General features: G+C 43.6%; 1 protein-coding gene across 2 annotated transcripts; it reads left to right on the top strand.

Annotated features, from left to right (window-relative positions):
- Nucleotides 1–15,311: 15,311 nt before the first annotated feature.
- Nucleotides 15,312–49,142, top strand: LOC135893639 (ADP-ribosylation factor-like protein 8B). Of its 2 annotated transcripts, XM_065421493.1 has the most exons (7): nt 15,312–15,446; nt 24,084–24,164; nt 39,300–39,373; nt 42,775–42,868; nt 45,343–45,410; nt 47,587–47,657; nt 48,798–48,929. In XM_065421493.1, the coding sequence occupies exons 1-7, from the start codon at nt 15,324–15,326 to the stop codon at nt 48,845–48,847; spliced, it is 561 nt and encodes a 186-aa protein (XP_065277565.1). In that variant the 5' UTR covers nt 15,312–15,323; the 3' UTR covers nt 48,848–48,929. The 2 variants fall into 2 exon arrangements, with proteins under 2 accessions (XP_065277565.1, XP_065277573.1); XM_065421501.1 differs by lacking the exon at nt 47,587–47,657 and having other exon boundaries at nt 48,798–49,142.
- Nucleotides 49,143–72,089: the final 22,947 nt, after the last annotated feature.

Raw genomic sequence — 72,089 nt, 5'->3', positions numbered from 1 at the left:
CATCATTCTCTTTTCAGAGTAGCAGCCGTGTTAGTCTGTATCCGCAAAAAGAACAGGAGTACTTGTGGCACCTTAGAGACTAACAAATTTATTAGAGCATAAGCTTTCGTGGGCTACAGCCCACTTCTTCGGATGCATATAGAGTGAAACATATATTGAGGAGATATATATACACACACATACAGAGAGCATGAACAGGTGGGAGTTGTCTTACCAACTCTGAGAGGCCAATTAAGTAAGAGAAAAAAAACTTTTGAAGTGATAATCAAGATAGCTCAGTACAGACAGTTTGATAAGAAGCAAGTGTGAAAATACTTACAAGGGGAGATAGATTCAATGTTTGTAATGGCTCAGCCATTCCCAGTCTTTATTTAATCCTGAGTTGATTGTGTCTAGTTTGCATATCAATTCCAGCTCAGCAGTCTCTCGTTGGAGTCTGTTTTTGAAGTTTTTCTGTTTTAAGATAGCCACCCGCAGGTCTGTCATAGAATGGCCAGACAGGTTAAAGTGTTCTCCCACTGGTTTTTGAGTATTATGATTCCTGATGTCAGATTTGTGTCCATTAATTCTTTTGCGTAGAGACTGTCCGGTTTGGCCAATGTACATGGCAGAGGGGCATTGCTGGCACATGATGGCATATATCACATTGGTAGATGTGCAGGTGAACGAGCCCCTGATGGTATGGCTGATGTGATTAGGCCCTATGATGATGTCACTTGAATAGCTATGTGGACGGAGTTGGCATCGGGCTTTGTTACAAGGATAGGTTCCTGGGTCAGTGTTTTTGTTCAGTGATGTGTGGTTGCTGGTGAGTATTTGCTTTAGGTTGGGGGGTTGTCTGTAAGCGAGGACAGGTCTGTCTCCCAAGATCTGTGAGAGTAAAGGATCATCTTTCAGGATAGGTTGTAGATCTCTGATGATGCGCTGGAGAGGTTTTAGTTGGGGGCTGAAGGTGACAGCTAGTGGTGTTCTGTTATTTTCTTTGTTGGGCCTATCTTGTAGGAGGTGACTTCTGGGTACTCGTCTGGCTCTGTCAATCTGTTTTTTTCACTTCATCAGGTGGGTATTGTAGTTTTAAGAATGCTTGATAGAGATCTTGTAGGTGCTTGTCTCTATCTGAGGGATGGAGCAAATGCGGTTATATCTTAGAGCTTGGCAGTAGACAATGGATCGTGTGGTGTGTCCTGGATGGAAGCTGGAGGCATGTAGGTAAGTGTAGCGGTCAGTAGGTTTCCGGTATAGGGTGGTATTTATGTGACCATCGCTTATTAGCACAGTAGTGTCCAGGAAATGGACCGCTTGTGTGGATTGATCTAGGCTGAGGTTGATGGTGGGATGGAAATTATTGAAATCATGGTGGAATTCCTCAAGGGCTTCTTTTCCATGGGGTGGAGTGAGAGTTTTCACTGACTCTACCGCCCCTCCTTCTTTGGACTTTGGGCGAGGGGGGTATGGGACTTGGTGGCGGGGGAGTGCGGTTACTGATAGACTGCAGCGGGGCTCTGTCCTCCTGCCTCCGTTCCTGCAGAACATCAACAAGGCGCCGGAGCGTGTCTGTTTGCTCCCTCAGAAGTCCAAGCAGCGTTTGAGTCGCCTGCTGGTCTTCCTGCCGCCACCTCTCCTCACGTTCCATGTGTGTCCGGTGCATTTGGGACAAATTCTCCTTCCAATGGTTCTGCTGTGCTGCCTGGGCAGCCCATTAGTTCTGAGAACATGTCCTCTCGCGTCTTCTTCTTCCTCCGCCTAATGTGCGCTAGCCTCTGGGAGTGTGATGCCAGGCTGGGTTGGGAGACAGTCGCAGATGTGGCTGTGGGAATGAGAAAAAGGTAGTGAATTCCTCCGAAACATACATGTAGTTGTGAACAAAGAACATAGTCTTTCTCTGTGAACAAGACCATGCACCGCACCTATCACATGCGCACTCAGGACAAGGTCGAATTTTCGGACCTCGCCTTCAGTGCCTGGGGTCTTGCACTGCCGATCTGGGAAGCGGGGCAGGACACCGGAATTTCTGTAGCAGGCAGACATGGTAAGCCGTAGACTTGTGGCTGCTTAAAACTTTAGTAGTACCACTGGCCTCCATTCACATTGAAAGCAATGCCAGTCTCTGCTGCCAGCAATCGGCCAAGCATGAACTCTGGCCCTGTCCCACCCCCTCGCGGATGTCCCAGGGAAAGATCCCTGTATGCTGCCCCTCTCCCGCTTCCACCAGCGGTTACAGTTCTGTAAAGGAACTTGCAAGCAGTCCCAATACTAACAGTCCCCTACCTAATTCAAAGCAGGTCATCATGAGTGACATAACAATAATGAGGATCTCGGACAGCGATAAGGAAAGGATGCTTCGGGAAAGCCTGCAAAGACCAGGGCCCTATGCCGCCATGCTGTGCAAGGCAATGATCCCGGAGTACTTGAGGATCTCCTGGCGCGGGAACGTCTCCTACTTCGGAGGACCCAATAAGGCCGCTCTCCCCAGGAACCTGATGAACAGGCTTTCCCATTACCTCCAGGAGAGCTTCCTCGAGATGTCCGTGGAGGATTTCAGCTCTATCCCCGGACATATAGACCGCACTTTAATATAGCTGCAGTGGCAGGGACTAAAGAGTGGAGCAGCTTGGGCAGCAGAATCATGCACAACCGGACACTGTTAGATTTTTTTTAAATAGTTGGAACTGAATACTTAAGCGCCCAGGGTAAAGAAATCATGAAGAACACATTGTTCTTATTCTTAATATTCCAGTTTTGTTAAAAATAAATGTTTAGATGTTTAAAACACTTACTGCTTGATCCTTCCCCTGAATCTGTGTCCGGGTTAAATGCTGGGGAGGGTTGGTAGGGGATCTCTGTAAAGGTGATGAAGAGCTCCTGGCTGTCGGGGAAATCAGCTTGGTAAGCGCTGTCGACTGCCTCGTCCTCCTCATCTCCTTCCTCATCTTCCCCGTCCGCTAACATGTCCGAGGAAGCGGCCGTCGACAATATCCCATCCTCAGAGTCCACGGTCAGTGGTGGGGTAGTGGTGGCGGCCGCACCTAGGATGGAATGCAGTGCCTCGTAGAAACGGGATGTGTGGGGCTGGGATCCGGAGCGTCCGTTTGCCTCTTTGGTCTTCTGGTAGCCTTGTCTCAGCTCCTTGATTTTCACGCGGCACTGCGTTGCATCCCGGCTGTATCCTCTCTCTGCCATGGCTTTAGAGATCTTCTCATAGATCTTTGCGTTCCGTCTTTTGGAGCGCAGCTCGGAAAGCACGGACTCATCGTCCCACACAGAGATCAGATCCAAGACTTCCCGATCAGTCCATGCTGGGGCCCTCTTTCTATTCTGGGATTGCACGGCCATCTCTGCTGGAGAGCTCTGCATCGTTGCCAGTGCTGCTGAGCTCGCCACGATGTCCAAACAGGAAATGAGATTCAAACTGCCCAGACAGGAAAAGGAATTCAAATTTTCCCGGGGCTTTTCCTGTGTGGCTGGTCAGAGCATCCGAGCTCGGACTGCTGTCCAGAGCGTCAACAGAGTGGTGCACTGTGGGATAGCTCCCGGAGCTATTACCGTCGATTTCCATCCACACCAAGCCTAATTCGATATGGCCATGTCGAATTTAGCGCTACTCCCCTCGTTGGGGAGGAGTACAGAAGTCAAATTTAAGAGACCTCTATGTCGAACTAAATAGCCTCGTGGTGTGGACGGGTGCAGGGTTAATTCGATGTAACGGCGCTAAATTCGACATAAACGCCTAGTGTAGACCAGGCCTCAGTGAGTGAAGCTGCATTCATAATGCACAGAATCCATAAAACTTCAGCTTCCAAAACAGATTTCTTGAGTTGAAAGATAATCTGCTTTAGCATGTCATATCTGCTCTTATATCCTTTTCAGTCCTCTAGCCACTAGAGCAGGAAACAAATTTATAAAGAAGAAAAACACTAAAGAGTTTCTGACGTTCCATCCAGTAGAGGGCACCAATGACGCACATAAACACTAATAGTATGTTACAGAGTGTTGATAAATTGTATAGTCAACTGCTTGACCACACTTTGGTTCATTATGAAATATACTCAAGAGACCAAATAACCAATGTCAGTCAGGTTTATTGCTATGAGCCAATAATAATATAGTACAGGAAAAAAATTCTATGCAATACCAGTCTCCAGGAAGCCATCTCATGCAGCATTGTTACATTCACCTAACACAGAAGCTGTGCTCCCAAAATTACACCCCTAAAACCATCTTTTTATACCCTGCCTGTTTACAAGTAGAAGGTACTGTGTACATAATCTGAAACCAGATTTAACTAACTAGTTTTATCCCTTGTTTTTCTGGTACCATGGTGTACCATTTATCTCTTTGTTCTGGTCCTGACAGCTTTGTTATCTACTTAAGCCAAAGCATACTTCAGCTAATGCAAGATGTTATGGGATACTTAGCATAAGTGAATATATATCGCCAGCATAACGAATGCTTCCAATGATAAATTCATTAAAGCCTCTGAATTTCCTTTAGCATAAGCAAATGCTTGACCCTGCTGTAAAAAAGAGAAGTGGCAACTAGTCACATGCCAGTGCATTATCTCATTAATAGAAAAGTATGTGGCTTACATTGCAGATTTTCCCCTCCCCCCCCAAACATGTGGTATTACTATGTCAGAATAAACTTTAAAACACAATATACACACATACACACGATCCAGATAAATCATTTCTGTTCATGTTGGCCTCCCGAAAGATTTCATTAAGTTGCAGGTTTATTTTTATTCAGCTCTACAGCTACCACTAGAAATGAGCCTGAGCCACAAAATTTGGATTTAGATTACAACCCCCCCTACCCCGAAATGAGGGTGTTACAAAGATGGGGATTCTGAACTCCCTGCCATCCTTGAAGTTTAGGAACGCTTGGATATGGGGTTTTGGTGCAGGTCCAACCTCACTTACCGCATATACATTTTATGTCATCATCATTATTGTTCAAAAATTATGTTATTCAAAGGGTACACATACATCCTCTTAAACACTTTTACATTTCCAACTATGTCTCTGGAATGGCATGTTGTATTTTTTTAGATGGAATAAAGGGCCCAAAGAGTTAAAGGTGTTAACACGACCCTGAAACTGTCCAACATTAGATGGTTTTAAACAAGGTTTGGGGTTTGGTGTACAGAGACCTCAGCCTGCTTAGTACCATGGCAAGCACACCATTAAACATCTCTTTAACTCTTTATTAAAGATACAAAAAAGCACAAAAAACAGTTAAAGCATTTGAAATGTAAGGTATTAAGTAAGGCTTTCATTTTAACATCACTTGTTCTTTTTTCCTTTCGCTGTAGAGAGTTTTTAAAAGGAAGGTCCCCCTTCGCCACATCTGACTGTCTCTTAAATCATATTATCTATGGTAATAGCTGTCCCTTTTTAAGGGGGGTGATGAGAGAGAGGAAGTTAGTGGAAATGAGTTAGAACTGTTGTTTTTAAAGTCTGATCAACACACATCAGTGTAGCATTACTGTGGGTCATTGCTGAAACTAGTTTTCAAAGCCTCACAGAGACACAGACCCCTCAATGTGCTCTTCTGATTGCTCTGGTGGCTAGCTGCTGAAAATCGGCTGCCTCAACCCCCAACCCTGAAGGAAACTTTTCTCCCTTTGTTTCACAGATATTATGGAGCACACAGTAGGTAGCAACAACAATAGGGATATTGCATTCACTGAGGTCAAACCTAGTAAGCAAACAACGCCAGTGCCCTTTTAAATATCCATAGGCATGTTCCACCACCATTCTGTACTTGCTCAGTCTATGTTTGAACCGCTCCTTACTGCTGTCCAGGTTGCCTGTGTACGGCTTCATGAGCCATGGGAGCAAGGGGTAGGCTGGGTCTCCCAGGATCATGATTGGCATTTCAACATCACCAATGGTTTTTTTGCAGTCTGGAAAGAAAGTACCTGCTTGCAGCTTTCTGAACAGACTGGAGTTCCTAAAGATGTGCGCGTCATGCACCTTTCCTGACCATACCACGCTGATGTCCATGAAATGGTCCCTGTGATTCACCAGCACTTGCAACGTGATTGAGAAGTACCCCTTTCAGTTTATGTAATCTTTGGCAAGGTGGTCTGGTGCCAAGATATCCGTCTATAGCCCCACCGCAGTTAGGGAACCCCATCGCAGCAAAACCATCCACTATGTCCTGCATGTTCCCCAAAGTCAATACTCTTCTTAGCATAAGTCTATTGATTGCTCTGGCAACTTGGATCACAACAGATCTCCTGGTAAATTTACCCACTCTGAATAGATTCCCCACTGACCAGTAGCAGTCTGGCATTGCAAGCTTCCACAGAGCTATCACCACTCACTTCTCAACTGTCAGAGCAGCTCTCATTTTACTATTGTTGCACTTCAGGACTGGGGAAAGCTCCTCACACAGTTCCATGAAAGTGGTCTTATGCATTCAAAAGTTCTGCAGCCACTGCTCGTCATCCCATAGCTACATAACTATGTGGTCCCACCAGTCACTGCTTGTTTCCCAGGCCCAGAAGCAGCTCTCCACCATGTCAAGGTGATGCACGTCTGTCACCAGCATCTGCAAATTGCTCCGGTCCATGGCTTCCAGCAGGGCTGTTTGTGTGACATCACATTGTTCCGCATGGTGGCTCCTCCTTTGTCTGAGTAAATACTACAGGATAAGGTGTGAGGTGTTTGTAATGCTCACAACAACAGTATACAGCTGAGCAGGGTCCATGCTTGCCATGCTATGGCGTCTGTGTGGGTAACCCAGGCTTAGGAAAAAAGGTGCGAAAAAGGCTTGGTTTCTTTGCCGTTCATTTCATGGAGGGAGGGAGGTAAGTGCATCATGGGAGGCTAACGCCATGTTCCCATAACCACCCACGCAAATGTTTTGGTCCCTTGAGGCATTGCAAGCCCAACCCAAAATTCCACTTGGCTACTAGCAGTGTGGGATAGCTACCCACAATGCAGTGCTCTGTGCATCGATGCAAGCCCTGCTAGTGAGGATGCACTCCGCCGACACAATAAGCATAGTGGAGACACGCAAGATCGACTTGCTTAAATCAGAGGTTCAATGTTGACTTACATAAAATCGACTTCATAGGCGTGCGCAGCCCATTTCATTAGGGTGTGCACCCAGGGAGCCCCATCCTAGCCCCGCCCCTGCCCTGCCCTAGCCCGGCCCCCACCCTGCCCCCCATCCACTCCCTCCTACTTCCTGCCCCCTGACTGCCCCCCTCAGAACCTCCAACCCCCCTTGCTCCTTGTCCCCTGACTACCACCTCCTGGGACCCCTGCCCCTAACTGCTCCCCAGGACCCCACCCCCTATCTAAGCCTCCCTGCTCCTTGTCCCCTGACTGCCCCCCTAGGACCCTACCCCCTACCTGTCCCCTGACTGCCCCAACCCTTATCCACAGCCCTGCCCCCAGACAGGCCCCCGGGACTCCCACACCTATCCAACCGCTCCCCGCCCCCTGACAGGACCCCCAGAACTCCCGACCCATACAACCCCCCTGCTCCCTGCCTGCCCCAACCCCTCTCCACATTCCTGCCTCCTGACAGCCCCCCCCAAACTCCCGACTCACCCAACCCCCCCCCCAGCTCCTTGTCCCCTGACCACCCCCTCCAGAGACCCCCCACCCTAACTGGACCCCCGGGACCCTCCTTGCTCCCTGTCCCCTGACCCATCCATCCCTCACCCCCTGACAGACCCCGGGACTCCCATGCCCCATCCAAACCCCCCTGCTCCCTGACTGCCCCCTCCAGAGACCCCCCAACCCTAACCACCTCCCCAGGATCCCACTCCCCTATCCAACCCACCCTGCTCCCTGTCCCCTGACTGCCCCCACCCCTTATCCAACCCCCCGGCCCCGGACACCTTACCATGAGGCTCCTAGCAGCATGTTTTGCTCTGTGCAGAGCCAGACACGCTGCCCCACTCATGGGTGGCAAGTTTGTAGAAATTTTGGTGGTGCCCAGAACCCACCCACCCCCAACTCCACCCCCTACCTGCCTAAGGCTCTGGGATGGAGTTTGGGTGGGGGAGTGGGTCTGGGGTGCAGGCTCTGGGATGGAGTTTGGGTGCTGGGTTCAGGCTCCGGGCTGGGGCTGGGGGTGGGTGTGCAGGAGGGGGTGAGGGGTGCAGGCTCTGGGAGGGAGTTTGGGAGTGGGAGGGGGTGCAGAGGGAGGGGGTGCAGGCTCTGGGAGGGAGTTTGGGGGCAGGAGGGGGTGTGTAGGAAGGGGGAGGGGGTGCACGCTCTGGGAGGGAGTTTGGGGATAGGAGGGGGTGCAGGGGTGAGGGCTGTGGGGCTGAGGGGTTCACGATGCAGGAGGGGGCAGCCATAATGATGAAACTTGCTCCTTCCCCTTCTCTCATCTTGCAGCCGGCATCACAGTAGCCAGCTTCCCCACTTCCCCAAATCTCTTTTTGAGGACCCCAAAAGTGTAATGATGGATAGACTAGTCTGTTCTCTCATTATCTTGTCCACCAATTAGGCCTGGTTTCCAACACACCAATTTTGGTTCACTTATCTCTGGTTCCATACTCTTCTTATTTACCAAGCATGATCTTAACAGTTGAACTCACAATTAGATTAAATTTGTAGGGCCAATTATTACAACAGAGCATAATAAAAATAATAAACCAGCTAAATCCTAAGAGTGCTTAGAGGACCCAGCTGTGCTAGGTGCTGTACAGACACATAAATCCCAGCCCAGGACAGCTTATAATCTAAATAGACAAGACAGGCAAAGGGTAGGAGAAAGGAAGTATAATTTTACTGATAGGCAACTAAGTCGCAGAGAGATTGACCTTCCCAAAGTCACACCAGATACTAAATGCAGATCTTCTGATTCCCAGTCCAGTACCTCAAACCACAAGAACAATGTTCTTCTGAGCTGCAGCTATAAAGAGGTATATTCTCCCAGTATTACATGCAATACTTTGTTAGACTTCCTGCAAACTAAAAGCTAAAGAATTTTATAGCAAGAAAGGTTGTCTCAAAATTAGGACTTTATAACAAACTTAAGAAAGTGGACAAATCATGCACGGGCTTTTCATAAGACATTAGTCACACATTACACTATGATCCCCTTGGGCTCCATAACAAAAGACATACATACTTCAGCCACTTTCTGGAAGTCTGATATTCCATTGTTAATATTTATTATTTGTATGACAGAAACATAGTCCCTCCAGTACTCATTGCTAAGGTATACTGTATCTGTGTATCTCTTCAAATTGTTTTAAGCCCCCATCACCATAGTATCTCAGGATATGTCTACAATACCCGCCGGATCGGCGGGCAGCGATCGATATAGCGGGGATCGATTTATCGCATCTAGTCTAGATGCGATAAATCGACCCCCGAGCCCTCTCCTGTCGACTCCTGTACTCCAGCGCCACGAGAGGCGCAAGCAGGCGCAAGCAGAGTCGACGAGGGAGCGGCAGCAGTCGACTCACCACGGTAAGTTGATCTAAGTACATCATTACTCACGTAGCTGAAGTTGCGTAACTTAGATCGATCCCCCCCAGTGTAGACCAGGGCTTAGTCACCTAAGTATTTAAAAAGCCTTGCACAAACAGAATTTTTTCACAACACTTTCCTACTTGATGTGAATTCAAACAGCTTCATTTTATATCAAGTATCAGAGGGGTAGCCGTGTTAGTCTGAATCTGTAAAAAGCAACAGAGGGTCCTGTGGCACCTTTAAGACTAAAAGAAGTATTGGAGCATAAGCTTTCGTGGGTGAATGCCCACTTCATCAGACGCAAGTAATGGAAATTTCCGGAGGCAGGTATAAATCAGTATGGAGATAGCAAGGTTAGTTCAATCAGGGAGGGTGAGGTGCTCTGCTAGCAGTTGAGGTGTGAACACCAAGGGAGGAGAAACTGCTTCTGTAGTTGGATAGCCATTCACAGTCTTTGTTTAATCCTGATCTGATGGTGTCAAATTTGCAAATGAACTGGAGCTCAGCAGTTTCTCTTTGGAGTCTGGTCCTGAAATTTTTTTGCTGTAAGATGGCTACCTTTACATCTGCTATTGTGTGGCCAGGGAGGTTGAAGTGTTCTCCTACAGGTTTTTGTATATTGCCATTCCTGATATCTGACTTGTGTCCATTTATCCTCTTGCGTTGTGACTGTCCAATTTGGCCAATGTACATAGCAGAGGGGCATTGCTGGCACATGATGGCATATATAACATTGGTGGACATGCAGGTGAATGAGCCGGTGATGTTGTAGCTGATCTGGTTAGGTCCTGTGATGGTGTTGCTGGTGTAGATATGTGGGCAGAGTTGGCATCGAGGTTTGTTGCATGGGTTGGTTCCTGAGTTAGAGTTGTTATGGTGCAGTGCGTGGTTGCTGGTGAGAATATGCTTAAGGTTGGCGGGTTGTCTGTGGGCGAGGACTGGCCTGCCTCCCAAGGTCTGTGAAAGTGAGGGATCATTGTCCAGGATGGGTTGTAGATCACTGATGATGCGTTGGAGAGGTTTAAGCTGAGGACTGTAGGTGATGGCCAGTGGAGTTCTGTTGGTTTCTTTTTTGGGCCTGTCTTGTAGCAGGAGGCTACTGGGTACACGTCTGGCTCTGTTGATTTGTTTCTTTATTTCCTTGTGTGGGTATCGTAGTTTTGAGAATGCTTGGTGAAGATCTTGTAGGTGTTGGTCTCTGTCTGAGGGGTTGGAGCAGATGTGGTTGTACCTCAGCGCTTGGCTGTAGACGATGGATCGTGTGGTGTGTCCAGGGTGGAAGCTGAAGGCATGAAGGTAGGCATAGCGGTCAGTGGGTTTTCGGTATAGGGTGGTGTTAACGTGGCCATCGCTTATTTGTACTGTGGTGTCTAGGAAGTGGACCTCCCGTGTAGATTGGTCCAGGCTGAGGTTGATGGTGGGGTGGAAGCTGTTAAAATCATGGTGGAATTCTTCCAGGGTCTCCTTCCCATGGGTCCAGATGATGAAGATGTCATAAATGTAGTGTAGGTAGAGAAGGGGCATGAGTGGACGAGAGCTGAGGAAACGTTGTTCCAAGTCAGCCATAAAAATGTTGGCATATTGTGGGGCCATGCGGGTGCCCATGGCGGTGCCACTGGTCTGGAGGTATATATTGTCACCAAATTTGAAATAATTGTACGTGAGGATAAAGTCACAGAGCTCAGCAACAAGTTGTGCTGTGTCATCATCAGGGATACTGTTCCTGACAGCTTGTATTCCATCTGTGTGTGGGATGTTTGTGTAGAGAACCTCTACATCCATGGTGGCTAGGATGATGTTTTCTGGGAGGTCACCAATGCATTGTAGTTTTCTCAGGAAATCAGTGGTGTCACGGAGATAGCTGGGAGTGCTGGTGGCGGGGGTCTGAGTAGGGAGACCACATATCCAGACAGTCCTTCAGTGAGAGTGCCAATGCCTGAGATGATGGGGCATCCAGGATGTCCACGTTTGTGGATCTTGGGTAGTAGATAGAATAACCCCGGTTGGAGCTCTAAGGGTATATTGATTTGTTCCTGTGTTAGTGTAGGGAGTGTCCTGAGTAGATGGTGCAGTTTCTTAGTGTATTCCTCAGTGGGATCTGAGGAAAGTGGACTGTAGAATTTTATATGACCTTTTTGAACAAAAATGGTAGTTTTTCAAATGAGCCCATCTGCAAACTGAAACCACTGCACTTTGCAGGTTATATATCCATGAATCATAACCTCTGCATTCCACACAAACCATTCCTGTAAACTGGATTGGTGGTATTTCATATGACCTGTCTCTGCTGTGAATAGGAAAAGATGTAGTAGTGGTAGTATTTATTATTGTTGCAATATGTAAAGCCTGCTAGGTGATATACACTACAAAGGTCTCCGCCCCTGGGGGTGTACAATGTAAATATAGACACGACATGATGAGTGATAGTCTCAATGAGTAGGGAGGTGGTGGGGGTCAGAGATTCAGCAATAAGATCTGTGACAGACCCAGACCAGTGGGGTACAGGAGTCTGGTAGAGGGCAAATATACTGGTCACTGGATGAGTAGTTTTCTGTTCCCTGAGTGACCAGAGCAGGGGCTGTACTAGAGTAATCAGGAACCTGCTAGAACCAGTTAAGGCAGGCAGGCTAATTAGGACACCTGGAGCCAATTAAGAAGAAGCTGCTAGAATCAATTAAGGCAGGCTAATCAGGGCACCTGGGTTTTAAAAGGAGCTCACTTCAGTTTGTGGTGGGAGTGTGAGGAGCTGGGAGCAAGAGGTGCAAGGAGGTGAGGGTGGGTGTGCTGCTGGAGGACTGAGGAGCACAGGCGTTATCAGACACCAGGAGGAAGATCCTGTGGTGAGAATAAGGAAGGTGTTTGGAGGAGGCCATGGGGAAGTAGCCCAGGGAGTTGTAGCTGTCATGCAGCAGTTACAGGAGGCACTATAGACAGCTGCAGTCCACAGGGCCCTGGGCTGAAACCTGGAGTAGAGGGCAGGCCTGGGTTCCCCCCAAACCTCCCAATTGACCTGGACTGTGGGTTCTTCCAGAGGGGAAGGTCACTGGGCTGTTCCCCAACCCACATGGTGAATCTCTGAGGCAAGAAAATCTGCCAATAAGCGCAGGACCCACCAAGGGTATGTCTACACCCAGCCGCTAGTTCGGCGGCTGGGAATCGAAGTTCCGGGTTTGATTTATCGCGTCTGGTCTGGACGCGATATATTGATCCCGGAAGCGCTCGCCGTCGACTGCAGTACTCCAGCTCGGCGAGAGGAGTACCGCGGAGTCGACGGGGAGCCTGCCTGCCACGTGTGGACCGCGTCTGAACCGCGGTAAGTTCGAACTAAGGTATGTCAACTTCAGCTACGTTATTCACGTAGCTGAAGTTGCGTACCTTAGTTCGAATTTGGGGGTTAGTGTAGACCAGGCCCAAGATAGAGGAGGAACTTTGTCACAGATCACACAGATAGTCAATTTGACCATGTGCACATCTTGGTGAGGCAGTTACATTTCATAAATAGAAATTCCATAAAAAAAACTTTGTTGAAAAGGGATTATAGCAATCATTTGAAACTGATCCCATCAGAGTTTTTATCCAATTTTGACAGGACATTTTCTGCCATATGTGACTAGCTGTTTGTTTCCCTCCCCCCACCTTGTGCCACTGCTCTCCATCTCTTCACCACAGCTTCACATCATACTTGCCCTTTATACCCTCATCCACCTCCCTTCAATGTCCTCTTTCCATTCAGCTTAGTTACCCCCTAACTAAATTCCATCTTTAACATTATTTTTTAAAGAAAACTCATGCAACAACTAAAACATGACATTTGCAGGCCATTATGCTGTTCTCTCTGCTTGCATGCTATATCCTCTTTCCCTATTTTGTCTGTTTAGATATTGAGCTCTGCAGGGTAAAGACTGTCTACTACTGTTTCCCATTGTGCCAGGCACTGTCCACCTTGTTTTTTTTTTATTGTTGTCCCCTATGCATTATGGTAATAAACATAATTAAGACTGTGTGACATATCCCCAAACCCTAGAAAGCAAGGAAATTCCAAATTATGGGACATTTCAACCATATCATAATGCCACACAACGTTTCTACTGTCAACGACAGATGCATTGTCAAAAGGAATTTTCTTCCGCTTCTAACAAGCGAGGAAATGACACACAACCCAGTAATCTCCCTCTGTATAATGCAGAACTTTAATTATAACTTCAGCAACATTAACAAATAATTTCAGGTTGATGTATGCACTCAGATTCAGTGTGTGATATGTCTTGTGTGTATATATAGGGGAAATATAAGGTTTTGTGCAATACTATGAGTCAAAATAACATGGTGAGTGTTAGTGTGCTTCCTTATCAGTTGCAAACAAAAGGAAGTTCCTTGTGATAGTGAAAATCCACTCTATAGGCATTAACATCTGGTTAACCACAGGTTAGCATGTCATTTCAAATGGGTATCATGAAAACATGAGTCTCAACAAAGAATTTGAATGAGAGGTTAGGGCCTAGTGACCAGAATTGAACAACTGTTCTCTAGGTAAGGGGTAGTATGGGAAAAGGCATTCCGCTGGCTATAGGAGATGTGGAGGAGGGGGGCATGGAGGCTGGCCTTACTGATAGAGGGGCGAGGTTTTTCAAACTGTAAACTGATCCCAACACCTAAAGATGATGCCCCCTGCATGGACCCTAGGCCATCACCTGTCACATCACATCTCCCTTTCCCGCACTGCACCAGCCTTGTCTATCTTAGGTACTTCTCTGGCCCCTATCACTGTAATATCTGAGTGCTTTACAATGTTAATGTATTGATTCTCCCACTATTTTGTGAGGCAGGGCAGGTCTGCAATCCCCATTGTACAGATAGGAAACTGAGGCACAGAGGGGCTAAGTGACTTGCCTAAGGTCACACAGGAAATCAATGGCAGAGTGGGGACCTGAACCTTGATTCTCCCAAGAACCAGGCTAGTGCCACAAGACCCCAAGCACTAAGCTTTGCTTCCCCTGCACAACACCCTATACAGGGCCAGTGCCTTGCCCCTCAGTAACCCTCCATGAAGACCCACCTTGTCAACCCTCATGATTCCCCCACCCCTCAGGCCCCGCTGTGATCCCTATCACTCAGTCAGGGCCAACCCTGTAAGGATCCATTCTTTTGCTCCTTATCTGACCCTCCCACCCTTCAGTAATAAATCCCTTGAAGTGGGGTTACCAACCCTTCATAACTGTCCTGGAGTCTCCAGGAATTAAAAATTAATTTTTAATTAATGATTATGTCATGTGATGAAACCTCCAGGAATACATCAAACCAAACTTGGCAACCCTACCTTGATGGGACCCAGCCTATAACCCCTCATGTGACCCCCTCCGCCCAGCCCCTCAGTGACACCCACCCTATGACCCCTCACATAATCCCCACCGCTCAATGACCCTCCTAACCCCAGGACCCACCCTGCCAGCCCTCATGTGATCCCCGCCTCTCACGTGACCCCACGGCCCCACCCCTCACTGACACCCCCGCGGGGGCCCAGCCTGTCACCACCACGTGACTCCCCGCCCCTCAGTGACACCCCCGCTGGGGCCCAGCCTATCACCCCCAGGCTCGTCCCCCCTTTCCCGCAGCCCACGTGCCGCTGAGACCCGCCCGGCCGCTCCGTCCCGAGCCCCTCCCAGTCTGCGGCGACTCAGCCAGCGGCAGCCTTGGGAGAAGGGCGGTGGCTGGGATCACGTGCGTCTCCCTGCTCAGCTGCTCCGACCCCGGTGCTGTCCCCAGCGCAGCCGCCACCGCCGAGACCCGGAGCCGCTGCCCCGCGCCGGCCGCCTGAGCGCCGCTGAGCCCGCGGTGCCGCCAGAGCTGGGAGGCGGGTCGGGGGCGCTGGCCGGGATGCTGACGCTGGTGGCCCGGCTGCTGGAGTGGCTGCGCTCGCTGTTCTGGAAGGAGGAGATGGAGCTCACCCTGGTGGGGCTGCAGTACTCGGGCAAGACCACCCTGCTCACCGTGCTGGCGGTACGGCGCCCGGCCACGGCCTCCCCGCGGCGTGGTTGTCGGTCCCCGGGAGAAGGTGGCCATGGCCCTGGCCCTCCTGGTGCTGGGGGGGGGGGAGGAGGCTGTGCCTCTAATGAGGCAGGGGGACTCTGTCTCTGGGGCGGGCGGGAGCTGTCTCTAATGAGGCGGGGGGCTCTGTCTTGGGGCTGTGCCTTTAATGAGATCGGAGGGTGTCGCTAGGGCAGGCGGGGGAGCTCTGTGTCTGGATGGGTGGGGGGCAGTGTCTCTGGGGGGGGCTGTGTCTGGGACCCTGTCACTGGCGTAGGGGTGTGTGTGTGTCTCTTTTAAGGGGACAGGGGGACCCTCTCTGCTGCGAGAGGGCTGTCTCTGGGACTGTCTCGCTTTTGGGGAAATGGAGGTGGTCTGTCCCTGGGTTTGGATTCAGCAGGCCCCCAGCCCTGCCTGCTGGATGAACCTTGTCTGTGGTTGGTTTCCCTCCTGGGAGTGAGCCCTTGGGGCGATGTGTAGTAATACAGCGGTTCGGAGTCTGGGGCACCCGGGGGGCCTGCGAGCAGGTTTCAGGTGGTCTGCCAAGCATGGCTGGCATTAGACTCGCTAGGGCCCAGGACAGAAAACTGAAGACCTGCCACATGGGATTGCAGCCCTGGGGCCCCAAGTCCCTCTACCCCAGGCTGAAGTGGAAGTCTGAGCAACTTAGCTTTGCGGTTCCCCCTGAAGTGGGGGGGCCTAAGGCAATTGCTCTCCCTGCTACCCCCTACTGCAGGCCCTGGCATTTATATGCAGGAAAACAGTTGTGGTATAGCTGGGCCATGGAGTTTTTATAGCATGTTGGGGGAGGGGGCCCCAGAAAGAAAAAGATTGAGAACCCTTGTAGTAGTACATGGGGGGGGGGGGCATGATTTGTATTTGAGGCTGGGAAGCAGATGGTTGCTAGAAACTTTGTTAGGATTTCTAGTACCTTGTAGCTGAATGCCTGGCACCTCTCTTCCCTCCTGCTCACCTCCCCATCCCCTCACAAGAGATGTTTATTGCCTGTGGTGAAGTCCTCATCCTGTCATAAGATCTCTGTAGGAGTGGGGGATGGGAAGAACCCTGGGACAGTGACCATTTCGCAACCGCTTTAATATCACACCAACAACAGATGTGAGTTTAAAGTAAGTTAGAGATGAGAAAATAGCTTTTTGATTATCAGGTTCATCCATCTCACTGCGAATCCCCCAGGCAAAGGATATTTGTACATTATACAGTCACTTTTTCTACAATAAAATAGTGTTTTGTTTATATAAATCCTCACATCAACACCTTCTATCTAGCCAAAATGCACCTGATAAAATAATGTTCTAGTCTGTCACTGAGACTTTATCGCCACCTTCACTGAATCCCTTCAGTGACTGCCACTCATCCATCACATCAAGTTTTAAACTTTTTTCACCTTACTTTTAATGGGTTTACATCAGCTTATGTGTCTGATGTACTGTAGAATTGTGTCCTCCTCACATGATGGTGGCCTCAATGTCCTGTTCATCTCCTCCTCCCACTTCCATTTACATGCCTCTTTCCATTCTGTCCCTGTGCTTAGAATGCCCACTCCATATCAGTTTGTCAAACCACCACTCCTCACATTCAAGTCCCTCCAAAAGATTTGCTTCCCTGATACCAAAAAGATGCAGACTGAATATTAGAGTTGTTTGGAACATGGAATACCTTTTCTGTAGGAAATTCCAAAATTTAGTTAGAATAGGAATGTAACAATAATTTTTCAAAATGTCCATTGGAGCAAAATTCTGTAAATTCATTTTGGAAGAATCCAAATGACATTTTATTTTGACTGTGTCAAAACATTTTGGTTTGATAAGGTCGAAACATTTAGTTTTGACTTTATAACATTATAATCAACAAGACTTATGTAATGTAATATAAAGGTTGAAAGATTTTTACTATGATGTCATGGCAGCCAAGGAGCTAGGTAATAGGCAAGCTGGCCAGCAGGTAGCGATCTGAGGAGCTGACCAGTGTTCCCTCTAATTTGCCGCACACGTGTGCGGAATAAATTTTGTTATGTGCACCAATACAAAGGCAAAATGTGACACATCACCTCCATATTGGTGCACATAACAAAATTCATATGGTGGGGGTGGGGCCAAGGGTTCGGTGTGTGGTAGGGGGCTCAGAGCTGGGGCAGAGGGCTGAGGTGCGGGGGGTGAGGACTCTGGAGTGGAGCTGAGGATGAGGAGTTCAGGGCTGGGGCAGAGGGTTAGGTTGTGGGGGGTGAGGGCTCCAGCTGGGGGTGTGAGCTCTGGGGTGGGGCCAGGAATGAGGAGTTTGGGGTGCAGGCTGCCTCGGGGCTACAGCGGGGAGAGAGGATTCCCCCCCAGTTCTCTCTCCCTGCAGCAGCACTTGGGCTGGGGCTGCAGGATAGGCACCTTTCCTCTGGCCGTGGTAGGTCCAGGCCGGGGCTAGAGGAGGGGCGCCTCTCCCCCGGGCCGCGGCAAGGCTGGGGCTGGGCTGGGTTGGGGCCGGCAGCCCTGAGTGCCTGCGCGGCGCTTAATAGGCTGCTGCTCAGCTTCGAGGGAACTTAGGAACTGACCAGCGGGTCTGCCATTCTGCCTGACTTCTTCCGAAAGTTTCAGTGGAATAGACACATTCCCATGGAACATTTTGATTCCATCAAATCAGCGTTTTCTGATGGAAAATTGTTCTGTCAGAAAACTTTCGACCAGCCCCACCTTGTCAGTATGTACTGATCAGCTAAGCTATCTATCTATCTTATCTATCTGTTTATCTATTGTTACTCAAAGTTAATCTTTCCTTTGGGCTTCCCAATGCATCCCATTGTCTCCATTTAGCCTGTCATTGTTACTGTGATAAATGAGAGGGGGGTAGTTCTCTTTTGTGGACACCCAGCCAGCCAGTTAGCATAGAATCTCTCTTGGTAGCTCTTCTCCACTTGCTTTATCTGTAAAGGGTTAAAAAGTCTGACTGCATGCATAGGTAAAGGGAAATGAGTGGGCACCTGACCAAAAGAGCCAATGGGAGGGCTAGAACTTTTTAAAATTGGGGAAAAAACTTTTCCCTTGGTCGGTCTGTCCGTTGCTCTCCGGAGAGAGGAGACACATAGCAGCAATGCTATAAGAAGCTTTAAGCCAGGTATGGAAAATCATCAGATCATACCTAGAACTATTTATTTGAACCCCAGATATGTAAGTAAATCAGGGAATGTCTAGGAAAATGCGATTAGGATTATTTCTTTTATTTCTTATTGGCTCGTGAACTCCTCTGTGCTAACCCCCAAAAGCTTTTGTTTTGCTTGTAACCTTTAAGCTGGACCTCAAGAAAATCATTCTTGATGCTTAATTATTATATTTGCTCTTTTTAATCTAGCAATAGCCTGAGTTTCCGGATGTATTTTCTTTCTTTTTGTTTTTAATAAAATTTACCTTTTTTTAAGAACGGGATTGGTTTTTTTTGTGTCCTAAGAGGTTTGTGCATATGTTGTTTAATTAGCTGTTGGCAACAGCTGATTTCCTTTGTTTTTTTTCCTCAGCTCTTCCCCGGAGGGGGAGTGAAAGAGCTTGAGAGTACCCCCACAGGAAAGAATCCCAAGTGTGCCTTCCTGGGCTCTCAAAGGGGTTCTGCACTTGGGTGGTGGCAGCATCTACCCATTCAAGGTCAAAGAAAAGCTGTAACCTTGGGAGTTTAATACCAGCCTGGAGTGGCCAGTATTAATTTTTAGAATCCTTGTGGGCCCCCACCTTCTGCACTCAAAGTGCCAGAGTGGGGAATCAGCCTTGACAGTTACTACTAACTTATGTTGCAGTATCACCCATATAGACACTTGAAGAGTCAGTCCCTACCCTGAAAAGATGGCAGTTTCAGAAGACAAAAAACAGAGGAAGCATGGGAGGAAGGGATACAACATATAAGCAAGTGATTGGGGTGGTGGTAAGCACACAACTTTAGTCCCACATTTGTTTTACTTTATAATATGGGGACCAAGGTGCGATGAAGGGAAATGGCGGCGGGGGGTGGGTGGGGAGTGAGATCAGAAGAGGAAGGAAGCAAGATAGAAGGGAAAAAAGAAGAGAAGCGTGCAGGTATTGGAGAATGAGGCTAGCAGTGGGGCCACTGGGAGGGTATGTTGTGAGGAAGACCATCAATCAGCAAACAGAAAAGGATGTCTGCAGTTCAGATTGTAAAAGGCAGTTTGCTGACTTATCTGGCATGCGGGTGATCTGATGATATGGGCCTCAGCAGTGTTGCTGTTAATCTAGTCTCCAGCCGAGGAGCATTCAGCTCACAAGGGCTTGCTCTGCCCTTGGGAGTTCTTGCTTGGCAAACAATAAATCATCTTGCCACTTGCAACCATTGCAAAAATAGAAATAGTCTTACAATAAGACGACAGCACCAGTGTAATAAGAAGTGCGGGTGTTAGTGCTTAATGATTTACATTGCAAGGAGTTGGCTTCCCACTAGCAGTGTGTTTATGGTGCTCTCTGCAGGTATACTGGGACTGGCACAAACTCTAAACCTTCTGCTGTAGGTTAGAGGAGAACAAGTTAACTCAGAAATAACACCTTTTGGTTTTGGGCTGCATTTACATTAGCAAACTTTGTGGCTATAAGTCACCACATCACAGCTCAACCAGTGGTAGCAATGTTGGACAGGACTCTCAACTTCTTGTTGTCATGTTATGTAATTCTACTCAGAATGGGCTAGACAATATGGCGGTACAAAAAAAATCTGCACTGTGCACACTACAGTTTCTGTCATTGCTATAATCAGTGGAGATGCACTAGTGAAAAATTACATGTCTAATTTCTGCTAGCACAGATGCAGTCTAAGAAGAATGTTATGAAATGAATCACTTTTGACCATGGTTTCTGATTTGGGGAAGGGCACAGATTGCAGCTATGGAAAAGCACATGTATTGTGTCCTTCAAGTTGGAGATAAGGTGTCATGATAGAGAAGTGTTCGTTGGGAACCAATTCTGAAGTAAACAGTCCAGGATAAGTGGTTCACAGTGGATTATTCTTGACTACAATAGACCTGAGGGGAGGGGATTGGAAGTGTGTGGGGGGAAGAGGGGGGAAAGTTTGAATGGGAAAAGAGAAACCATCATGACAAGGGACTGTGGTGGACCATAAAACACAGTGTTAGGATGTCGTTTGTATTGCAGTAGCTTCAGAGATCCTTGTCAGGGTTCCACTGTGCTAAGCCATGTACAAACACATTGTGAGACAGTCCTTGCCCTGAAGAGCTTGGGCAAGATTTTGCCCTGTTCTACCAGTGTAAATCCAGACAAATTCTATTGTCTGTAAAGGAGTTATTTTGGATTTTAGCCCATATAACAGAGCAGAATCTGGGCCATTGTTAATGGTAAGAGTGACTGTTAATGAAAATAGTCCATATAGTTATGATAACTCAGTATTTGGAGGCATTTAATTCAGTATCCCAAAGCATTTATAAATCCATATTTGTAAGCATGTGTAACGCAGGCACTCAGGCTAGATGATTACAATGGTCACTTCTGGCTTTGGAAGCTATGAAAAATTCATTTCAAACCCCTCAAGCATCAAATCTATTGTTTCCTTTAGATTGTCGTTTGTTTTATTGAAATATGATAGAATAAGGATGTCTGACTGTACACCCCTGAACATTGCAAAAACAAGATATGTATCTTGTGGAACCTTCCCAGGAAGTAAAGTCGGTTTTATCGGATTTATTCTTTTCACTTCAAGGCTCCTTATAGCGCTTGAAACAATCTTATCACAACAGATCCTTGATAAGAAACTATATGTTAATTGGGCAATGATTAGTAATCTCTCTCCCGCCCCCCCCCCCCCCATCCTTGTCTTTCAGCTAGAAAGTCCAAGATTGTATATGGAGAAAAGAACTATAAAAATAATGTTGTCCAGCTTGTAACTGTTTCCTTTCTACCATAATAGAAACATCTCAGAAAGATAAGACCAAATATCTAAACAGGAGACATTAATTGTTTGAGGACCCCAATATATACATTGTATCTCCAATACCAGGGCAGTTATGCCTTTTATTTTATTATGTATGTCTTCCTATTTAACATGTCTGATGTATACTTTACTAATAAAAATGGAAGATTTACTTTCTTAGGATTTACCAAAATCATGACTTTTAATGGATTCCTGGTGTAACTATCTAATTCCCTCCCTCCCCCTCAAGATTCAGTATTTAAAGAATAATCACATTTCTTCTGGTTTCTCGCTTTGAAAGTCAGTTCAGCATAAAATAAATATTCAGCATAAAATATTGAACAAATTAGACCAATGTCTTTACCAGAAGATTGAAACTAACTAGGCTTTGTCTGATTTTATTCAATTCCAAATTTCTGCTTCTGTTGCTGCTAGGCATGTGGTTTTATGTAGGAGCACAGGTACAATTGTGTTTAGTGATGATTTTTGCACGTGGAGGCATTTATAGAAAATGACTGTCAAGGGTTCCTTCCCCATTCTGAACTCTGGGGTACAGATGTGGGGACCCGCATGAAAGACCCCCTAAGCTTATTTTTACCAGCTTAGGTTAAAAACTTTCCCAAGGCACAAATTCCACCTTGCCTTGAACAGTATGCTGCCACCACCAAGTGATTTAGACAAAGAATCAGGGAAAGGACCACTTGGAGTCCTATTCCCCCCAAAATATTCCCCCATACCCTGCCCCCCCCCCCCCTTTCCTGGGGAAGGCTTGAGAATAATATCCTCACCAATTGGTACAGGTGAACACAAACCCAATTGAAACAAACAATGAAAAATCAATCGGGTTCTTAAAAGAAGAGTTTTAATTAAAAAAAAAAAAGGTAAAAGAATCACCCCTGTAAAATCAGGATGGTAAGTACTTTGCAGAATAACAGAAGACTCAAAAACACAGAGGATTTCCCCTCTAGGCAAAACTTTAAAGTTACAAAAACAGGGATAAACCTCCCTCTTAGCACAGGGAAAATTCACAAGCTAAAACAAAAGGTAATCTAATGCATTTCTTTGCTATTACTTACTATTTTTGCAAGACTAGATGCTTAGTTCAAATATGGCTTAGGGAGATGTATTTTCCCTGCCCTATTTCCTTGTTGACTCCGGGAGAGACAGACAAAAAACCTTCCCCCCAGATTTGAAAGCGTCTTCTCCCCTTATTGGTCCTGTTGGTCAGGTGCCACCCAGGTTATCTGAGCTTCTTAACCCTTTACAGGTAAAAAAGGAATTAAATGCTACCCGTAGCTGTATGTTTATGACCGTGACTGAAACAAAGAACGAGAGAGAGAGACACAGAAACAAAGGATGGGGGCAAAGCATGGGAGAAAATGTATCTATAAGACTGCCTATAGAGAAGTTTGGTATCCTGGGAACAATATACCCTGAACAAACCAAGGAACTAACTAATAGAAGTTGTTTTAATCTGAAAGATAGAGAACATTAAAAAAAAATCAAGTGAGAGCAACAGATCTTTATTGAAAGTTATGTGACTTTTTAAGCCCTAGACTAAAACTGGTTTACCATAGTTGGTAGATAAAGGATAGAGTGATGGAATCTTATCCTCTTAACCCCAGTTAATGAAGGGGAAAGATGCAGCAGGTCTGGTGTGACCAGTGATAACATTAAGAATCAGTCAGTTGTCAAGTAGCATAGAAAATAGCTCCAATGTAATGTTGTTCGTGGGACAAAATGCCTACTATATTTATTAAAGGTACATTTTTGGAGATGATGGATGGTGAGGGCATAGTGAGTCCTCTACTTAGGTTCTCATTTTTCACCTCCTCCTCTCTCATGGTATTATGGTAAAGTGCGCTTTAACAAAAACTAAGTTCCTTTATTGTAGCAATGTTCATTTCAATTGTGAGGCACTGGACAGGACTCCCCTTAACCCAGTGGTTCTCAAACTTTTGTACTGGTGACCCCTTTCACATAGCAAGCCTCTGAGTGCGACCCCCCCCCCCATAAATTAAAAATACTTTTTTATATATTTAACACCATTATAAATGCTGGAGGCAAAGCAGGGTTTGGAGTGGAGGCTGACAGCTTGTGACCCCCCATGTAATAACCTCATGACCCCCAGTTTGAGAACCCCCACCTTAACCTTTTGTATGAAAGAGTATTTTCCTAAAATTTCCCAAATTATCATTCATTCAGCTCCATTTATTGCAGTAATAGTAAGAACTTGAGGGTAGATGGTGCTTCCAACATCAAGCTACTCAAAATACCAGTTATTCCCTGCAGCACCACCCACTTTCACCGTTGTTACCTTTGGTGGAGCTGAACCCATGGTAGCAATGGTGAGGAACTTTAGGAGAAACATCCTAGTGTTGTCAAGGCCTCATAGTAATCCAACAATGCTGCCCCCAGATTAGCTAAAGGAACCAGATGAAGCGTGTTGAGAGTTCCTTTGACTACTCAGGATAATCCGTCTAGGAACAAGAGGCCAGACATGAGTCAGTTTTCTCACAATGGCAGGACAGTGTTTTAATCAAAGCATTGGTTCATGTTATTTTAAATAATTTACATAATTCTCAATTTTTGTTGTGAAAATGAAAGATTATTTAGACTACAAATGCTGAATGTATTAGTTCTTAATTAGTTATATTAATTATAACCTTTTTTTTTTTTTTTTTTTAGTCAGGGCAGTTCACAGAAGATATGATTCCTACAGTAGGCTTCAATATGAGAAAAATAACAAAAGGAAATGTTACCATAAAGGTAAGTGTTCTTGTCTGAATTATACAAAAGAGGAAATAACTATTAAAACCAAAATTTTTAGCATGGAATGTGAGCATGGTGAAAATGGCTGCACTTAGCATAATTGATGACAGCTGTCATTTTTGTCATGTAAAATAATAGGATGGACTATTCTTTTTAATAATCTTTATTGAGACTTCTTTTGAATATGCACTGTGGTCAGTTATTTCAAGAAACCAACAGAAGTATGTTCACTTTTATGAAAACAGACCTACATGGTGAAGAACACATTATTAAAGTAATCCAGCAAATGTGAAACTTAGTCTATTTAAAAAAGAAAGTTAAAACTATTTTCTACACCTGCCAATATATTTCTTTGCCAATTCTTGTGACTTTTCAATAACTCTTGTATGTTTGAACTAATCATCTTCTCTGTGCTCTCCTGCTGTGTGAAAAACAGGAAAAATTTACTTAACAATGCAAGGAAGTAGTGAATCTGACTATATGAAGTGCTGTCCAATGCACAAATTAAACTGACGATGATTTTTTTCCCTCTAATCTTTTTCAAATATAATAATCTTACAGTTAAAACATCAGTACAGGGGGAAAGCAGACAAGTGTCTAAGCTGACAATGTTATTTTTTAGATGTTTCAGGTCAAAACATGTCATCTTTTTTTCAGTAAATACATTCTTATTTTATTTGTATTATTGCATGCATTTAATTTGTCACTGGAAAGTCCCTGCCAGGCCAAAGCCTTCCCTCCACACTTCTTCAAATGGAAGAAGTTCAAAAATTATAGGATGGGCTGAGAGAATTTCTTTTGGCTCCAACTGATCTAAATTAGAGCAATATTGCATATATTCAAATTACTGTGCTATCTCATATATAAACAGTTATCTGCTACTTCTCCTTTTTTCCTGGATCTGTCTTTTCTGTTCTCGTAGCTTCTTTCTCCTCCATTTCTTGGAAATTGTCTCTCTTCCCTCTGGATTTGTGGGCTTCCTGCACCTGGTTGAAGGCCTTGCCTACTCAGGAAAGTTTGTGAGGGTTTTTTTTTGTTTGTTTTTTATAGTCTAAGATATTAATTTAAACTGGTGTTAACCTGCCCAAAGCTTTCTGGACACTCTTATTCTGGTATGAGTACCTTTTTTTGGGTTTAGTTTCTCTCTCTTGGGCCTGGTCTACACTACCCGCCGGAATCGGCGGGTAGAAATCGACCTCTCAGGGATCGATTTATCGCGTCCCGTCAGGACGCGACAATCGATCCCCGAATCGACGCTCTTACTCCACCAGCGAAGGTGGGAGTAAGAGCCGTCGACGGGAAGCCGCGGAGGTCGATTTTGCCGCCGTCCTCACAGCGGGGTAAGTCGGCTGCGATACGTCGAATTCAGCTACGCTATTCGCGTAGCTGAATTTGCGTATCTTAAATCAACCCCCCCCCCCCCGTAGTGTAGATGTAACCTTGGTGGGTTTAATCTAAACCAAAAAAGCCACTCTTCTACTGGAATAGGAGTGTCCACATGAGTGGGCTATACTGGTATAGCTGTATCAGTATAACTGTCAAAACTTTCCCATATAGACAAGCTCTGTGTTTGTACAGCACCTAGTACAATGGGTTCTCTAGTACGAATTTATCAATCTTTCCCCTCTCTCCCTTGCAGGTATGTTCTGCAAACTGGCTAGGGTTTTTTTTTTCTTCTGAGGCTTGCATTAATCTTTTAGTCCTGTTACACTCACCACCAACTGTCCCTTTTGTTTTTTCCCATCTTCAAGGATCACTTTCTAATAACAATCTAGCACTCCCAATTACCCCTATAATTATGTGCTAATTTTGATTAGAGGTCCTTAAAAGTTCTAGGCCATGGAGAGAGGGCATTGGAATTGAAAAGTGAACTGAAATTATTATCTTACAGTATTTCTGTGGTTAATTGTGGTAATTTCATCTTTTTCACTGTAATCGCCATGTCAGTGCTATGGACTTCTCTGAACAGTGGTGGAAAGGCAGATGAGTCCCAGTGATGAAACCCTTATGAAACAAAGGGCCAGGGAGCAAATCAAGTAGGGAAGACCTACTTCTGGACACACACAGTGACATGTACTGGGACTCTGAATGTACTGGTTCAAGGAACTCAAAAAGATGACGACTCTGGAAAGATAGGGCAGTTTTAGGCAAGAGGTCAGGGAATTGATGCAGGACTGTTGAGGACTGAGAGGGAAATTGATTCTGTTGAGTTATTCAAGAAAACTTGAGTGCTTAAGTGGAAAGTAATCACAGGGAAGGGTGCTGTAGCAAGTGAGTGAACCCCGAAGTTGGTGGGAACATGCAAAGATGTGGAGGAATAGAGGAGCCTGGGGGTGGCAGGCAGAGGTATTGGGGTGAGGGGGCCCAGAGTGGGGAGATGTTTGTTGAGGGGGGGTAGCGGGAAATTGAGGGAGACCCACAGAAGTGGATTAGAGGGAATTGGAGAGGAGATGTGTAGCTAGGATGGTGGGGTGGCAGCTGTGTTGCCAGCTCTTTTGGTATTTTGGTGAGTCCAGCAACTTTGCAGCATGAATACTGGTCTATTTCAATCTCATGGGAAGATCCTGGCAACTCAACATTTTTGCCTGAGCTATAATTGATGCTGCGGTTCTGGCTGGAACCACCAGAGGCAGGCACTGGCAGGTTGAGCTGCAGTTCTAGCTGTTGCCAGCAGAGGCCGCCCCTCCACTTGCTGTGGAATCTGCTCCCTCAGTTGAACTGCTGCCTATGCAGTGCGTGGAAGCCCATGGGAAGGCAGCTCAGGGATAGCAGCCCTTCTCACTCCCATTTAGTGCTGTGCTGGAACCAGTGCCGGATTAAGGTATAAGCTAATTAAGCTACAGTTTAGGGCCTCGCAATATGAGGGGCCTCTAAAAAAGAAAAAAATGACTCAATTTCAAATTTTATCAAAATTGGTTGATAAATAAAGGTGATATGGGAAAAAGAAGATTCTCTCTAAATATAGACATTTTCATTCAAATATGACAAATATACACATCTGGCTACACAAATACCCTTACCCTACCCTTCCTTCCCTAATTGTTCATTACTGACAGGCGGGAGGCCGGGGCTGAGAAAAAAACGATAATTGCACTTGTAAAATTAGTGTTTCTATGAGTAAGTCTGCTATCGATCGCCTAAGGCAGTGTTTTGTTGGCCAGCTGCTACTGGTAAAATTCTGACTGTGCCTTCATAACTTATTTAAATAAATAAATCTCACTGCTGATAAAATCGGGAAAAATGTGAGGTCAGAAATGGCAGTGTCGTGAAGCAATCCTCCCAAACTCATGCTCGTATGTTAGCGTGTTCTTTCTTCTTTTGATCTGTACATACGTACAATTGTGTATTTTAGTGCACATGCCACTTTCTGCTTCATGAGCTATCTGTGCTTCACATGATTGAGTTTGCAGATGATTGTCTTATGGACTTGGGTCAAGTGGATCTTGAGGAGGATAAATTTGTGTTGGCTTCCCTCCGTCAGTTTCAGGAACTTCACAGTAAATATCGGAGAGTGCTGACGAAAGGATAAATAGAGGGTTTTGAGAGAAGGGAAGGAAGATGTACATATATATCAAAATATTCTGAGTACTTAGTGAGCAAGTTATTTCAAACTATGTGCATATATGATTTATAGGCTATTAAAGCCTATAATAGTCATTATATTTGCTTGAATATAGGCTAGCTTTTCTCATTTTCTCAATGCCTGTCTAGAGATTACCAGTCATTTTTCTAGTAAATTCTTTCTCTTTCACGCGTATAGCTTGTTGTCACTCTGTGTCTCCGAGGTGTTTACTCGAGATTAATTAGTGGTCCTGGGGAGACAGAGGATAGAGAAGCGAACGCGAAAAGAGATGCCTGCCTCAAAAAAAGACTGGGATTTTCTGCTCGCTGTGTTTGGAGGGCACAAGATAATATTTTATTATAGATAGTATGCTGTGTAAAAAATTCTTATATAGACTTTTATATAAGATACTTATATAGACTGGAGTACTGTGTCCAGTTCTGGGGGCCACATTTCAGGAAGGATGTGGACAAATTGGAGAAAGTCCAGAGAAGAGCAACAAAAATGATTAAAGGTCTAGAAAACATGACCTATGAGGGAAGATTGAAAACATTGGATTTGTTTAGTCTGGAAAAGAGAAGACTGAAGGGGGACATAACAGTTTTCAATTATGTAAAAGGTTGTTACAAGGAGGAGGGAGAAGAATTGTTTTTCTTAACGTCCCTTGCTGCAATTTAAGCCCACTGTTTCTTGTCCTATCCTTAGAAGTTTAGGTTGGACGTTAGGAAAAACTTCTTAACTTTTAGGATGGTTAAGCACTGGAATAAATAGCCTAGGGAAGTTGTGGAATCTCCATCATTGGAGATTTTTACTTAGTCCTGCCCTGAGGCAGGGGACTGGACTAGATGACTTCTCAAGGTCCCTTCCAGTCCTATGAGTCTACAAATCACATATCATATGCATAATTGATTGTATTTTTATAGTATGGCAAAAGAAAAATCCCAACAATTCATTGTTGCGTAGCGAAAATTAAATCGGAATAAACATTTGTAACTGTTTTATATATAGTCTGGATAAACGTTGTATTTCCCTAACAAAATTAATCGAACATTTGTTCATTTATTCATATGAAAAGAAGGATGATTTTCCCTATTCATGGTGTAAAAAAAAAAAAAAATCCTCTCTTGTTTCTCTGTGAGAACATAGACAAAATAGCACTAACTTTCACAGAAATATCCTGGTAAAATAACATAGGTTTTTGGCATATATAATATATATTAATAAAAATATTACTTGTTGTTGAGATAGATATGTAAATCTCAATATTTATAATATAAAATTAAAGTTGTTACTTGTTTCAATAAAAACTTTCTACTATTAATTGTAGTACCAATCTTAGGTAATTCAGCATAACCTTCTATAAAAACAAAACAAATCAATGTATTGGAAAAATACAATCCACATACAATTTTCTGATGGTTTGCTTATTACCTGGGTGTAATTCATATCAATATAACTAATAGTTGAGCTTTAAGCTAGTGGGTTATCCTTCTTTTCATATGAATAAATGAAAAAATGTTTGATTAATTTTGCCATCTTATATCCTCTAAGAGTCTCATTGAGTATTCAGACAAGGAATTCCACAATTTAAATGCCCCAACGGAGAAGAAAAATTTCCTGAGAACTCATCTAGTAAATTGTACTATTTACAGTATTATTTTATTTTGTATTTTTGTATATTGTATTATTTACTTCTAACTTTACTTACATATGCAATTAGTTCAAAGAATTTGTCTAAAATTTATTTCTGTCATGATGTCATCGTTACAGAGAGGGCTGCTGAAAATGAAGATTATTATTCTATTTTTACAACTTAGCCTTTGTATATATGCAAATATAAAGTTTTCATGTTTTATATATTCAATGTCCTTTCTGTGAAAATAATAAATTCCATTTTTTTTATGGTGTGGGGCCTCTTACACTTGACATAGTTTAGGGCCTCAGCATGTCATAATCCAGCCCTGACTGGAACAGAGGGGTGGGAGAAGGAAGTGATCCCAGGTATGTGTGCTTCCCACCTTTACATCCTGTGGGGAGCCAGTTCCTTTGATGCAACTGAGCTTCAGCGTGGAATGGGCCGGGCAGCAGCAGTAATGGGGAGTGGAGAGGGAGCTGGGCAGGGACAGTGTTTTGGGAGGAGGAACTGAGCAGTGTGTGCCAGGGATTGAGGGGAGAGAAGGTGCTGGGACAAGGCCAACATCTGGTGATGGGGGAGGCGCAAGGCTGGGGCTGTGTACAGCAGAAGTGGAGAGCATGAGACTGAATAATGCCCACTGGATGGAGGGGCCTATAGGGAGCAGGGCATGGATGAAGAACCACAGAACAGTGCATGGGGAGGGAATCAGGGAAAGGTGTTGAAGTGTCCCACCTATCAATTAGGAGTAAAAGTGAGTAGGTCCTCCCAAATGTGAAATGTGCGCACATATCTCTCCCCCCCCTTCCTCCAAGAGTTCAGAAAACCAACCAAAAGGCAATGGGAGTGTAGCTCAAAAATTATTTGTTTTGTAATCTCATGATTTTTCAGCTTGGGGTAGTCAGTACTGGACTAGATAGAGGTGGGTGGATGGAATAGAGGGAGACAAAGAAAAGGAGGAATTTGAGAAGGAGAGACAGGGTGACCAGAAGCCCCCCGCCTCTTCCTGATTCCTATCCTAGGTAATGAAGAATTTTGTGGATGAACAGCTAGGACTTGGGCCATCAGAATGTAGTGTTTGGTCTTGAGGGGATGGGACAGAGAAATATGGGATTCAGGGAGAGAATATAATTGATGAAGCTGGGGGCACAGAATAGACTAAAGCAGTGGCTCTCAACCTTTCGAGACTACTGTACCCTTTCCAGGAGTCTGATTTGTCTTGCGTACCCCCAAGTGTCACCTCACTTAAAAACTACTTGCTTACAAAATCAGATATAAAAATACAAAGTGCCACAGCACACTATTACTGAAAAATTGCTTACTTTCTGAGTTTACCATATAATTATAAAATAAATAAATTAGAATATAAATATTATATTTACATTTGAGCGTATAGTGTATAGAGCCGTATAAACAAGTCATTGCATGAAATTTTAGTTTGTACTGACTTTGCTAGTGCTTTTTATGTAGCTTGTTGTAAAACTAGGCAAATATCTAGATGAGTTGATGTACCCCCTGAAAGACCTCTGTGTACCCCCAGAGGTACATGTACCCCTGGTTGAGAACCACTGGACTAAAGAATGAGAATTGAACTATTGGAGGGGATGAATTTCAGAGATGAATTGGGTGGAGGTTCAGTTTCAACTGTCTCAAGCCTCTTTGCCCTGCTGAACTAGGGTATGGATGGGGGTGACAGAGAGTGAGTGAATCCTGGCTTCAGCCCCAGAGGCAGGAGCAGGAGAACTACTCTGTAGACCCCAGACCTGAATGGGGGGAGCAACTTATGGACATGTTGAAAAAGTTGTGAAGAAAGCCCTGCATGGATAGAAATTTATACCCATGGTTGCGGATCTCCTCGGATATAAATCGGTATCCACGGAACCGCAGGGCTTCCCCGGAACTGCAGCAGTGAAAGGAGCAGAACGTGGGGCTGCTGCTCCCAGGAGCCAGCAGCCCGTGTTGGCAGCTCCTCCAGCGCGGCTGAACCGCCTCCAGCACTGCCCACTGGGGTGGGCACCAGACTCACTGGCAGCTGTCCCTGGTCATGTTCTTGTGTTCAAGCGGAGCCCATGCCCTCAGATGGGAGATGCAGACAGCTGCATGGAAGGGGCAGGAATGGGGCTAGAGGCAGTACAGCCGTGCCAGAGGAGCTGCTGGCATGGGGCGCTGGCTCCTGGGAGCAGCAGCCCCATGTTCTGCTCCTTTCGCTGCTGCGGTTCCTGGGAGAGCCCTGCAGTTCCGTGGATACCAATTTATATCCACATCCACGGATATAAATTTGTATCCGTGCAGGGCTCTAGTTGTGAACTGCCCAGGAGAGCTCAAGCTGGCATTGCCAGCCCTCCTTCTCTGACTCTTAACTACTGCTGCAACATTTCTTGTTCCCATGGAGTATAGAGTGCTGTGAGTCCTGCTGCCATTTCACTGTTGTTTAATAATAAAAACCTCATCTTTGCTTTAATATACTTTATTCAAAGGTCATCAGACAAATTAATAATCACTACATTAATTACTGACCCATCTCTCTAGGCCAACAGCCCTTTCTTTCCTGCTTTCAGTCTCCCAAATAAAGCTGAGCGAACAACAGCTTTTTGGTTTGGTGGCCAAACTGGGGGTGTGGGGGGCAGGAGAAGGGGGGAGGATGGATAGATTCCTTTTAAACTGATCTTTTTTTTTTTTTTTTTTTTTTTTCTGAAATGAAAATGCAGCAAATTTTTGTTCAGGTTAAAATGAAATGTTTTAAATGTCCAAATCAACACTTCTAAATAAAATGTTAATTCAAAATTACATTTTGAAAAGGTTCTTCAGATTTTTTTTTTTTTTAAATGAACTTTTGGCACTTCTGAAATTTTTATTTTATTAACTGAATCAGCCTCTCACTGGGTTTGTATAATCTAGGAGCAGTTTCATGAGCCATGGCAAAAGTGGGTATGCGTTGTCACCCAAAATCAGTGTGGGTTGAGGCACCATTAATGTCAATTTTGTTCAATAGGAATAGAGTTTCCTTTTGTCCCTTCTGAGAAGTCCAGTTTTTGAAAATTCTGGCATCATGCCCTTTTTCTGGCCACCATACATGTCAAAGATAATGCACTTAGATCTGCATTGCCACTGAGTAATACCCCTTTCTATTATTGTACTCCTGGCCTTTCTTTCAGGAGCTTTGTATGCTTAGCAGTTTTGAGGCTCAGGCCCTAAATATGTTTCCATTTGATCATTAGAGAAGAGTATCGTGATTAAATTTTAAAATATACTGCATAAAGTGTGTGTCTGGGAAAATTACTCTTGTTTCTCTCAGCGGTAACACAATATTGCTTATCTTGTTACCTAACTGGAAAAATGTCATACAAGTAGGGCTTCATCCACCTACAGAAACTGACAGCAGGGTTCTTCAAAGGGCCAGGAATTATTTCAAAGAACGTAGTGTTCTCTGATGTATTGCCTGGTGGAAATGTAGTCATGTGAAATATTTTTTTTCAGTGTATACAGAGCTAGTCATAAAAGGAATCTACACTGCAAAAGGTGAGATGATAGACCATTAAGAAGTACATCTAGCCCATCATTTGCATCGAGCAGGGGAGTGTATCATCCACAGCAGCTAATTTGGCTAGTACTAAAAGAAGGCATCTTTTGTTAGATACCCTACTTTAATTGAAGTGCTTTTTCCCATTTCCTTGTCAGTGAAATTGAGTATTTCCTGATGTGCTATTTCCTCACTGTGCTAGATGAACAGTTACTGATAATTACTGCCTTTATATTGTGACTTTGGGAATTGGCGTTAAATATTATAGGTGTGCCTAGGACCTCTGTAGAAGCGCCTTATTCCTCCTACTTGTCAGTGTACAGTATAATGTTGTCAGAAATTGCTGGTGTATGTTGCCCTGTGAGCAGCACCCTAGAAATCTCTGTTTAATCTCTGCATTGTCCAAGGATTTAGTCTCTCCCTGTGAGTTTGGTTCCCATCTCTATTTCTACAAGATTTAAAGTTTTTTCTTCTGAAAACAGTTTAAAAAAAAAAATCCTGTCTGGTTGCAAAGATAACCTTCTGAGTAGAAATAAATGTGGTGATTGCATGGAGGCAGACATTGAAAGAACAGCATAAGACAAAACTATCCTTTCCCCTCCTGCAACTTTCCATTACCTGTCAAATCTTTCCACAATAAACACTTATCGAAAACCAACCAGTGCATTGAGTCCCTAATCCACCTACAGCTTTCCAAACTCTTAAGCATGCCTCCGACTGCATCCCTGCTCCCTTGCTAAAACTTTCCTGTGCACAAAAGAGAAAGATTTGCCCCTTAAAGCTGTTACGCAGTCTGATAGCTGCAATTTTAAGAAAGAGTTTTATGCCCAGATAAAGTATGGAAATTGGACAAGAGGGATTCCTGTTTTTGAAGAATTTGATTTAACCGATCAGTGTAAGGACACTAAAAGGAATGGTGACTCTAAAGCATACTGATTACCCTAACTTGCTAATTAAAACATTAACTAGTGTTTGTACTGGACAGCCCGCTGAGAATATGAAACACTTCTTATATGCTAAGAATTATTACTCCACAGAAACTGACAGGAATGAATAAAACATTTTATTTATAAAATTCTATGGGAATATGATCTGAGATTTAGTCTGAACAACATCTGCTTAATGTGATTTAAATATCCTCTTTAGCAATGCATCCACCTAGCAAAGAATCTTCTTCCTTATTCTACTCCTGGGGGGATTCTGCACCACTGCACCTGTGCATAATTAATGAGCCATGCATATTTTTAATTTTTGCGCAGAAAAAAGCTTCTGCTGAAAAGTTGCTGCAGTTCCACATTTTGCCCACCAGAGGGCACTGTGGCAATAGAACACAACAGCTGTTCCCAGCCAGCTAGGGAAGAGAGAGCCTGCAGAACCTTCTTCACAGCACCTGTACATAGTGTTGGGCTGCTGGGAGGTCAGATGGGCTCATAAGGGCTAGTGGGGGAGGACAGACTGGGGCAGGGGCTGAAGGGCCACATGGGGAGGGGGTGCCGGGCCACATGGGGATGGGGGGGAGTGGGTGTCTGAATGGGGGTGGAGAGACGCATGTGCTTGACTGAATGGGAGAGGCTAGGGGTCAGTCAGGGTCTGCATGGGGGAAGCTCCCTAACAATCCCTCCCCAGCCCCCCAAAAAACCTGTTCCATACTTTTCCATCCATACTCAACAACCCTCCCTAGTTCACACCTAGGCTCCTTCCCAGCAATTATTTCCCTCTTCCTCAGCACTTCTGTTACCCCGACTCTCCCCAGCCTTTGCACTGCTTCTGGGGGATGTGGGAAATATGGTTCTCTATTGTAGTTTAAATGAATCATTACTCAGAGTTCTGTATTAATATGCCTAGTAAGGAATCTATTTTTCAAAAATCATTTTCTGAATCTTTTTTGATATCTGCATTGTTACAGACATACTTGCTGACAGGTATTTTGAAACAAATGACCAAAAATCATTGAAATTAGTGCGATTATATTGTGTTATTTTGACAAATAAAATATGCAGAATTTGAAAATATTGTGCCCAGAATTTTTAATTTTTTGGTGCAGAATTCCCCCAGGAGTATTATTCATTTTGGGCATATGCAGGGCATTTTCCAGTTCTTCAGATGTGCTGGTCAACTTGGGATAAAATTGCCTATAAAATGTGGCCATTCTAATCACGAGGGACCAAAGAAGACTGCAGTAACAATTTAAAGTCTAATCTACATTTAATATCACCTAGACCAGTGGTTCTCAACCAGGGGTCTGGGGCCCCCTAGGGGGCCTCAAGCAGGTTTCAGGGGGGCATCCGAGCAGGACCAGCATTAGACTCACTGGGGCCCAGGGCAGAAAGCCGAAGCCCCACCACCTGGGGCTGAAACCTGAGCAATGTAGCTTCGTGGGGGCCCCTGTGGCATGGGCCCCAGGCAATTTCCCTGCTTGCTACCCCCTAACACCGGCCCTGGCTTTTATATGCAGAAAACCAGTTATTGTGGCATAGGTGGGCCATGGAGTTTTTATGGCATGGGGGGGGGGGGGGGGGGATGCAGAAAAAAAAAAGTTTGAGAACCCCTGATCTAGAATCTTGATTTTTATAGTGAGTTGTATCTTGTGCTATTCAGTCATAGCTTCCCTCCTTTACCAGTATATACCCAATATACATGTTTTCCCTATATCAGTGGTCCCCGAACTGTGGGGTACATCCCCCTAGGGGGGCACGGAGGAACGTTCGGGGAGGGGGCCTTGCAGGAGCGCCACCCAGCCCCACATTGTCACCAGGTCTGCTCCAGCTGCAGCTCAGGCCCCAGCCCCAGCCTTGGCTCCTGGGCCCTAGCCTCCAACCGCGGCCCCGCTCTCAACCGTGGCCCTAGCTCCTGACCACAACTCCAGCCCCACTCCCAACTGCAGCTATGGTGGTGTGGAGGGAGAGAGACGCGGACAGATTCCATTATAGGTAAGGGGAGGCGTGACAGAGAAATATTAGGGACCACTGCCCTATACACGAAATACTGTGATGCAAAAATGAATTATGTACTCAGCATAAAGGGCATGCACAAGAATACATTTCTATGACCAAGTCGAATGTATGTCTTAAATGAGTCACCATCTAAGCATATATCTTTAACCCATGTCTTTCCTCTTCCTGGTGTATGTTATATCCTCATTTGTCTGTCACTTCTGTCATTTGGATTGTGAGCTGTTTGCGGCAGAGGACTGTGTTTTCTACGGAGTACCTACCACAGTTGTGGGCTCTGTAAAACAACGAATAAGCATAAGAAGGATGGTACTAGTATGAACAATAGTTACCTAATCATTTTTATTGGATAAATAAAGGTAAAGAGGTACAGATGGCAGTTCATATGCTACACATTTTTCTAGTTAATCAGTTTTGTCTGTTTTCTTTCCCTATTAGAGATAATTTCAGTGTCTCCAGTTATAGAGTAAATGGTTTCCAAATCCTATCAAATACATTCATACCATTTTGCATCCTGTATGCCATTCTCTAATGGATTGCCAACAGGTTTATTGAGAGAACTGATTCATAATCAGTTGGAGATAACTTGTCTTTCCAGTGTTTCAGGATGATTCTGCTGATTAGACTAATGCTCATATAGCTGAAGAAATATCGCATAGATTAGGTATACTATATCACTGGACAGGGTGGAACTGATATCTTTGTATCTCAGATTCTCATTTTTACTCCAAGCTACACCATCCTGTAGACCTTTCTGTTTCCAAGAGTAATGAATCACTGTAGTTTTCTGAAGTCTTTTCTTAACACTCTGTCTCCCCCTTCCTCCTTTTTCTTCTGATCTATCAGGAAAATAACTTGTTTTTTCTCCCCACTCAAACAGATGTGCACCATATGGTAACTGGTTTTTCAAGGTCCTCGTCACCTAGTGTGATATTGGCATTGGTGTGAGGTTTGCAATATTGCACTATGTATTCATCCCTTTTTATGCTTTATAAATAAATGGTTGATTTTTATTAAGTCTTTCTGAAACATCCCCAAAAAGGTCAGGGAGAGTCATAATTGATACGCAGGTGGCATACAAATGGTCATTTTGCTGTTCTTAAAGTGTACATTCTTAGTTGGGGATCAAAAGCAGTCTACTTCATGTGATATATTAATGTGTTGCCGGAGGGAGTAAGATATCAATCCAGGAATTATTTAATTGTGAATTGGGAAGTATTTTTATCCAAAATATGAGCCTTAAGTGTTGGAAATGATACAGAGATCAATACATGAATATGATTTATGGACTATGGAATAAAAAGTAAGGTTCATGCCAGTTGGAAAAGACTTAGTTCCAGGGATCTATTTAAGTCTAACTCTTCCATGTGAGTCTGCAGTCCTTAGCAGCCTCCAACATAGGTGGATTTGGGAAAGAGAATAAACTTGAAAAAAAATTATTGAGAAAATGTAAAAGGCGTAAACCTTTTCTGCTCTATATGTTCTTTATAAATCCGAACTGAGTTGTAATACATATTCCTCCTAGTTCTGGTTCAGATCTTATCATTTTGGTAACTAAATATGTTTAAGAAATAATCACCTTTCTCTGTGCCTGGCTTGAGAACAAATACATTCCTTTGGTTTTATTTTTCAGAAGTCATCAGTATTTTAATAGATGGGTGTCTTGTAACATAACATCTACTTCAACGTAGCTACAACTTCCATATATGTAACCATACATTTTAGATCCTTACAGTGATACTTTATCTTAGATGCAATTTTAGCTAATGATTATGAACATTTGGGTCTATTCTCATGGGTGAAATTCACCACTATATAAACAAAACCAGAATAAATGGGTTTTAGGCAGGAAATTAAAATCTCAGTTCTACAAATGCATGAATAATTGTTTTTTGAGTAGTTGTCCCTGTGGGTTCTGCACTTCAGGTGCTTGCCTGTTTGTCTGATCAGACATTTTTTTTGTAGCAGTGTCCACATGGTCCACACCTGCACCTTGCATATCCACGTGCCCTTATCTGAGGGCATATAGGGGAGAGCAGATCCACCACCACTCCAGTTCCTTCTCAGCCGCCTGTGGCCTGAGATGGAGCTCTGTGGTGTCCATTAGTTAGCCTTTCAAGTTTAGCTAATCTGCTTTATCTTTTATTCATTATTTCTTATTGTGTTTATTTTATTTCCCCATGACACCTGGTGTGCATTTTGCCCCCTCCCCCTTATTTCTTCCTGCAGTCAGGACGTTCTCCCCCACACACACGTCTTATCTGCCCCACCCTCAACCTCTCTCCCTTTGTCTGAGGCCTTCTCTTCCTTTTTTTTTTTTTTTAAAAAACAGCATGTGCCCCAAACCCCAGGTTTCAAACTTTAGCAGACCTGTAATAGGTCTTTTCTCCACAGCTATGGACCTCTGACTCCCCTCTCCTGACAGATACCAAAAGGAATCTTCTGCTGGTGCTGTTGCACGTTCTGATGCCAGCATGTGTGCTGGTACCAATACGATTGGCCTCCCTCCCCCAACTAGAAACAGAGAAGGTTACTTCTTTGGACTCAGAAGTACCACTAGATTCTCATTGAGATCCCCTCACCTGAGATGTATCTTGAGGAAGAGCTCCCAGAAACTAGTCAACGAATCACTCTACAACATCCTTGGCAGGAACACCCTTATGTTCCTCCACCTTTTGCCTTTGCCTCACCTCAGTGGGCCTTTTGGAATCCTTGCCTTGTTTGAAGATCAGTACTACAGGGCACACACATGCAAGAGGATCCATCAGGAGGGACAGCCATTGTCCAAGACCATGCCCTATTCTCCCCTCCTCAAGGGTACTCCTTTGAGGAACAAGTACTGACAGTTGAGGAAGAGGTGACACCATCTGAAAGAACATCTCAAAGAACTCCAGTAGCCTCTGCTTCCATTGAAGTCAGTGGGGCTACTCACATTCTTACGGTTAAGCATGTGCATAAGTGTTTGCAGGTTGGGACCTGAGTGATTATTTTCAACCTATTAAACTCTTTAAGTAGAATGTATGTATATTTCATCTTTTATTTTCATGTGGTGAACTAATTAGTCATATGTCTCATCACTGAGTGGTTCTCCAACTTTGCAATTGACTACCGTTTTCTTTCTTGTTCTGATTATCTTGATCTCATATCTTTAAAAGCATCTTCAATGATCAAATGTGAAAGCTATTGAGATAATAGAGTTAGCCAGATTAGTCCATCATTACACTCACTCATTCTCTTCCCCACCCAACTTTTTACTGTCTGTCCTTCATGTCATTGGAGGACTAATGCATTCTTTCTTCTGGTCTCCTTACCCCCACACATAACTTAACATTGTTAATGTGATTGAATGACTTCATCTTTATAGGCATTACAATTTAACTTAAGACTTCTGTTTTAATTTCTAAATCTCTGTTCATACTAACGGTATATTCAGAATAACATAGGAAGCCTTTTTTTTCTTCTCCAGGTATGGGACATTGGGGGACAGCCAAGGTTTCGAAGCATGTGGGAGCGCTATTGCAGAGGAGTCAATGCAGTTGTGTAAGCTTCTTTATGTATCTCTTTACAAATCAATGATTTAAATATCTTTTGTAATATTGCCAACTTCCACTTTCAGTCCCCTCCACCTACAGATATTTCTCAATCATTTACCTCTTTTGTGCGACTGCCTGCTTTCCATCATGGTTATATGTTTAATTTAACTTGGTAGACAGTGCTTTAAACCTTAAAACAAAAAAAGCTTTAAAACATGGAGTAGCTTGTTTCAACATTTAGTCTCTGGCCCCAAAAATAGAAGAATTAACCATACTTGTGGATATGATTATGTTACAGTGAATAGAATCCGTGAATTTTGCCATTTGTTTCAGTTTGACGTGGTGAGAATGCCTTAAAATGCACCATTCCATCCCTGTAAAACCGTTTTTTAATTTTTTTATTTGTAAGAACTAGAAGTATATGTAAAAAAAAGAAACAAAATAAACTCACTAACATTTGTTTGACTGTAAACAAAGTGAGCGGTGGTGAATGCAATCTTCCAGCAACAGTAACTAAGAATGTAACATCATGTGGACTTCATTGAATTTCACAAGTAAGAGTCATGCATCTTGTAAAAGAAGGAGTTACAGCGATTAATTTGAAATTAGACGAGGAGAACAACAGCAAACAAAAAAATTAGCAAAGTAGCAAAATTAAGCTCTAAGCAGCAACCAGAGCAGTACTCTAAAACATTCCGTGAAAGTGGAGGAAAGTTGCTTTGTACGTCATGCAATGTACCTGTTGATTTTATGAGAGAGGCTGGCTGTGATAAGTATACTGGAAGTGCAACTCATAACTGCAAATGAGAGGCATTAAAAATGGATGAAGATAGAATTTTTAAAAAAGCAGAAAGCTGTTTAATACCAAGACAGAAGAGCAGCTTTACAGGAGAAATGTAGTGTTCAAATTAACGGAAGCCTTCTCTGCAGCAAATATACCCCTGAATACCCTCGACAATCCAAAATGGTGAGAAGGTTTTTAGAGAGCAAGGTAGGTGTTATACCAAGTGCAGATCAACTTAGAAAGTTTTACCTCCCCAAAATGTTTGACTGACATATTGAAAAAATTAAAGGAAAAGTTGCAGTACTGTGAAGGAATTAGCATTGTGGCAGATGAAACTACCAGTGCTGAAGACAGGTATGTGCTTAACATTCTTGCCATCCCATTCACACAAGCAGTGATAATGCAGGCACTTCACAAGCAGGTGAACACAAGCTGGATGGTTTTTTGTTACAGTGTGAAGTTTTGGAAGCAGTTGATTTAAAAACAGTCAGCAAAGCAATACAGGAAATTGTTGAAAAATCCACAATACCGTTTGATTCCATCACTGAGTTTGTGACTGATAATGCCACCTACATGGGGAAAGCTTGGGATTGAGGTTTGAAACCTATGTTTTTAAATGCTGTATATCTTACATGCATGGCACATTTGTTTAACCTTGTGGGCAATCTGAGGAGGAAGATACTGTTGCAAGTAAATGAATTACAGTGTAGTTGTGGCTTTGAAACATGCTTTCACTGCCTGCCCTGCCAGAAAAACCCGGTTCAACATGTTTCTAATGGAAATAGCTAAAAGTCCTTCCATTTTACCAATCCCCATAATAACCACATGGAACAGCTGGTTCAATGCATCTCTTTATCACATTGAGCACACTGAGAATTATGTTTCATATTTTTTACAGAAGAGAATGGTTGTAGCAGTAGTTCAAGTTTTCAAGAGTTTAGCTTTGCCAATCCACAGCATTTATTGAAGAACTCCAGGCTCTAAAAGAGTTTGCACCCCAAATCATGAACATGCTTACAGCTTATGAAGAGCTCACAGTTCATGCTCATGAAGTCAAAAATTGTGTGACCCTGCATTGTGGGCAGAGAGCTGCTCTGAATCTTGCCAACACCCAACAGCAAAAACAGGAAAGCTCAAAAAAAAATAGTCATACATGGACACTGACTCAGCCTCCCACTTTCGCCAATCTGCTGCCACTTTCTTTGTGCATGCTGTGTATTTGAGCCAAATCAAGCAAAACACCTTGATATTTGTGAAAGCACAGTATTTGAAAATATACCATTGTTTGAAGACAAAATTGCAGCACTTAGAGTATTGGGCTTACTGTGGAGCAGTTCAAGAATTGAGGAAAGAGGATGTTTTCCAGTTCTAAAGAAGCATGATGGCCAGATTCCCAGCTCTGTCAGTAGTTGCCCTGTGATACTTAGCAGTACCAGTCAACAATGTTGATGCCAAATGCTCCTTATCTTATTAAAAATGTGCTTGGCGTCAATAGACACCACATAAAAAATAACTTCTTATACCAAAATTGCAACAGTTTGTACAAGGGACTTTACTAAAAAGAATCAGTTATTTTTGTTATATAGCTTTTCATTATTTTTGTTTGAAAAATGATTGCACAATATGCATATATAATTTCAAAATAGTTTACTTTGACAAGGAAATGAAAACTATTGCATTAATGTTGTTTGTTTTGTGTAAATGTTACACTGTAATACTTTGTTAAATTGTTATGCAATTTTTGTTGCCATGACCATACCCTGATTTTATACATTTTTACCATAACAGCTCTGTGAATTTTGCCTAATTTTACTGTGACATAATCGTATCCATAATCATACTGAAATTCAACAAGAAAAAATTACTTGGTCACTAACCGTATCTTTTGTGTAAAAGTGGGATCATTTTCTTAACCCAGTTATTCTTGGTCATATGCAGTAAGTTAAACTGATGGCCAGATTTTGGAGGTTGGGAGGAAATTTCTCTCAAAGGGTCTATTGGAAATAACATTGGAGCATTAGAAGGAAATACACGTGTAGAATTTAAGAGCCTGATCCAAATCCCACTGATGTTAGTGAAAAGGCCAGGCCCAAAAATCAGGCCCTAGATGAAGAAGATCTATTAAATTATCCAGTCAGTCCCCTAGCTTGTGCAAGATTATTCTTGGAGATTTTGACTCTCACATATGTATTTGCCTGGTGCACATGCTTCATACCCGTTTGCCCAATATTGTTTAATAGGTGGTGTTTCCTTATGCTTGGAGTGTAATACTGCCCATCTCCTGCCAACTGAGACGGTTACTCCAAAAAATCTTTTTTTAAAACTATATTTGGATCTGACAAGTCATTCAGTAAAAAGACCTGGAACATGTATATGGTATATTTTGCACATCCAGCATCCTTTGTATGCAATCAATTACATTTTCCAGAAATTTCTGTCTTCCCACAACCTGTATTTAATTCTTCTTTTTTTCTTTATTCCCAATGAAATAGGAAAAATTGATATTTTTAAAATCATCTGCTCAGTGGGGGAGGAGTGGGTACATTTGACACATTTCAGATATTTTTAATGATGTTTTCTATGTGTATTGGATAAAAGTACAAGTGACAATTTCCCCATTTTAGTTACATGGTGGATGCAGCAGATTTAGAAAAAGTAGAAGCTTCGAAAAATGAACTACACAGCTTAATAGACAAGCCACAGTTGCATGGAATTCCAGTAAGTGTTTTTGAGTTTTTGTATTTATGTAATTGTTCTGCTATGGTGTCACTGATATTCAGACATGAATAAATGGATTTATTTACTTACTTAATTGTTCACATGTGAATTTAGACTGTATAGCCTTAGGCTGCTATTTTCAAAGAAAACTAAGGGCACCCAACTCCCATTGAACTCCCATTCTCTGAAGCCTTTGAAAATCCCAGCCCAAATGTGATGCAGGTTGGCTACACAACACTAGAACTGGTTGGACATTTTTTCATGGAAGTGTTTTTTTGATGAAAAATGCCATTTTTGTAAAAATTGAAACATTGCATAAAACACATCCATTTCAATAGAATTTTGTTTAGAAAAAACAGAAATGAAGCTTTTCAATAATGTTGAAATGTAGTGTTTTGACATTTTCAGAATGAACTATTTTGATTTTTTGTTTCTAAATTACTTTTTGAAACAAAATAGTTTTTTTATATTAATTTTTTTAAAAGGTCAAAATCTGAATGAAATGCTGTGATTGACCTGAATTATTTTTTGTGAGAATTTTGTTTTCCAATACATTTAGAAATGTTTTGGCTTTATTCCTTTTCTGAATGGAAAAAAATTCAAAATCACAGAATTTCCCACAAAACATAAAATCCAGTTCTCACCCAATTTTGCTTTTGTGAGAATTTGTGACAGTTTTTCACAGAGCTCTGGTTATTATCACATGGTATCGCTGCTACAGTGTGTTTGTACATCTTCCAGTGTAAAGGTCAATAAAAATTTGGAGGTGGATTGAGCCTATCAAATTAATTGCACATAGGGCATTATCAGTTGGTAATACTTTTCAGTCAGTACCAGTATGGGCCAGATTTGAACTGGTGACCCAGAGGTATTAGTAGCAATATCTTAAGATGTATGAGACTTGTCTTTGTAGAGGTTGGTTAGCAGAACTCAAGCATGAAATAGTCCTCTACTTCTACAGGTCAAGGAAGACCTTGGCTGCAAAGTAAAAATGTAAATAGAAAAAGGAATGCAAAAAATAATCTCTCCTCAAGCAGGATCTTGACTTTTGGCAAAAAATAATGTGAGTTTGAAGCACCATTAAGTAATTGAGGAGGTGGAACTGAATGTTTTGTTAAAGATAACCTATTCTAAAATTGCAAATTATCCTCAGCTTTCTATCATTTTTCTGCCTGGATACAGATATCAGCAAAAGAGGACATGGGGCCCATCCACAGAGATGCTGTTTGGGAAGGAAAATAGATTGTTCTCTGACCCAGGACAAAGAGTATTAGGAATTTAGGGCTTTTGCTTGGCCCCTGCATATTTTCTGTGGGCAGCTACTTTCAGTTCTGTCCAGTCATTGACCTAGGAAAATGCTAGCTAAAAGAGAGCTGGGTGAGGAGGAGTAGACAGGTGACTGACATCCAAATCATTGCAGTAAACTGAGATTTGTAGAATGAATTCAGGCAGAATTTCTGATCCCACCCACTATTGTAGCAGAAAGATTTGAGACCCCCTCTGTAACCTCACTGCATATTATTGGACCAGTCAAATAGGGAAGAGAAAGTAGAACTGCAGCCAGGATTTATAAGGACAGGGACAAAAAAAGTAGGGAGCGCCTATTTCAGTTTTTCATCAGATTTCCCCATACTGTTGCCCCTTCCCTCCTGAGCATGAGGAGGTTGAAATGGATCTGAGATTTTTAGCCATGCATAATGAAGTTCCTTTCCGTTTGTGTGCTGTTATATCACAGTCTGTGGGTCCACCCAAATTTTCAGGTTGCAGTAGTATGTTGGTTTTACTTATTAGTTTGTTGTAAGTAACTAGTATTGAACTATTCTTTATTTACTGTAGTTATTCCTTGGCATAATAGTAAGATAGTGTTATTAACCCAAAGATGACAATGAATGAATTTTAATGTGTTGTTTAATTTTAATCTGGACTTTTACTTGCAGTTGTGACATACATTAAAACAGTAATATGACCATGATTTTAAAACCCCTCAGTCTCTTATTTTGTCTTCCATAAAATATACAGAATGTTTATCCAGTGTTAAGTTATACATGGTGCACTTTGTATTCTTTATGTAGTTCTATGAGCACAAGCATCTATTTTTTTCCCTTACTTCTCATACCTAGTTCTAAATGGAGGCTCCTATGATTGCTTCTGCATGGAAGGGATATGGGGGGGGGGGGTAGGGGGGTGAAATGTGGCACTGGCTGCTTTTTGTGTGCCTAACTTGAAGCACCTTAAAGGGGTGTAATTTTCAGCATGTGAGTGCTCAATCCTTTGTGAAAATCAGGCCTTTTTAAGGTGTGTTCCAGTCTGGCACCCAAAAATCACTAGTCACTTTTGAGAATGTAGCCCATCGTGTCTTAAATATTTAGGTGTTAAAGCTAATAGAATGAAATTGTGATAGTAAATAGTAAATAAAATAAAACAAATTTTACATGAAATTATTTACATTAATTTGAATGTGAATTATTTCACAGGTGTTAGTCCTTGGAAATAAAAGAGACCTTCCTGGTGCACTGGATGAAAAACAGCTAATTGAGAAATTGTAAGTAGCTGGCCTATCTAAATAGTTGTGGCATTCTGAAAAGCTGGTGTGTAAAGGCAAAATCATTGGAAGTGTGCTGCAGTGACCAGCAGTTACAGATTCTATTACATTTTCAGATGTTCCACTTTTAGCTGCACTGGCATCTAAAATAGCTATGGTTGATGACTGAGGAAACCAATATTGAATCTTTCCTTCTGATAGTTTCAGTTGTATAAAGTTGTTTCAGATATCTTTTTTTCTCATCACTGAAGATCAACTAATGTAAAGAGTAATGTTCTTTCTTACGCTATCCAGGGTGCATTGTAATGGCAGTTTTATGCTTGACCGTCATTCATTTGAAACTATTGTCTGTAAATTTAAGCAACTCAATATTTTTGGCATGCAACCAAAGCACAAAGATTTTGATTACTGAAACTTGCTTAAATTAATACAGTGGGTGAGGGAAATCTACTTTTATACAAAGAAGCCCAATACTTAGGGATCTAAACAAATTCATGGCCATGAAAAATGTGTCACGGACCATGAAATCAGATCTCCCCAGTGAAATCTAGCTATTGGAAGGAAGGGGGAGGGGGCAGGGGGAGGGGCACATTGCATGCACCAGGCTCCAGCTGCTAGTCCCGACGGGGCTGGGGAGGGACAGGACTTCCTTTTTCCCCTGCAGAGGCTGCTTCCAGGGGGAGATCAGACCCATCTCTGGGTACCTCCCCCTGCTGCAGGAAACTCCACAGCAAGGTGGGTCTGATCTCCCCCCGAGAGCCCAGCCCCACCAGGACTAGCAGCTAGGAGCCCCTGACTGGGACGCTCCCAGCAACATGGGGGAGATCAGACCCACCTCCGGAAACCTACCTTCTGAGCCCAACTGGCAGCAGAGAAGTGAGGGTGGCAATCCTGCAAGCCCCTTTTGGGTCAGGATCCCCATGGTTACAACACTATGAAATTTCAGATGTAAACATCTGAAACTGTGAAACTGACAAATTTTAAAATCCAATGACCGTGAAATTTACCAAAATGGACCCTGAATTTGGTAGGGCCCTGCCAATACAGCAGTAATTTTGCTTAAATAAGTTGCTATGAATCAAATCACATTTTTCATTTGTGGGATGCAATCCTTTTGAAAAAGAATTCAGAGAGGAAGGATGGTCCAGTGGTTAGGGCACTAAGATGGGACTCGGGAGCCCAGAATTCAATTCACTGCTCTATCAAAGACTTCCTGTGTGAACTTGGGCAAGTCACTTAACCTCTCTGTGCCTTAGTTCCACATCTGTAAAATGGGGATAATGGCAGATCCTCACCTCACAGGGGTGTGGTGAGGATAAATATATTATAGACTGTGAGACACTCAGACACTAAATAGTTGGGGCCATATAAGTACCTAAAAGAGACTAAAAATATTATTTAAAATACAGATTTTTTCCCCCCACAGGCAGCATCCACATTTATACAGGAATCTTAGATACCTTAGTTCAGGGATCGGCAACCTTTGGCACGCGGCCCACCAGGGTAAGCACCCTGGCGGGCCGGGCCGGTTTGTTTACCTGCCGTGTCTGCAGGTTCGGCTGATCGCGGATCCCACTGGCCGCCGCTTTCTGCCGCCCCAATTGGCCTGGAACGGCGAACCGAGGCCAGTGGGAGCCGCGATCGGCCAAACCTGAGGACATGGCAGGTAAACAAACCCTCCCGGCCTGGCGTGTCGCGTGCCAAAGGTTGCCGATCCCTGCCTTAGTTCTTAACCTAGTAAACTTCGTATAGTGGTGTGAACCTCCCAAAGATTATTGTTGAGCTTCTCTCAATACTACATACAAAATGTAGTAAACTCGTAAAATCTTTGGTTTCTGATACAAAAGGGTGAAAGTTAAGCTTTTAAGACAAGGCACTGTTTCCTAGTTACTACTAAGAAATATTGTCTCAGACATATGGATGCCTACTCTTTTCTATCTTTCTCTATTAAACCTGGCTTAATCAGAAAGGACTTGAAGCCCTTAAAACATTTAACACTTTAAAAAAATGCATTTGTTGTAAGCAATAGTGGAGTTTTAAAGTTGCATGTCAGAAGTTAAAGTTTGGCCCTTTGAATACAAATTTGCAAACATGTAATTTAGTGGATTGTGTGGAAAATGCTTGGGTCTGGTTTTGTGGAGTAATAAAACTACTTAATGGAATTTACTTTCTATAGAAACCTTTCAGCTATTCAAGACCGAGAAATCTGCTGCTATTCTATTTCCTGTAAAGAAAAGGATAACATAGGTAAGCATGTTATTTTGACAATGCTTTCTGTACACTACGTACATTATGATTGAGATTTTAATGGGGAGTGAGCATCCAACTCCCTTAGGCAGCTTTGAAAATCTGTTTACCTTTATAGTTGGAGACATTTTGACCCAAGCTTGCTATTAAAGCAACCCTTCAAAACAGTCTGGAAATTTTAGGAAGCAAATAGACTAGTCAGTTAGAAAGACATTTAGTTCTGCAGAAAATCATTAAATTAGTTTAACTGAACCCTTTAAGATGCATTTTAAACATAAACTAAATATATTATACAACTTGTGATACTTTCAGAATGTTATTTCCGGGATAGAAAGATACCAGTATGTTATCTAATTGAATAAACTTCTGATGGTTACTGGTCTTGTAGGCAGCTGTCAAGTAGATGTTACCCCTAGGGGCTGTTGCAGACTTTTAAGCTTTAAGTCCTCTGTACTGGAATGTCCTTGAGTTCAAATACATCCCAACTAAGCCCTAAGTAGTTCACTATTTCCCAGACTACTTCTCTAGATTAGTTATTTAAATATCGGATGGTTTTCCATCCTTTAGCAAAATAGTGCCAGATTCTCAGCTGGTGTAAATCAGTGGAGCCCCATTGACTCCAATGGAATTATATCGATTTACACCAGCTAAGGATCGATCTGCTTGACTCTTCTATCCTATACAAAGCTGGAGAAGAGCAGGGCAAGAAGTAATCCCTTGTCCTCGGCAGAGCAATAGAAATCATTACCATGCACTAACCCAGTACTCCCTCTCCTTCCTCCACCCATCCCTGGAGCCTGATAAACAAGTAGGGGAAACTGTGGGAACTCCCATTTTGAGCATATCACAGCTGGGGATGGGTCACGTGTAAAGTGCCCAAGAGTGTAAGCTACCTGTGAAGGTCTTGGCCTTGAAACATACCCCAAAGGCTTGATGACAATAGGGGCATGACAGTGAAATCAGCCATGCACATCTCTTCTCAGATTGAGGCAGACTGCAGCCATTTTCTTCTCTCCCCACTCCTGCCACTTTTGAAATGGATATAAAGTCAAATGTGAGGCTTCTGTTTTTTTATTGTAACGACCTGCTAGCATTCTCATGTCCCTTCATAGATTATTTGTTTTTTATCTATCCTTGCAGACATAACATTACAGTGGCTTATTCAGCACTCCAAATCAAGGCATTGTTGAAGAAAACTTTTGCTGAAGATAACTTTTCCTTCCAAATTACACTGGCCCCCATCTGCTATACACTACTGAACAGATAAGGAATGAAACTAAATACTACCAGGACTCACTTTCACTAGATTTGTTAACAAATGGAAAATTTCAGTCAATTATGGCCTTTAGAAAACAAACATACATACATCCAGAATGTCTGTCTGTCTGTCTGTCCTAAAAGCCTTAATATAAAACTGAAAAAAATCAATACTTTTTCTGAGCTGGAATGTTTTGAGTTTATGCATGTGAATTGTCAACTGTTTAGTAATTTTTTTAAATATGAAGCTGAATAAACTGCACAATAGAACCTGGTGTCTCTTATTGTAAGGCGTATTGCAGTGATGATGTATAATCATATGCGCACAGTATTTATGGTTATGTTGCTATTAATTTCTATTTTCAATTGCCAACACTGAGTTACTTATTCTTGAATATTCAAATCTTTCTTTTTTTAAAGAAAAAAAGAACGCATCAGTCAAAATGTTGTTTAAATGGCCAGATGTGGGAAAGGGTGGTTTAAGAATTTGAACATTTATAATCTGGTACCATAGTCTCATCACAAGTATAAATGACTCATATTCATTTGTCTCTTTTATTTAAAAAAAAAAAAAAAAAAATCACTTTCTCCAGTTTGTGGCAAATCCCACTCCACACCCTAGTAGCAGACATTGAGAGTGTGACTGCAGTGAAAGTGATGTCGTCCCACCTCATAGGTGGAACAGAATGCCAGGGCTTCATGCAGGGAGGTAGATGTATTAAATCCCTACAACAGCTGCCCCTCAGCACCAGCATGTAGAGGAGTAGGCTAGAGCGCATGAATCTATGGCCTGGTCTACACTACGAGTTTAGGTCAACTTTAGCCGCATTAATTCGAATTTAGCCTGGACACGTTCACACGACGAAGCCCTTTCTTTCGACTGAAAGGGCCCTTTAAACCGGTTTCTTTACTCCACCTCCGACGAGGGGATAGCGATAAAATCGGCCTTAGGGGGTCGGAATTGGGTTAGTGTGGACGGAATTCGACGTTATTGGCCTCCGGGAGCTATCCCACAGTGCTTCATTGTGACCGCTCTGGACAGCACTCTCAACTCAGATGCACTGGCCAGGTAGACAGGAAAAGCCCCGCGAACGTTTGAATTTCATTTCCTGTTTGCTCAGCATGGAGAACACAGGTGACCACGCAGAGCTCATCAGCACAGGTAACCGTGATGGAGTCCCAGGATCGCAAAAGAGCTCCAGCATGGACAGAACGGGAGGTACGGGATCTGCTCACCGTATGGGGAGATGAATCAGTGCTGGCTGAACTCCGAAGCAGTAAACGAAATGGCAAAATATTAGAAAAGGTCTCCAAGGCCATGAAGGACAGAGGCCATAACAGGGACGCGCAGCAGTGCCGCGTGAAAATTAAGGAGCTAAGGCAAGCCTACCACAAAGCCAGAGAAGCAAACGGAAGGTCCGGGGCTGAGCCGCAAACATGCCGCTTCTACGCGGAGCTGCATGCCATTCTAGGGGGTGCAGCCACCACTACCCCAACCGTGTGCTATGAGTCCCTCACTGGAGAAACACACAGGGAAGCGGGTTCGGGGTACGAGGAAGATGAGGATGAAGATAATGTAAATAGCTCACAGCAGCAAGGAAGCGGAGAAACCGGTTTCCCCAACAGCCAGGATATGTTTATTACCCTAGACCTGGAACCAGTAACCCCCGAACTCACCTAAGACCCTGTGGGCACACAGGGGACCTCTGGTGAGTGTACCTTTGTAAATATTACACATGGTTTAAAAGCAAGCGTGTTTAATGATTAATTTGCCCTGGCAATCGCGGCCAGTACAGCTACTGGAAAAGTCTGTTAACGTGTATGGGGATGGAGCGGAAATCCTCCAGGGACATCTCCAGAAAGCTCTCCTTCATGTACTCCCAAAGCCTTTGCAAAAGGTTTCTGGGGAGAGCTGCCTTATCCCGTCCGCCATGGTAGGCCACTTTACCACGCCAGGCCAGTAGCACGTAGTCTGGAATCATTGCATAACAAAGCATGGCAGCGTATGGTCCCGGTGTTTGCTGGCATGCAGACAACATCCATTCCTTATCGCTCTTTGTTATCCTCAGGAGAGTGATATCATTCACGGTCACCTGGTTGAAATGGGGCAATTTTATTAAGGGGACATTCAGAGGTGCCCCTTCCTGCTCTGCTGAACAGAAATATTCCCCGCTGTTAGCCACGCGGTGGGGGGGAGGGGTGAAGTGATCATCCCAGAGAATTGGGTGTGTGGGGGAGGGGAATTAGTTGGGTTTGTGCTGCACGTTAACCCTGAAACCGCAGCCCCTCCTTTTACATTGCAAACCCATTTTAAATGGCCAACCCAACGGGTGCTTGGTATGGTTAATGAGAGCAGTACTGTTTGAAACCATCCCCACATGTTAAGAAGGTTAAAAAAGCCAAAAGACTGTGTCTTACCATGGCTGCCTGCAAGCTGAAATCTGTGGCCTGGCACTGCGTGAGTGATCTCTCACACCAAACCGGCAGGCCCTCAATATAAGAGGAAAAATGCGACCTTGTAACGAAAGCACATGTGCTGTGTGATGTGAACAGCAAAATTTAACGTGAAAGAGTGTACCCATTGTTCTCTAAAATGTATCTTTTTTTAACCACCTCTCCCTTCTCCTCCACCAGCTGCAAATGTTTCTCCTTCACAGAGGCTAGTGAATATTCGAAAGCGGAAGCGAAGGACGCGTGATGAAATGTTTACTGAACTACAGACTGCCTCCCACGCTGACAGAGCACAGCAGAATGCGTGGAGGCAGTCAATTACTGATTATAGAAAAGCCCAATATGAGCGAGAGGAGAGGTGGCGTGCTGAATCGCGGGCTGAAGAGCAGAGGTTGCGTGCTGAATCGCGGGCTGAAGAGGAGAGGTGGCGTCAGCTTGCACACAGAAGGCAAGAGTCGATGCTCCGGCTGCTGGAGCATCAAACTGATATGCTCCTGCGTATGGTTGAGCTGCAGGAAAGGCAGCAGGAGCAGAGACCGCCACTACAGCCCCTGTGTAACCAACAGCCCTCCTCCCCAAGTCCCATTGCCTCCTCACCCAGACGCCCAAGAACACGGTGGGGGGGCCTCCGGCCACCCAGTCACTCCACCCTAGATGATTTCCCGAGCAATAAGTGTTAAAGTTTTAAAGTTTTAAACTGCAGTGTGTCCTTTTCCTTCCCTCCTCCCCCACCCATCCCGGGCTACCTTTGCAATTATCCCCCTAGTTGTGTGATGAATTAATAAAGAATGCATGAATGTGAAGTAACAATGACTTTATTGCCTCTGCAAGTGGTGCTTGAAGGGGGGAGGGTAGGGGAGGGTGGGGTGGTTGGTTTACGGGGAAGTAGAGTAAACCGGGTGGGTGGGGGCGGCGGAGATTTCATCAAGGAGAAACAAACAGAAGTTTCACACCGTAGCCTGGCCAGTCACAAAACTAGTTTTCAAAGCTTCTCTGATGCGCACCGCGCCCTGCTGTGCTCCTCTAACCGACCTGGTGTCTGGCTGCGCGTAATCAGCGGCCAGGCGATTTGCCTCAACCTCCCACCCCGCCATAAATGTCTCCCCCTTACTCTCACAGATATTGTGGAGCGCACAGCAAGCAGCAATAACAATGGGGATATTCTTTTCGCTAAGGTCTGAGCGAGTCAGTAAGCTGCGCCAGCGCGCTTTTAAACGCCCAAATGCACATTCCACCACCATTCGGCACTTGCTCAGCCTGTAGTTGAACAGGTCCTGACTCCTGTCCAGGCTGCCTGTGTACGGCTTCATGAGCCATGGCATTAAGGGGTAGGCTGGGTCCCCAAGGATCACGATAGGCATTTCAACATCCCCAACGGTTATTTTCTGGTCCGGGAAGAAAATCCCTTCCTCCAGCTTTCGAAACAGAACAGAGTGCCTGAAGACGCGAGCATCATGTACCCTTCCCGGCCAGCCCACGTTGATGTCGGTGAAACGTCCCTTGTGATCCACCAGGGCTTGCAGCAGCATTGAAAAGTACCCCTTGCGGTTTATGTACTCGGTGGCTTGGTGCTCCGGTGCCAAGATAGGGATATGGGTTCCGTCTATCGCCCCACCACAGTTTGGGAATCCCATTGCAGCAAAGCCATCCACTATGGCCTGCACGTTTCCCAGAGTCACTACCCTTGATATCACCAGGTCTCTCATTGCCCTGGTAACTTGGATCACAGCAGCCCCCACAGTAGATTTGCCCACTCCAAATTGATTCCCGACTGACCGGTAGCTGTCTGGCGTTGCAAGCTTCCACAGGGCTATCGCCACTCGCTTCTCAACTGTGAGGGCTGCTCTCATCCTGGTATTCTGGCGCTTCAGGGCAGGGGAAAGCAAGTCACAAAGTTCCATGAAAGTGCCCTTACGCATGCGAAAGTTTCGCAGCCACTGGGAATCGTCCCACACCTGCAGCACGATGCGGTCCCACCAGTCTGTGCTTGTTTCCCGGGCCCAGAATCGGCGTTCCACGGCATCAACCTGCCCCAGGAACACCATGATTTCCACATTGCTGGGGCCTGTGACTTGGTCTAGGTCCATGTCCATTTCCTCATCACTCTCGTCGCCGCGCTGCAATCGCCTCCTCCTCGGCTGGTCCTGGTTTTGCTTTGGCATGTCCTGGCTCTGCATATACTCCAGGACAATGCGCGTGGTGTTCATAGTGCTCATAATTGCCGCGGTGATCTGAGCGGGCTCCATGATCCCAGTGCTAGCTATGGCGTCTGGTCTGAAAAAAGGCGCGAAACTAGTATCTGAAGGACCAGGGGAAGGAGGGAGGGAGGGGCGAGTGACGACATGGCGTACAGGTACAGGGAATTAAAATCAAGAAAGGTGGCTGTGCATCAGGGAGAAATACAAACAACTGTCACACAGACATGCCCCCCCCCCCCGAGATTGAACTCCTAAGCCTGGGTTTAGCGGGCTGTTGATTTGACGGAGGGAGGGGGGAAGGAAATGAATACAGAACAAATCTATTTTTTACATCTTAAGACGACGGTGCAGCATGACTGATAGCCCTCGGCATTTTCTGGGTGCTTGGCAGCAAATACTGGGCACTTGGCAGTATGATGATGACGGATACCAGTCATAATATACTATCTACTGCCAAAAGGCAAGGGGTTGCTGCTGTGTAGCAATGTAGCCCCACGTCTGCCAGCCCCATGTCTGCCAGCACCCGGATCGCCCTCGGCCTCTTCTGGGTGCTTAGCAGAAAATACTGGGCGCTTGGCAGAAAATAGTATATTACGACTGATACCCATCATTGTCAAGACAGTTCGATAGGACAGAGCATGTCTGCCCAGGTGCCAATGATTGATAGCCACTGCTGTACGACGAGGACGGTTACCAGTCGTAATAAACCATCTACTGCCAAAAGGCAAAAGGTAAGGGGCTGGTGCAATGCAGCCCTACGGCTGCCAGCCCCACAGCTACCAGCACCCAGATCGCCGATGAAGGCTACCAGTCATGCTGCACCGTCTACCGCCAAAAGGCAGTTAGCTGCTGCTGCTGTGTAGCAATGCAGTCCCACGTCTGCCGGCACCCGGATGACATATGGTGACGGTGAGCTGAGCTGAGCGGGCTCCATGCTTGGCGTGGTATGTTGTCTGCACAGGTAACCCAGGTAAAAAGGCGCGAATCTATTGTCTGCCGTTGCTGTGACGGAGGGGGAGGGGCCTGACGCAATGTACCCAGAACCCCCCGCGGCACTGTTTTGCATCATTCGGGCATTGCGATCTCAACCCATAATTCCAATGGGCGCCGGAGACTGCGGGAACTGTGGGATAGCTACCCATAGTGCAATGCGCCGGAAGTCGACGCTAGCCTCGGTACTGTGGACGCGGTCCGCCGACGTAATGCACTTAGAGCATTTTATGTGGGGACACACACAATCGGCTGTATACAACCAATTTCTATAAAACCGGCTTCTATAAATTCGACCTAATTTCGTAGTGTAGACATACCCTATGACTGCACAGATTGACGAGCCATTCTACCCTCAACACCCTGGGATCTATTGGCCATTTCCTTCCTGAGGCTGAAGTAGCACTCCAAGTGGTTCCAGTGCTGCTGTGTGGCCTAAAAGTGGAATATTCTTTCCCTCCCTGGCCCCTGCAGAACTCCCCAGCACACAGCCTCGTTACTTGGGCTCTGACCTGGAATTAGGATTTGCTCCATTGCCAACAGGGTAAAGAAGCAGTTAATTCTTTTTATATTACTGTATGTTCCTTATTATTCTTCAGTCCCATACATTAGGGACATCCCCCTGCCCTGAAATGCATTCTTATGGAACCTGTTCCCTATATACACACATCAATATGATTCTATTAATGGAACTTTAAGGCGCAAATAGTGAGTAGACCTTCAGAGGTAACCAAGAAAGCTGACCAAGGGCTAAATCTTTCCTTTAGATGTTTGCAGGTGCAGCAGGGAGGAAAGCTATTGGGTTTACTGGTCTAAAGATGGCATGAGGACAGATGGCTACAGCAGTCAACATAAAGTTGTTGTATGTTTAAGCACTACTTAAACATTATATGTATAAACGATACAAATGGTAATAATTTTAATGCAGCTTCAGTTTGAAGATGCTTTTTGGATGTAGCTTTAGTGAGTCACTCCCAGTGCCACGCTAAACAAAGCTGATGGAATCTTATTTTAGTGTCATACCAGTGCCACTGCAATCAAGATTGGCACTTCTGTCAAACCTCCTATTTTCAGGGGCATATAGCTTGTTTGTAAATGTTTGCAGCATGCTGGTATTTGCATGCAAAGTCAAAGCCTGGAAACCATTTTGTCTAGCAGTTAAAAATAATGTGGCCACCTTAAAACTTTGAACAGGAAAAACAAAAAAAAAATGCAAGTGTCTTGGTCTGGGGTATTTTTGTTTTCTTATAAACAACCTTGATTCCAAACTTGAACAAGTAACCATAGTCTAGTAGTCTAATTGCCTGTGGTATTTTGAAAAATAATGGCCAAACTAATAAATCTTGAACAGTGATTACCAGCCATGCTCAGTTTTTGTCTTTTTAAGGGGTGGGGCTGCTGCCAGCCCTGGAGGCAGAACCTCAGCACATCCCAGAGCCAGGTTGTACATACCACAAAGCAAGCCGCATCCACGCCAAAGGTCTCCATCACTACCAGGACTATGCTGCTTGTCACTAGGGGGATAGCTCCCTGAGAACGCACTATGCTACTGCTTCTGCATGGGGAGTTCCAGGGGTGTCTATCAATCCCTGCTGTTCCACTCATAGCTTTGGGACATTTCAACCACTTCACTGCAGGAGGCTTGGGTGTGGTTACCCCACTGGATTCCTTGATTTCTTGACACCTGATGGCAGCAGCAGCTGCAGCCCAATTTAGGTAACGGGGTAAGGAGAGGCAGCACTTACTTTCCACCTTCCCCCTACTTGTGGTTGGCTCTCGTTTCTTTACTCAGAGAAACTAAGTAGCATGCTTATTATGTGGAGCACACATCCCCCTTCGCAAGCTGGAGTCAAGGCCCTTTAGAGGGAACAGGCTCGTGTTTGGAGCCAGCTGAATGAATCCCAGAGAGCAAGCGGTGTGAATGAGGGACTTGATTATTAAGAATGTCTCTTTATACAGCATATACTGAATTCCTTTCCTTTCCTTCCCTTCCCCCCTACTGCGTGAACCAGTTTCTGAGCCCCAGCCAGCACAGTGCAGACACTGGCCTTGCTGTCCTCGTTCAAAATATCCTGTCCATTTTTCTTTCTTAAGCCCACTTTGAAAAGTTACCCTTAACTGTAGATGGGCTTTTGTTGTCACACAATAGCAGGGCTAGGGAGATAGAGCACATCTGACTGTAGAGATTGGCATCATCCTGTTTCTGAGGCTATACACAAACATAGGATCACAGAGACTAGATAATAAGACATATGGGTGCAGAATAAAAGACTTTAAATGGGTTTCAAACAGCTTCCTGAGAGTACCCTCTGTGCAGGGGACCACCCCAACTAGAACCAAGCTTGTGTTAGTGCTATACAAACCTGCAGCCCCAGCCCCTGGTGTGAGAGCCATATTAGTGTCTTTCAGGGACAGCCTGCAATGCAGAGCTCTGTGGCTACTCACTGCTTCCTTGAGCTCACAAGAGACTCACAATGAGAAGCTTACTGACTTAGCGTAACCTCTGAGCTGCTCTAACTTATACCAGGGGCTGGGCAGGGCCCTGAACAGCCCAGCATGCAGGGCACACAAAAATGACTTAGGCACATTTGCCCCACCTCCATCTCTGCCCCAAGTTTTGAAACGGAGTGAGTGAGAACGGGCCCAAGCAGAGCTGCTAGTTGTCAACATCTGTTTTTCATTTAGTACCTAGTTTTTGCTTATTGAAAAGTATCCTCTATATTTCTTTTCCATATTGTTTGTATATATTGTATAAAATAACTCTGTAAACTTAGAACATAAAATTGTAGTTAAATGGCATGGGGGGGGGGGGGAGGGGGAATCAAAGGAAAGTCAAGTTACCAGGCACACAAAAAAACCCTGAACAATTGAAGCAGAGAGCAGTGACGCATAAATAATTTGTTTCTGAACAAGTCATTTTGTAAAATGCTGGTACTTCAGTCACCTAGGCAGAATAGTAAACTGAATAGCTTTGTTGTAAACTCTAGTACAGTGTGTCCTAGTGGTCTTCACAGCAAGTCTGTAGGACAAGTACTGGGTTCATGTGTAAGTGGCCAAATAAATTAACTAACTCCCAAAACAATATAATAAGGAATAAGTCTTTCCAGTGATGCCAGGGGGCAGCTATCCAATAAACAGCAGCAAATAAGGCTTATTTTAGCTGCAATGTGGAAATGCTGTTCCCCTGGTTCATAGGTTTTCAAACTTTTTCACCTCTTCTCTCCTTTGCAATCACATAGCATGCCTGTGATAATTACAGCAATTTCTTACATTGTACAGTAATATTAGGAGAGTTTTCAGCATACAGGTATGTCTTTTAATGCAATGAGAAATGCATTGATGAGGTGCATAAATGCAGTAATGAGAAAGAGAGCCAAGTCTGTGTGACCAGCCATATTTCTGTGGACACCAGAGGCTCTCAGACCACTGTTTGAGAACTTCTGCTCTAGACGATTCCATGTTCCAAATGAGGCTTTTGCCATGATGTGCTGGAGTGAGCTGGTGAGAGTCCACCAGTGAACTGACGAGAGTGAAGTGATTTCCCTGTCTCTGATGGGAGTTCACCGTTTCTCTCAATACTGCTTAATCAGCCCTAGCAGAGAGAGTTGATCCCTGGGGCTCGTACAAACACATTTGGAACACTTTTGTTGGCCACTGGAATGGACCAGATTGCACCAAATGTTAGTAACTTCCAAACAGGGCCGGCTCCAGGCACCAGCTTAACAAGCAGGTGCTTGGGGCTGCCAAGGGAGAGGGGCGGCACCTGCGGCAGGTCCCTCACTCCCTCTAGGAGTGAAGGACCTGCCGCTGAACTGCTGCCGCCGATCGCGGCTTTTATTTTATTTTATTTTTTCCAATTGCCGCCGGCGATCACGGCTTTTTTTTTTTTTTTTTGCTTGGGGCCGCAGAAATGCTGGAGCCGGCCCTGCTTCCAAATATGGCCCCAGAAGAACATAACTCATTTCCCTTTCAGTTGTACACACTGAGCGCTATGCTATGCTAGCAATACACTCAGTATACTTTTCAGGAGCATAACATAAACATTTACAGTGAAGTGCATTTATAAGTGTGTTGGCCAAACCGTTTCGTCTCACTCCTTGCTTATTGTTACATGCAGATGAAGTGGAGAGTGTTTTTGTTTAAGTGGAAAACATGTTAATAAACTTCATCATTTCCTCATCCATTCTATGTGCAGACATATGCAATTCTGGTATGCAGGGTTCAGTCATTGGTTAAAGGACGGGAATTGTGGGAACCTCCTTTTGCCAATATTGGCAGCACATCACTGGATTTGTGCTGACTGCATATCAGAGCTGAGTTGGGCCAAGGGACTGGCTATGCACGGTAGTCCAAGCACAAACGATATTCCATCCATTGGGTCAGGTCGCTCCCTCCCATGTTAAAAGGCGGGAGCCTCAATCCCTAATTGAGCGTCTTCCTCCTTGTACAGTTGAGAGGAGAGGTTTGTCCCCCTCTGGAAAAAGGGCTAGTGCCAATCCCAAGGAAGTAGGACCAGGGATGCAGTGGTCCTGTTCCTCTGCCCCCTGCCTTTCCTCCTCCCCTAGCTTCCTGATAGTGCCACTCAGTGGAGTCATTCTAAAAGGGACTCATTCTGACAGCAGCAGCAGCCACCCTCTGGGCCTGTACTTTCATTCTGGGTAACATCTCTAGGGTTGGACTTGGATGGGGAGTGACATACATCCCCTCGATGCACCTACTCTCTTTCCACTCCCTACCCCACGTGGACCCTGGACACACAGAAATTGTGGGGGGAGATGGTGCTGTGATTATGATGGAATTCCTCTTTGGTGTATGGAGGACTTCCTTGTGGAAGGATAAAAGGGAAGTAATTTGCCCCTTTGATGCTCAATTGCCTCCTCAGTCATGGAGCAACTAGGGAAGTGAATGGGTATATGTCAAATGTATACCTGTTAACGTATTGGCTTGCAATACTAATGTAACCCACACACCTCTTGGGTGTGGTGCTCTATCCCATCTAGTGGCACTAAGACCACTTAGAGAGAGATTAATGATACTTGTAACACCGACAGACTCTGGTCATCAGCAGGTGGGATCAAACCTGGAATCGTTGAAGCGTAGTGCATAAGCCTCTACTGCATGAGCTAAACGCCACATAGCCTTTAGCTAAGGCTGTAGCAGATTCATTAATCTCTTTTAATGGTCTTGGTGCCACTAGATGGGACAGAACACCACACCCAGGTGGTGTGTGGGTTACACTAAGACTTAACTCTTAAGAACAAACTGATAAACTAAACACCTCTTAGCATGAATAAGATATGAGAGACGAGTTTGTTAATTTGTTCTTAAGGTCACGAATAAACAGAGATACAGATTAATGTTCAGCTGGCATAGTGTGCAATTCCATCCATCTGGGACAAGCAAGGGGGGTTTTGATAATTTATCCTTTACATTTATTTTCAATACTATGGGCCAGAGTTAGAGGCTTGGGTCCACATACAAAAGTCCACCCTTAATTGCATGTGCGGTTACTGTGACTGAGGGTACAAATCGGTAATAACAAATGTGAATAGATAGTTGGGCATCTGACTAGCTATTTAAATAGGATGGGCATTAAATACCTATTTAAGCTATTTAAGTGTAGGCCTGAGGCCACCTTTTTGGAAATGCGGTCCCATGTGCAGAAGAACCCAGCATATCTTCTCTGTAAAAATTAATGTAGATTTACAATGCTACATAAACTATTTGCTACTACAAGTATTTATTTTAAATTTATAATCAATCCATGAAAGTAAGCACATCCAAATTCTCTGGGTGCATTTACCATAGTATGCACAAGGCCACAAAATCCAATAGTCAGATCAACTAAATTGCCCCTACACTATTGACATTTTATTGCCTTCACCGTACTCCATCTCAGCACAAATCCCTCTTTTTTAACCTTCAAACGCCACCACAAAAACCACTCCTCTGTCCCCTCCCAAATGCCTGTGAACAAAGGTGGTAGCATGCAGCATGTGAGGAAGGCTAACAAATCCAGACTCTGCCACCTCATAGATGGGAATGAGTTCCAAAGCCAAGGAGCATTCAGACAATACCATGCTGGTGGTTCTTTACATGATCTCAGATCCAGCAGTATGTCAGGCAAAAGAGAGGAATAGCCTACACCTGCTCTTCAGCTGTGAGGTGTTTCCTAGGCTGTGCCATACAACAAGCTATTACAACCAAGCAGGGGCGGCTCCAGGCACCAGTGCACCAAGCGCGTGCCTGGGGCGGCAAGCCGTGTGGGACGGCATGCCGGTCGCCGTGAGGGCGGCAGTCAGGCTGCCTTCGGCGGCATGCCTGCGGGAGGTTCGCCGGTCCCGTGGCTTCGGTGGCAATTCGGTGGTGGGTACGCCGAAGGTGCGGGACCGGCGGACCTCCCGCAGCCATGCCGCCGATCTGATCTGCCCAGGATGTCAGCCTCCACTGTCCTCTTGTTAAATTTTCAAGCTCTCTCACATGCCGCCCCTCACACTTGGGGGAAAAGCTCCCTGTAAACACATGCAAAACTAACTCATTATCCTACTTCAAATCCATCCTTAAAATTTTCCTTTGCTGTGACACCTACAGAAAACTCGACAGTGGCTAGACAATGTTAGCACACTTGACAATGTATGCTAAGACCATAGCCTATCATGCTGACCAGTATTATCTCATTGTTTCTTTGTACTCTTCTATCTTTATGTATCCATCTGTGGTAGCTTGTAAGCTGTTTGGGGGCAGGTAGTGTCTTTTTATTCTGTGTTTGTATAGTGTCTAGCTCAATGGGGTCCTTGCCCATATACAGGGTTCTATGAGAATACAAATAATAAGAAAACATTTGATTTTCCCTGTATGCCAAGGCTTCCTTAGTGTTTATGGCCCAGAGCATTTGGGTTTCTGAAGCTCAGAAATCATGAGCTTGGGCTGTGGGGTTTAGTTCTGGGGTGTACTCTGAATGCAGGAAAGAATAAATGGAGCCACCGTTTAAGCAAACATCCATATTTGGGCACGGAATGATACTTTTCAGTTAATATGGAGAAGGTGGAATTTTTAAGCTACAATTCGGGAGTCTTCATTGTGTTTCCTACAAGCAAATACCAGTGTATAAAGGTCACCTTCTATAACACCTGTGCAGTTGCTAGTAGTTGGAAGTCTATCTACTGTTTATAAAATGACCCTATGATCAAATAGATGAAAGTTAATATGCTCATCTTCAGTGTGTTCACATTATGGAAGAGTGAAACTATGTGACCGTTCCAATTCTTTTAACCAGTTCCTCAAACTTTCCATGATGTGCTCTGTCCCCCTTGCTCCCCTTTCCCATGTAACTGGAAAGGTCTCCAAGTCACATGTAATATACAGCCATTTTTCACACACTTGATAAAGCCACATTGCATGCCTCATTTGTATCAATTATGCAAAAATGAGAGATGAGTGGCTCATAAATGCAGGCAGTATAGTATTCTTAATGTTGCAAGAAAGCAGCGCTAAACCAACAGTAGACAGCAGAGTATCTGGTACTGAAACCAAATCCATTCTTTTGAGGACCTGTTGGCACACTAATGGCAAAATAAGTTGCAACATGCTTGTGCCTTTTACTGCACCATCTAGACATCTCTAAAGAAATCCAAGAGTTAATCTAGCCTCCATTTACCCTTTATTTGCTGTTACACTGCTCCTTGTAATAACTTTTTCCAGCAAAAAATGCAGCAGGATCATAACGTGTGTGTGTGTTCATCAGAAAATGTATGCCAAGTAGGGTGTCACATCTCTGAAAATTCAGGGAAAAGATGAAGAATTCTGAGAATTAGGAGTCCTTTCTTCCTGGGGAATTATAATTCAAAAGAGCTTTGTTTGCCTAAGGCTTTTCTTACTGATATATATTATTAGGTTTTCATAGATGGCCAAATCCGGAATTGTTACACTGGCCTAACTGGATCAAAAATAAAGTTTAAAAGCTGCAGTTCACTTCATCTTAAATTTAATATAAAAGAGGGCAGCACTAATAAAATAATACTGGAACTTTTAGAAAAGGATTTCCAATTAATGCTACTGTAAAAGAAAGACTCAAAGTACATTTTGTTAAGAAACAAAGAGTCAGAAACCAGATCTAATGAAAGACTGAGCATAGGGCTTTTCCTGGAATATCAGTTTCACTGAAACTGTAAATTAACAAATCAATTTCTTTATACAATGGATTAAAGATTAGTGCTCAGCAGGAGTAATTTTCTCACTGCACAAAGCAGTGTATTGATATTTATTTTGCTTAGTTTTAACTATATTTAGGAGTTGTTCTTAGAGTATTACAGCGGAAGACTTTTCTTGAGGAGATTTAAAGAATTGCCATACATAATGCAAAAAAGATTTTGGGCTAGATCAGGCCCCATGTTTTGTATCAAGAGTGTCTAGTATTATCTTTTTGATAATGTAAAAATAGGAGTATACAGTACTACACAAATCCTAAAACATCTGAATGGCAGTCTTGGAGGGAGGTGAGTTAAAGGTCAGCTATGATGGCTCAGATTTACCACTCAAATGGCAAATGAAGAGTGACTGAACACTCCTTGGAAAGTCTTCGTGTAAAAATAACTATGCAAATTAAAAAACAAAAACAAAAAAACCAGAAACGAGTTAAATGAAGATTTAGGTGACTGCTCCTTTCCTACCTGACCTCCACATTAGCTGTTCTACCAATGATGCCAGCCTCAATGCCACATTTGTCTGCTTCTCCTGCAGCTGTCTGCATTTCCTTCCGTCATTCACTACCCATGGGCTAGTCCACAGTGGTCCTAATCTCTCAGTTAGGGCTTGATCCAAAGCCCCATTGAAGTCAGTGGCAAGATTCACATTAACTGTAATGAAAATTGGAGCAGGCCTTTAAACCCTCTTTAAAGACCCACTTCTACATCGATGCTTTAAGAAATAACTCAGTAAAGACATTTATTTAAACAAAAGCAAAGAAAAACAAAAATTTCTGTTCTACCATATTACGCTCCAAGCTTTGTTGAGTAACCATGTGATCTCTTTGCAATATCTTCTGTCCATCCTCCCACAATCCCTCCCTGCTCTCTTGATACTTTCTTCATTCTAGCATGTCTGAAATAAGATTGTAAGTTCTTTGGAACAAGGGCCCCTGTCTTCTTATTTGTTGCATAAAGCTTTAGCATTTATTTGGATACTGAGAAGTAATAAATAGCATCCAGCAAATATGGGTTTCTGCTTTTAATTTTAGAAGAATTATTCCTGATAAAAATCTTTTTGCCTCCATTGACATATTCACGGAAGGCTTTATGGCATCAGTATGCATCCTACAGAAAACTATGCAGAGGAGACTTGGGGAAATACTGGGAAAGGATTTGCAAAATGTTATTGAAACAGATGCTGAGACTTTGTTTCAGCAGGTTTTTGTGACCCCTTTTATTGGCTTTTACTAACATTTGTGACAGCAAATACAAAAGTATAACTAAGGAAAGAGGACATATTGGAAACAATTTTCTTAATGAGTTTATTAAGGTTTACTATGACTTAGTTTCCAAACAAGCATTCCTTTATTAGTTCAAAGGCCACTTGGTATTGATTACATCCAAAATATCAACATACGCATATACACCCCAATATTCTATATCCTAGCAACACTATGGCTAGAAGCATTGGCCAAATACTCACAGCTGGCTCAGGCCTTGGAGACACATTCCCATCATGGCATGAGTCTAGAGGGGCAAGGAAAAGCTCTGACAAAGAATCCCTAGAAAGCCTTTTGTTTTTTATACACAATAACATACAAACAATGACATTGCTGGTTATTGGACCTTAGCTAAAGTCAGCTGAAGAAGTTTAGGGCTGCACTCTGCTCTCTTCAGGTTTTTTCTCCTTATCTCACTTTGCCATATTTTTGCCTCACTACTGGACTAAGCATTTCTAACCAAATTATTTACTGCACCTGCTGCCCAGTTAGCCATGTTTTCTTTATTTCTATTGCTCAGTCCAAACCTTAAATAAGATAACACTGGTGTTTCCAGGCTCACTACATGTTTTAGTACAAACAATCCTTCTTTCTCGTGAGTTCATTCTTTTTCATCAAATGCTTTGGGCCTATCACTCATGCTAAGATCCAAACTCAATTTAAAACTATAGTTCACCCAGGTCTAATGTGGTCCTATACTCCTACAGGACATGTCACACATACTTGTTTCTGAAAACTATGTGGCTTTTAGAGTCATCCAGTCAGGGACCAGAAGCAACACACAGTGCAGTGCAGTGCAGTGCAGTGCTTCTCTGTCCTGCTGCCCTGAGAGGGCTGGGATCAGGTCACTTCCTTCTCGCCAGTTCGCCCCAAGACCATTGGTATTGAGGGAACCATAGTATTGCCAACCCAAGCATTCAAACATCATGAGTCATCTCCCACTACCACCAAAGATCCGGAGACTGGCTTAAAAATCAGGGGAACTTTAAAAGTAGTACCTTTGGGGTTCTTTTCATTTGAGCCTTGGGAGCCACATTTTTAAGCCTCTCTCTTCAACCAAGAGAGCTAGAAGCTTACATTAAAAAAGAAAAGAAAGAAAACTGAGATTATCACACAATCCTTTGACTGTGGAAGCTGAGGCTTAAAAAAAACCCCACCAATATCACAAGACTTGAAATAATACTACAAGATTTGGCAACAATTGAACAGTATCTGGTGCTTCCTGAGCATAATGGGCCATCAGCAACTGGCACCCCACTCCAAAGACCCATAGGGAAGTGAGAGGGGGAAACCAGGCATCTCTGAAGAAAGCAATAGTAAGTAGGGGCTCCAAGGTTTGTTTGTGCACAAAGGGTGATGGTGGGGGGGAAAGAGGGACCGTAACTGAGGAAAATACAAGAGCTATCCAATCAGATGAAGGAAGAATGTTCAACAGGGTTTGTGAAATCCTCCACTGTGCAAACTTTCATCCCACTGCTCAAGTGGGCATTGAAGTTCAGTTTGAGTAGGTTCAATATGAATGTTTTGTCCAGTCTAGGATAAGAACCTACAAGCCATTCCACAGCCCAGTACACACATTGCTTTGATAAAAGCTGAGCAGGCTTGAAAATGCCTAGTGATCCACAGCCAAGAGGCCTTAAGCATCTGACTATCCAAGCCTGCTGTATGATTTTCCCTAAGAATGGAAATAATATCCATTAGGGAAGCACTAATGCCTAATGGGTAGGACATTAGAATGGGACTCAGGATACATGGGTTCAATTCGCTGCTGCTGAAAGACCTGGGGAACATCACTGCACTTCTCTGTGCCTCAGTTTCTCCATCTGTAAAATAGGGGTACATGATATTGACCTCCTTTGTAAAGTGCTTTGAGATCTACAGATAAAAAGTGCTATACAAGTGCTATGTATTATTAATTATTATTTGCATGGGGAGATGATTTTTTTTAAAGGGCTTGATCCTGTAGACCTTACTCGTAAGTAGTCCCATTAAAGTTTCCAAGATATAGCTCTAAAATAAAAAACCAAAACATGAGTTTGTATTGCACATGCCTTTTTTGCCATGTAGTGTAACCATGTTATCTGTTATTGAAAGGATATTTATATAGGTTTCATCAACCAATATCAAACCATTTTTATAAATGTTTGGTTCCCATCAAGCAATTTCATATACTTGATATTATCCACTTGTCAACAAACAATGCTCCTTTTGATGTATGTAAACATTGCAACTGATAGACAAGAGAGCTCTGCTTGACTCAATTGCATACACTGGGTTTTGCTGGCAGTTGGAGAGATTTGGACCCTGCAATGTTTATTAAACTGGTGATTGCTGAGTCAGAACCTTCTAAATAGCTTTGGGCTACAAAGGGAAAGGTGTTCTCATTTGCTGTAGCTTTCAGGTCATTTACAGCCAGCCAAAGAGCATCAAAGGAAATTCTCTTGCTCTAATTAAATGAAATTTGTTTTGTAAGCAAATAGGCTGCTAGTTTTCTTGCCTCTCAGTTACTTTTATTTCTAATTTGTAGCAGAAATTGGATTTTTTTAAAGAAATGATTTATTGTGAGGAAATCAATGGTCCTCCTGTTAAACATACTGTACCAGCTCTGGTGAGTGATGTGTTATGTGCCTTATGATCCTTAGAGGGAGAAAGATAAACTAAGATATTTAGATTATACTTTGCTGCCAAAATTTAGTAGTTATGTAAAACAAACTTCAGCCTGCTCTTGATTGCAAAATCAGAGCTGAGGACAGATGCCATATCTATATATTTCCAGGATAGAAAGACTGAGTGCAATAGAGATGAACTGGTTGGCCAGAATCATTCACTTGTTCTATGTGCCACCAACTGATTTACCTTCATCTTTCTCCTCCTTGTGATTAATAGTGGGATTTGCCATTGCCTTTGTGCTTATGAAAGACCCTGAGTCAAATTTAAGATATTGCAACAAGATAAATCTATTTAAAACAACATAAATCTTAGATAAGCACTGGGGTTCCTTACATTTGTAGGACTTGCTGGACTTTATATTACGCTGTTTGGTAATTTATTGGAGGTTAAACTTAGTCCACTGTCATTCGATAGATATAGCACAGACCAGCTTCTGCCATTAAACTTCCTCAGAATGCTCCCACTCAGATGTAAGTGTCAGAAACCACCACCCCTTAAGTTCTTTTGTGATTATAATTTGAGAGACACTAAGGACCAGGTGAATTCCCTGTGTTCAGCTAGTGGCAGTCCTGTTCCCCACTTAATAATGATGTGATCAATATAATGAAGGTAAAAGGCCTTATTATCTACTCACAATTCTTTTGGGGGCTGTAGATTAGTTTCCATAACTAAAGTTAGAATTTAGGCCCAGATCCTCAAAGGCGTTTAGGCTTCTAACTTCTATTGAAATTAAGTGTAACTTTAACTGAATTCCTTGCGAATTCTTTGTCCTTAGTAGGCACATTTAACATCACATCATTCAGCTCCGAAATAAAATTGAAAGGATTATTTCTCCGTCATTGAATTTAACAAATCTTAGTGGAAACCCTTTGAGTGCTGTCTGTAAAGTAACAGCCTTTTGTCGAACAGTGGGAGGCGATAGTGCTGAAGTTTGGAGAGAGAGATTCAGTTGCTCTAAGAACAATTGACTTTGTTTGTAGTGTGACGGTGATGCGCTAACATTTGGTTTAGGTTTTTATCAGTGCCCAGGTAGACTTCACAGAATGGATATCAGACAGATGATGCAGATGCTTCAGCCATAAGAGAATGCAAGAGGCCAGAGGTTTTTGACGGATCAATACATCACAGAGGTTCAGACCAGAAGAAATCCCTGTCTGGAATGGTCTTTTATTGAAAAAGTCTATAGCACATTTCAGCTAAACACAAATAAAGGGTCCTGGGTATCTTCCCTCTCGCCAGATACTAGTGACAATTATGCCCAGCTAAAAAACCAGTACAATTAACAAGCGTTTGTCTGATGTTGGTTAGGCAAGAACTGAGAAAAGGCTTCATTTTTCTGCTAAACTGTTAATTTTCTCATCTCAGGCTCCCACTCACCTCCCCATTTGTCTGTTTTGACCACCTGTAGTGTCCCGTCTGGCACCAAGACTGTAAGCCCACTAGGGCAGAGACTGTCTTTGTTATTTGGCTGTCCAGGACCTGGCACAGTGAGGTCAGTCCCTGGCTGGAATACATAGATGCTACTGTAATACAAATAACAAACAAAAATAATACAGATAATTTCTACTCAGCCAGCTATTTGAAAGTCATCCAGTCACAGGAGCCTTACCCTTGTCTCTCCCTTTAAAATTCCTCTCCTGAGGAGAGGCCCTTTTATTAGAGAAACAGAGGACAGGGAGCTATGCTAGTGGCCCCTATTCCCCCCCTTTCCCCCTCTCCCATGTTAAGTGTAGTTATTCTGAAAGAGAGACAAAGTGTTATCTCAGATACATAGGAATTGCCATACTGGATCAGAACCATGACCCAGCTAATCCTGTTGTTTGCAATTCACAATGACCAGTACCAGATGTGTTAGAGCAATGTTAGAACAGATTGAAGTGTCATTAGAGGAGGTTTTGGAATTAATTGATAAATTTAACAGTAACAAGCAGGGCCGGCTCCAGCGTTTTTGCCGCCCCAAGCGGCGGGAAAAAACAAACAAACCGCGATCGGCGGCACTTCGGTGGCAGCTCTACCACCGCCGCTTCTTTGGCAGCAATTCGGCGGCAGGTCCTTCCCTCCGAGAGGGACTGAGGGACCCGCCGCCGAATTGCCGCCGAAGAGCCGTATGTGCCGCCCCTTTCCATTGGCCGCCCCAAGCACCTGCTTGCTGCGCTGGTGTCTGGAGCCCGCCCTGGTAACAAGTCACTGGGACCAGATGGCATTCACCCATGAGTTCTGAAAGAACTCAAATGTGAAATTGTGGAACTATTAACTATGGTTTGTAACCTGTCCTTTAAATCAGTTTCTGTACCCAATAATTGTAAGATAGCTAATGTAACGACAATATTTTAAAAGGGCTTTTAGAGGTGATCCCGGCAATTACAGACCGGTAAGTCTAACATCAGTACCGGGCAAATTAGTTGAAACAATAGTAAAGAATAAAATTGTCAGACACATAGAAGAACATAAATTGTTGGGCAAAAGTCAACATGGTTTCTGTAAAAGGAAATCGTGTCTTACTAATCTATTAGAGTTCTTTGAAGGGGTCAACAAACATGTGGACAAGGGGGATCCAGTGGACATAGTGTACTTAGTTTTCCAAAAAGCCTTTGACAAGGTCCCTCACCAAAGGCTCTTACGTAAATTAAGTTTTCATGGGATAAGAGGGAAGATCCTTTCATGGACTGAGAACTGGTTAAAAGACAGGGAACAAAAGGTAGGAATAAATGGTAAATTTTCAGAATGGAGAGGGGTAACTAGTGGTGTTCCCCAAGGGTCAGTCCCAGGACCAATCCTACTCAGCTTTTTCATAAATGATCTGGAGAAAGGGGTAAAAAGTGAGGTGGCAAAGTTTGCAGACGATACTAAACTGCATAGTTAAGACCAAAGCAGACTGTGACGAACTTCAAAAAGATCTCACAAAACTAAGTGATTGGGCAACAAAATGGCAAATGAAATTTAATGTGGATAAATGTAAAGTAATGCAGTGGTTCTCAAACTAGGGCGGCCACTTTTTCCCTCGGCCCGCGCCACTTCCCGCAGCCCCTATTGGCCTGGAGCAGCGAACCGCGGCCAGTGGAAGCCGTGATCAGCCGAACCTGCGGACACAGCAGGTAAACAAACCGTCCCGGCCCACCAGGGGCTTTCCCTGAACAAGCGGCGGCCCAAGTTTGAGAACCACTGAAGTAATGCATATTGGAAAACATAACTCCAACTATACATACAATATGATGGGGGCTAATTTAGCTACAACTAATCAGGAAAGAGATCTTGGAGTCATCATGGATAGTTCTCTGAAGACGTCCACGCAGTGTGCAGCGGCAGTCAAAAAAGCAAACAGGATGTTAGGAATCATTAAAAAAGGGATAGAGAATAAGATGGATAATATCTTATTGCCCTTATATAAATTGATGGTACGCCCACATCTTGAATACTGCGTACAGATGTGGTCTCCTCATCTCAAAAAAGATATACTGGCACTAGAAAAGGTTCAGAGAAGGGCAACTAAAATGATTAGGAGTTTGGAACGGGTGCCATATGAGGAGAGATTAAAGAGGCTAGGACTTTTCAGCTTGGAAAAGAGAAGACTAAGGGGGGATATGATAGAGGTATATAAAATCATGAGTGGTGTGGAGAAAGTGAATAAGGAAAAGTTATTTACTTGTTCCCATAATATAAGAACTAGGGGCCACCAAATGAAATTAATGGGCAGCAGGTTTAAAACAAATAAAAGGACGTTCTCCTTCACACAGCGCACAGTCAATCTGTGGAACTCTTTGCCTGAGAAGGTTGTGAAGGCTAGGACTATAACAGGGTTTAAAAGAGAACTAGATAAATTCATGGAGGTTAAGTCCATTAATGGCTATTAGCCAGGATGGGTAAGGAATGGTGTCCCTAGCCTCTGTTTGTCAGAGGATGGAGATGGATGGCAGGAGAGAGATCACTTGATCATTACCTGTTAGGTAATGGGACACCTCTGGGACACCTGGAATTGACCACTGTTGGCAGACAGGATACTGGACTGGATGGACCTTTGGTCTGACCCAGTATGGCCTTTCTTATGTTCTCAATCTTTTCAGGTTGGAGGGGAAAAAATGTTCAACCTCGTTTCTATAAAAGAGCAAAAAATGTCTCAGCAATAACAGTGATAAGCCTATGTCATTTATTTGTTTTTGTGTTTTGAGAGGTAAACTGAGAATAATTGACCTTGAAGGGTAAGGGCGTGTGGGGTAGGGAGATTTTGTTTGCTTCAGATTGTAATCAATTTTTCAATGTCTTGTGATCCCTCTGATTGCCCTTCATGAGTCCCCCAGGGGTCATGACCCACCAGTTGAGAAACACTGATTTTAGAGGAAGGTGCAATGAAAACCAGCACTAGGCCATTATGGGATAACCTACCCAAGGACAGTTCCTTTTTAATCACTATTAGTTAGAGACGGGTTTATGCTCTGACCCCTGAAGGTTTATAACCTTCCAAAATGCTTTCTCTTTTTAATCATGTTATCCATATAAATGTCCAGTCCTTCTTTTAATCCTGCTAAGCTCTTGAACACAATGAAGTCTTGTGGCAATGAGTTCCACAAGCATTGTGTGATTCCCCAAAAGTCCTGTACATCTCTAAAAAACCTCTATACCCATTATAGGGAACTTTGCCTCAAATGTTACTGCCTTGTCCAAACATTTAATTTTCCAAATGAGGTAACAGATTTCCTTTTACTGAGAGAAATGAATCTCTTTAATTACTACTGAAATTCTAGATAGACAGGGTGAAATCCTGGCTCCGCTGATGTCAATGGCAAAATTCCCATTGACTTCAAATCGCTTGGATTTCACCAACTATGTCTTTGATAATTTGTGCCAAAGTATGATCAGTTCTTAGCTGTTGGTGGGCAGATATGAGATTGTTCTGAAATGGAAAATAGATAGACTGCCAATAATTGAGGCACATTACAGAACTGGAGAGATTCCATCTGGGGAATAAAAGAATATGTTTTATGTTTTCTCCAACTAATTAACAAGGAGAAAATTCTCCTAATGTCTGGATCCGGAGAGCAGAATATGACCAAAGGCAGGTTAGTCTTTTAGTGCCGTAACTACTTCTCACATTTTGATTTATTTTTATTTTTCAAAATATGGTGATGTTATCTTGGTGTGTAAAGGAGTCTTTAGTAGAGAAGGGGGCATCTGAAAAGGTTTGGAGGTTCAACTAAGCAGAACAAGTTTCATTGCTTCTGAATTCATTCAGACCTCTTTGGTTTAGTAAAATGGCAGGAAATCTTACAAGCTGAAGGCAGTGAGGGTTAATGGATAGGACTGGATTCTATCCCCAGCTCTGTCATGACTTGACCTCCAGTCCAGCAAACATGCACTACATATTAGTATTGTTATTGTGAAATTTCTGTTTCTTCCACTGTCTGC

This window comes from Emys orbicularis, chromosome 1 (assembly GCF_028017835.1).
Source record: "Emys orbicularis isolate rEmyOrb1 chromosome 1, rEmyOrb1.hap1, whole genome shotgun sequence".
NCBI lineage: Eukaryota > Metazoa > Chordata > Testudines > Emydidae > Emys > Emys orbicularis.
The sequence above is the reverse complement of the archived record's forward strand: the minus strand, read 5'-3'. Positions and strand labels throughout refer to the sequence as shown.

Coding starts and splice junctions, on each gene's coding strand:
- LOC135893639 (XM_065421501.1), top strand. CDS start 15,324: ATGCTGACGCTGGTGGCCCGGCTGCTGGAGTGGCTGCGCTCGCTGTTC. Junction 24,165..39,299: donor AAGGAAATGTTACCATAAAG/GTAAGTGTTCTT, acceptor TTTCTTCTCCAG/GTATGGGACATTGGGGGACA. Junction 39,374..42,774: donor AGAGGAGTCAATGCAGTTGT/GTAAGCTTCTTT, acceptor TCCCCATTTTAG/TTACATGGTGGATGCAGCAG.